This window comes from Gadus morhua, chromosome 1 (assembly GCF_902167405.1).
Source record: "Gadus morhua chromosome 1, gadMor3.0, whole genome shotgun sequence".
In the NCBI taxonomy this organism is placed as follows: Eukaryota; Metazoa; Chordata; class Actinopteri; order Gadiformes; family Gadidae; genus Gadus; species Gadus morhua.
The window spans coordinates 4,193,378-4,263,507 of NC_044048.1; the positions used below are offsets into that span (position 1 = coordinate 4,193,378).

Here is a 70,130-nt window from a genome sequence, read left to right on the forward strand (position 1 = left end):
CCTCGTCACCTGGGTCCCCCTAATCACCTGTGACCCTCTCTGCTCTTCACGTTGTTTCTCATCTTGTGAACAAACACACACACACACACACACATACGCTTACATGCACACACAAACACATACACACACGTACAGGCCCACACGTACACACACACAGATGCACACAAAAACACATGCATGTAGATGCATGCACAAACGCGCAAACACACAAATACACATGCACGTACACCAATGCACACACAATCACACACAGGCACAGACCCACACACACACACACACTCCATCAGTTGTTATCCCCTCCACAGGGTGTTTAATGGCCTTCCTCCACTGTGACGTGTGCTGGGCGGAGGGCTAGTGGGCACTGGCCGAGTGCAGAGGGGTTTACGGCTCCAGGCCGTGGGGTCTGCTGGGTGGAGGGGGGTGGGTGAGGGAGGGTGGAGGAGGGTGGACGGAGGGTGGGTCCCAAGGGCAGCAGAGGGCCACAGTGTTGTGTTGCTGAGCGGCTGGGCGCGCTAAACACCCCACTGTGTCCTCCTCTTTATGAGCCCGTCCTGAGCCCAGGTCACTGTTGTTGGTACAGCTGAGTCAGCGGGGGGGGGGGGGTCACAGGCCACTCCAGGCCTGTGACCCCCCCCTGTTGTGTTGTGTGTGTTCGAGTGTGTGTTGGGGTGTTTGTGAAAACTGGCACCTTTGGTGACTCTCTGCACTCACTTTCTCTCTGCCTCTCTCTCTCTCTCTCTCTCTCTCTCTCTCTCTCTCTCTCTCTCTCTCTCTCTCTCTCTCTCTCTCTTTTTTTTTACTGGACCTTCTATCCACAACCCCAGTCAATCTGGAAGCCATTTGCTAAGTTTCCACAGCAAAAGTGACTTTCTCCTCACCTCCTCTGGCAGCGTCTATGAGAGACACGGTGGGGAGCATCAGGTAGAGGTGAGCCCTGGTTGAACAGGAGAGAGAAAGAGAAAGGTTCCAACGTGATGCCTTCTCTTATCAGTGTCACCATAGACCTATTATTTCAAAGTGACCCAATTCAATTTGCTAATGTATCGTGACATTCCTTTTCAGTTTCTTAAGTGATGAAAAAATATTTAGCTTTTAGTTGTGGTCGTCTCGGGCTAGGTATGACTCGGAGAGTGGCAAATGTTCAACATGTGGTTTATTTTAACAGAGACACAAGGTAAACAAGCTTGTGTTCTGGAGGTGGTTCCTGAAGCAACTCCCGAATACCGGTAACACAACAGTTTATATTGGAAGTGGGCAGAATGGTAAATAAACCTTGCCTACTTGTTCTTCTTTACCCAGGTAAATCTTTGATCTGTCTTGGCTTTGCCGGAAATGGCTAAGTGGCCATTTTTGTAGTCTTTAACTTACCTACAAAATCATAAAACCTTATAAGGTTTTGTCGATTACGTGGAAAAGATACCATTCATAACTGTTGTTAGCTTGAAACATGTCATCAGAAATAGCATGGATTAAAATAATTTACAACATAAGTCCCCCGGCAACACATAGACACAACACTAAGAACTGCACACACACAAAACGTGAAAAACAAATACAAATACAAAAGGACCCACTCAGATTTGCTTCGATCTGACTGTTTTAGCTATTTATTGCGGCAGGTTGGCTATTATCGTAGAAGGTGAAGGTCAATCATTCTCTGACAACTTTTGGGGGCCGGGATATTCCCAGCATGTCCTCCACGACCCTCCCCTCCCCTCCCAGCTGAGGGGCTACTGGTGCTGCTATAAGAGGCTCCCAGAGATGCAGAGCCGCATACTGGACAGTCCCATGTGTCAACAGAACGACAGGAGGGGGAGTTTTCTATACTTTTTTTCTACTCGGCCTGCATGCAGTTTTGCAACAACCGGATTACAAACGAAACACAACCCAACCAAAAATGGCTTTCACCATGTTGAGGCCGGTGTCGACGCACGCCTTCTCTTACCACGCTGATGTAAACGTGTTGTCGGACGATGAGGACGAGGACCGCAGCGAGAGCGACGGCAGCAGCTCGGACCGGAGCTACGGCTGCTGCTCGGAGGAGACGGAGGCGCACCGCCGCGTGGCGCGCGCGCTGGGCGGTGGCGTGGTGGTGAAGCAGCGCAACGCGGCCAATGCGCGGGAGCGCGACCGTACCCAGAATGTCAACGGAGCGTTTACCGCGTTGCGGACTCTCATCCCCACCGAGCCGGTGGACAGAAAGCTCTCCAAGATCGAGACTCTGCGCTTGGCGTCTAGTTACATCTCGCACCTGGCCAACGTGCTGCTGCTGGGGGACGGTGAGCCGTGTCTGAGCGCGGTGCTCCAGGGAGGTGACGGTGGGCGCAAACACCCCAGAGCCATCTGCACCTTCTGTCTGAGCAACCAGCGGAAAATGGTGAGCTATAAATGAAAAATAGAAAAAAAAAATTGTGGATACATTTTAAACCTTGTATTTGGTCTCGACAGATAAATAAATACATTTTACAATAATTTTTTTCATGCGTTCTTGTATGAGGCCAAATTGTACTGTTTGATTGTGTAAGTATAGTCTTATGTAAGTGTTACCCATAGAGAAACAAATTATTTAAATATTATAAGAAGACATGTTGCTCTGTGGATTTGAATTTGCGTCTTCATCATTCTGTTCACATGACTTTCTATTGCACTGGGTTGTATTGCATATCCTCATAGGACAGCAAGTAGGCTACTTGAACTATGGATTAAGGCTATATCTATGTCTAGTCTATGCCTTTTTGTGAATTGAAGAATTTCCGAATGTAAACCTGTTTAATTCATTTTATAATAACATAGTGGTGTTCCTATAAAGACACAAGAGGACTGATGCGCCTGTTCTGCTTTGTCCTCAGGTCAAAGACAGAAGAGACTGTGTGAAGATGCACAGAGGCAACACACTACGACTGAGTCGGCGGTGAACCCTGTTTTGGAAAACCCTTCTTCAGACCCTCCACCGTTACCCTGTCCTCTCGGACCACAGACCATCCATCATGATGGAAGGCACTTCGATCGTTGGCCTGAAATTAACACAACCGGAAAACTGGGATGATTTTGGCAATCAAAGAATATCTTTGACGAGCCAAACAGACAGTGGGGGAAACCACAGATTTTAAGGGACATGAAAACCAAAACAAAGACTATTCCCACATAGATTCTGTTGTGTTTTCTTCAACAGTGATCTATTTCAAAAACCGAACTGCTGGTTGTTGCTTTATTTTTTCATTTATTTTTATTTTTCCTTTCAAATAAATATATTTTAAATATAAAATATGTTGTCAAGTAGTTTGCTCGGTTCCGGTTACTTGGTGGTCAGGCATGGTAAACTGAACTGGGCCCGGTACGACAACTGTTGTGTATTGAAATGGCCGACCATGTGTTGTTTGTGCACTACAGAGCTACATTATTAAATTGTAATAATTTTAAAGGATAAAGGTCAGGCTTTTCTTTACTCATGAAAACAGATTTTACATTGCAATTATAAATGACATAGAACAAGATTCCAAAAGATATACACTACCGTTCAAATGTTTGGGGGGACTTAGAAATGTCACACTGATTTTTTTCAATGAAGATACCATTACATTTATCAGAAATATAGCCTAGACATTATTTGGTAAATGATTATTCTAGCTGGAAACGGCAGATTTTCAAGGGAATATCTACATAGGTTTACAGAGGCCCATTTCAGCAACCACCACTCCTGTGTTCTGATGGTACGTTGTTTAGCTCATCCTGTTAAAAGGCTAATTGATAATCAGAAAATCCTTTTGCCATTATGTTAGCACAACTGAAAACGTGTGAGTTTTCATGGAAAACATGAAATTGTCTGGGTGATCCCAAACTTTTGAATGGTAGTGTATATGTAGGCCTACAAGGCCATAGAGCCGACACTAACATTATAATTCCTCCTAACTATGAATAGCGTCCATGGCCATTGTGTTGTATCTCTTGGTGGTGGTTTGGGTGGTGGGGAGGTTGTTCATTGTGTTGTATCTCTAGGTGGTGGTGAGTTGGATCATTGTGTTGTATCTCTTGGTGCTGGTTTGGGTGGTGGGGAGGTTGTTCATACTGTTGTATCTCTATTTGGTGGTTTGGGTGGTGGGAAGGTTGCTCATTGTGTTGGTGGTTTGGTGAGGTTCATAGGAAATTCCAATACAGATGTTCCTTTTCCTTTTGGCAATACCAAGGAATCTCCAACCAGGAACTAATGAATCTTTCTCACGGTGGGGTTTCTCTCTGAAATGGATGTACGGCTTCCGAACTACAGGAATCCTCTTCCAGGCAGTGAGACACAGAGGGACCCACTGAGTCAAGGATGAATCACTCAGACTTGGAATCGAACCAGCCAGTGGGTTTAAAAATGTATAAAAGGCAAACCAGGAAAGAAATTAAGCGAGCCGGGGCTGTTGTGGTGATTTGGTGAGGTTGCTGTGGATTGTGGTTTTTGCCCATGTGATGATCATGGTCAGAGAAAATGTATCACACTGCTGGATTTCTGCCCAGCGAGATCAACCTCACAACAGAAAAGGCAGAGTTTCCTTGTGTCGTAGCCAAAAACAGTGTTATAAGTGTCCCTTATACTGGCTGTTCAAACTTGACAAAATGCTGCAAAGCCACTGTCTCGCCTTGTCTGGTATACCCACAAGATGTACAGTGAATGGAGAGAGGTTGTGAATGAACCGTTTTTCTCTTTGGGTGTAGTAAGTGTTCTGGCTCTTTGACGTGACTCTGTCTCAACTCCTAAATCTCTCGGGTCGTGATCCTACATGTGTTACTAATCAGTCACAGCTAATATCCCCTCACACCCTGTTTCCAGACAAACACAGCTGCTGATATGCCATAGATCATTCCAGCATAAAAGGAGGAAGGTAATGAGCGTGTTTGTAAAATAATATTATAAAACGTATAATAATGTATTTAACAATAATGATAATTATTATTATTATAATAATTACTATTATTTGTTTTAGTAGTAGTAGTTGTCATATAGTAGTAGTAGCACTAGAACCAATATTTTATATTGATCAAACTCTGTATTAATATAGTATTGTATATGTTATATTGTTCAATGCATGTGCAGTGTACATATGCATGTATGTTGAAGTATGTTGATGTGAGCGGAAGGCGGGTAACCTTTGAAAGCATTTAATTAAGGATTTATCACTTCCCTGGTTCAGGAATGTCCATATAGGTCCAACACAATCTGCCATGTTGGACACGTCACATGCTGAACTGCAACCGCAAACAACAGGGGCGTTTAAGTAAGGGTCAACATATTTCCTTTAAATCTCATTCCGAATTTTCTAAATCACCCATGAGGTAATGGTTAGAGATACCTCATCTGGGCGTATTTTCACAAGCAGCAGCATTCGTGCATCACGGATCCTTACGGTCTTATTTTTTAATTTCCCCACTTGTTGGTTCTACACTCTCTGGTATAAGCCGCCACATGCTAGCCTGTCCAGTGAGGCTGGAGGGGAGGGCCCCAATGGACCCGCAGAGGATGGCTCCCAGAGGCCCGTGAGGCAGGAAGATGTCATAGCAGGACAGGAAGGAAGAAAGGCTTGAATTGCCGACCCCATCAAGGCTGTCCCTCAGGGGCCCCAAGTAAGTACCATGTGGAAATCAACCAGGGACGGGTTGTTTCTTTATCTGACTTCAAGAACGACCAAAGCCCCGTCAAACCTTGCCTGATAAAAGAATGACGGAACAAGGGTTTATTAGGAACTGTAGTTTTCTTTGTATGTGTCCAGGTGGGCCAAAGAAATGCTTGGAACGCACTTCTCTGACTGCAGGGATTTCTAATAAAAGTTAGCCACATCTCAGCACAGGATATGACCTCAGAATCCATCTCTGGCATAAAGTGTTGTGTCAACGCCGTCAGCGGTGATCTGCCTGATCCCATCTGGTAGACATTAGGGAGAGGACACCATGGGGCAAATGGGAAGGAGAACCACTGTACAGCGATACCCCCGCCCTCAATCACCACCACGCTCATACCCTTATGGAGTAGTATCTCAAGTGCATGACAAGTTCGACCCCCCCCCCCTCCAGACTTTCCGCCCCTTGTTCACCCCTATAGCTTCCTGGCCAACCTGCCTGTCAGGTCGGATAATGGCAGCCAGACACGCAGCGCGGCTTCTTTCATGGGACAGGTCCAGTGCTGCCAAGTCTCTCTTCCATCAGGGACGCCCACAGGGCTAGACAGTGTGTGTGCGTTTGTGTGCTTGGTGTGTGAGTTCCTGCGTGTGCGTGTGTATGTGTGTCTTTACTGTACTCTGCTGATCATGCTGTTGTTGACACACTCTTCCCGAGGCAGTGGACACCCCTGGGACTATTGTTTGCCTCACAGCGTGCAAAGAGAGGAAACAGTGGAATGCCCTGAGACGTTAGCACAGACAATATCTGTCCACCGGGGCGGTCCCCCAAACGCTCTCCCTCCCTCAACCTGGCTCGGGCTCCCACACTATATACTTAGAATGGGTGTGGACCCTCAAAGCCGAGGTCAAAAGGACGACCTCTCAAGGACGAAATCGGCCAAAGGCTGAGGTCTGCATCTGATAAAGTTGTGCAATGGGTTGGATTTGTGTCAATATTACAACATTTTAATATCTGTTATCGCTGAAGGCTGAATGAAACACTAATCTATATGTTAATATGATAATTCCCACAATCAATACATTGATTTGAGAAGTAAATGTTAATGATGTATCACATTGCTCAACACGATGAAATGTAGTGGTGCATAACTGACTCCTATATAAGGCAAGACCCAGACAACAGTGCTATGTAGTACTTGACCAGTTAAGACATCTTAATTGTATGTCAACGGTCGTCCATCACATTGCCATCAGAATATCTACTAGAATGATCCCAATGTGATATTGTGACCGGTGTGTCCAAAACATCACATATTAATAACAATAAGAAACTGGATTATTCCTCCCTAAAATATGGGCTTTTCCTTTGACACTTTGTTTATTCGTTGATATAGCCCCTTGATTGATTCTTTGAGCAGAACTCTCAACCGTCTCAAATAAAAGACAAATAATCATGCCAGCAAATCCCTAACCGTAAATTGTTATGCATTAACACCCATCCTACCTAATAGCTAAGACTTGTTTGGAATCTGAGGTTAGGGTCAAATTGGTTATAGCCTGTGGATATTATACCTTTTTTCCCTTAATCAGTATTAATAACATTGTGTATACAGGACAAATCATGTTAAATAACATTGAATCAATCTTTGTAAAAAGTAGACATGACCTAAAGTACACCTTCCATTGGTTAAGGAAGGAAGACTTAAAAAACATTGAACGTGTTTTGACAATTGAAGCAATCATTTAGAGGATATCCTCAATCAAGTTCCCCAAACAGCGAGGGGGGAGTCCTTACAGAAACTGTCTGCCCTGGTAGCCACTTTGTCCTGTCTGCTTTATGTTTGTCAAAGTTAACTGTCCACTCCCAAAGAAACTCCATGACGTAATCTGAACAATGTCCGAAAGTGAACAATTATTGTTCCATCTTCATGCCACTGGCTATTTTAAGAAGGCAACGCCTTTTGATTTAGTTCAACTTTTTCCGTGTGCGCAACCTCTAGGTGTAATTAAACCCATAACTATAAAGTGGAAACCCTAGTCAATAATGTAACAAATTTCACATTCTATATTAATTTCCTTCTTTTCACATATAACAGGGTTAGGGTTAGACTGGGAAAAATAGAAAGTACTTGATTTCTGTGTTAACTGAGGGGCCCTATAATGTTCAGCTAGCTATTGTCAATAATAACAAAAATTAAAAAAATCTATATACACGTGCAGCTGTGAACTCATGTATTGTTGTTTATTGTATGATATGTACTTTTAGGGATTATGAAAGGACCTATCATTTAGCGTTCAACACGAATGATGATCATTTAGGGGGGCACTCAATGACAAGCAGAAGGATCATGAACCCGCCCACTTAACTGGTGTGAGAAATACAGACTTTCTACTCCTCATTCACATATAAGGTAATTTACATATCCTACAGAAAATACTACCTCAGCAGTTGAAAAGACAGTTAAATTCCTTCCCCTTCCATTTTTATTCTTTGAATACAATGAATGTGTTGAATCTGCCCATCCTTAACATACCTTTGCCACCTGCCGCTTGACCACGCCCACCTCACCTTTTGGGGGAGGGGTGGAGCCTATAAATTGTTTGTGCACATATTGGCTCTTGCTTGGCACTCGCCACCAGCACGCTCATGCCTCCTGTGTGCGTCTTCAATTAACGCGAGTTCATCTATTAATTTCATTGTCTTTGGTTCATGACCATATACCTTTGTTTGCTTGGTTTATGACCAGATTCCTTTGTTGGCTTGGGTCATGACCAGATTCCTTTGTTTGCTAGACATGTGCATTTGCCTTTGTTCATTTGTTTAATTTATGTGTTGGATCATTGTCTAATTCTATTGTTATCTTTTTGTTATCCCCTTCTTGCAGCACACAAAGATGAGTGAAATTGATGCAAGATCAAGCATAAAATTAACCAGAAGAATATCAAAATAAACCAAATTGTGTTGCATCAAACCCTGCCTCCTCAATGCTATTCATCACCCCTACCACTGTCTTCTGACCGAGACACTGCCTGCTCACCAAACCTCACTCCACCCGAACCACTATTTACATCAACCTACCTACAGTTCCTACAGCGGTAGTATTATTCAGGAGATTATCAGGGTACAATTGTCAGGATATGTTGTTTACACATATGGCCCATTAGGAGATTAGCCTGAGAATATCAGGACTGAAAGCAGCTAGTGTGTGAGCATTTCATTACATTATGAAATTAGTCAATATATGGGTTACAGGGTTAATTGTTCAATGCAAAGTGTAGACCTATACTATGCATGCTAATAAATTAGCTTCAACTGTTCAAATGTCAGGGATTCAAAGTGCATTGACATTTAAAAAATGCAACTACTATTGGTTCGTTGAAAATAATAAACAGCTGAAAATTGTGTTTGCATTGACAGAAGCACCTTAGTGAAATAAACTAAGTGTAACAACAGCTAATGCAGCAACCAAGCTATAGTGAAATAACGCATGGGCTTGAGGGAGAGGGAGGGAGGGGCGAGAGGACAAGATTGCGATATAGGGCCTACATTGGCTGACGTGAGAGTTTAGGATGTTTTTTGTTTGTTTTTTTACCAGTAGAATAGGCCTACGTCATTTAGATGAAACATCTCTTCAAGTGACCTTCCCAAGACAAGCAGCAGCCTATAGTCAGACATAGCCTACACACACAACATTGGAAATATCAGCTTACTAAAACAGTCTGCAGGGGGGATATCAATATCGCGAGACATTTCGGAGTAATTTTAAGTTTTTGCAACGAAGTCTAAAGACATTTCGGGAGGCTCAAGGAGAAGAGTAGGTAGGCCTACATTTTAGCAACAAAGTGTAGTCCATAGAAATAATTCACCAAAGGCCTACTCTGTTATTGACATGTTTTCGTTATGTGTTATAGGGACGCTGTCTCTTTATGAGTAATATTTAAAAATAAATAAATTGTCTATAGACATAACGTCTCAACTGGGAGAGTGTGTCGACGGCGGTGCCGTTATCCAGATCTTGCCGTTGTCTTGCAACGTCTGCGTCCGCGCGTGTGTGTCTGCAGTCTATCGAGGTATATCGCGTCGCCCTGCGGGCTTCTATCAGATTTTAAATCCGCACTAATAGTTAGTCCCCCGTTCCATCCCTTGTCCGTTCCATTTGGAAGCATGTTTATTTCGCTTGTTTTATAACTTAATTAATTAAGGGCGCCACCAGAGGGCGCCCCTAACACATTTGCCGCCCTAGACGATCGCCTACGTCGCCTATGCCGATCGCCGGCCCTGCACACACACACACGCACATGCACGCACACAAACAATCTGTTAAAACTTTATACAACTCTCTCACATGTAAGCAAACAAGTATGTTAGATTAGTTCATCAGACAAATGATTTATTAAAAAAACATATGAAGGCTGCATCATTTTGAGTTGGGCTTAAGAGTTAGTGTGAGTTTCATTGAGTTTGGGTATTTAATTATATTTGCTAAACGACATTAATTCTGATCTGAATGTGCTTATTCAACAATTTATTTATTATTCCTAGTTTTGCATTTTTGTAGTCTGCAACATGAGTAATCGTCTTTCACGCCTGCATTGATATTACCTCCAAATTTAAAATGTAAAAAATTTAACCAACATCCAGAATAACGCTGATGCATGCCTCCATCGACCTGTCCAACCGACGGCGGGTCGCAGGGGGCGCTGGTCGGATATCTGGACGGAGTGACAACATCGACCGCACGGCGCTTCACCGGCGAGAGGACTGCTTGTTGTTAGCTTGTTACAGCTCTCGACGAGATTGTCCATCATTCAATTGATACAGGGGGTATGTGTTTTTATTCACTGATTAACCTTCTTAAACGTCACCACTGATTCTTAAGTAAATACAATATCTGAAAGTGTTAATGCCTAACTCGGCTAAGGAGCTAGCTGATATTAGCTTCAGTGTGCTAGCGGTTCAGCGCATTATGCTACCAGGTTATAGCATTATGCTACCTGGTTATAGCAATATGGTACCTGGTTATAGCATTATGCCCACTGGTTATAGCATTATGTTACCTGGTTATAGCATTATGGTACCTGGTCATAGCATTATGGTACCTGCTTATAGCATCGGATCGCTAGATCTTTTGCCGCAGTTACTTGTTTTTGCGAGCGTAAGCTGAGCTAGTTAGCTTGAATTGCTACAGACCGTCTTAGTGTGGACCGGGTCTTCAGAGGGCTGACGTTGGTGCATGAAGGGAAGATTGAAGTGGGTGAGCGACAGCTCTGCCCACTCGTCAAGGAAATTATACGTTAGTCGGTTTCACTCACAATATAACGTTAAGGACCCTTCTCTGTACTCGTGCGGTCAATCTTGCCATGATGCTGTACCTATAGTCTGATGGTACCTCGCCGCTCCGGTCCTTCGGACATGAGGCTGTTCCTATAGTCTGAATATACCTTTACGCTCCGGTCCTTTGGAAATGAGCCTTTACCTATAGTCTGATGGTACCTAACCGTTCCTGTCCTTTGGACATGAGGCTATACTTATATTCTGATGGTACCTCACCGTTCAGGTCAGTGGAAATGAGGCTGTACCTAAAGTCTGATGGTACCTCACCGTTCAGGTCATCTGGACATGAGGCTATACCTACAGTCTGATGGTACCTTACCCTTCCACCTAACCTTATTAGCTGTAGCCTCGTACTACCATTCATTGCAAATCCGTCCAACTGATATTTAAATCGATCTGTTAATTTAACCATGGGAATTGATTGAACTATGGCAATCGATTGACCTGCGAGCAGGGACAACATACAGTACGATTTACCCGTTTGTCTCGGTGACCTATCGTGAAAGAACACTCATTGACCAATCCATGCCTCGCATATTGCCACTTGTTGTTATATCATTGAATATCATTATGTAATCTTTTTTCTGTAAAAGGCTATTGGTGATTATGGTACCAATAACGTGCTAAATGCACCGTGAACAAGAACATGCAACAACACTGTTTAAGTGAGATTCCAGGGTTATGGATGTGACATTTGTGCTCAAATTGACTGCCATAATTTCTCAGACTATTGGTTCAGAATAAATGAAACCATTCACGTGTCACTTTATATGGACAGTGTAGACGCCCCCTATAATTCTGAATTCGAACAACGGCATGGCAAATATTATGCGTTAGGTTGTGACATGAAATGGACTGGCTTTTCTGAAGACCTACAGAATGCAAACTAAATTTTTACAGCAGATGCGCAAAGACGGATGTCTGCAAAGTACGGCAGTATTACTTAACACCATGGGTGTGACATTCTCCCGTTATGGATGTGACATGTCTGAAATAGCTGGCCATAGACTACAAGAAACCAGTGAAACATCACAATATCATGTTGAGTTGTCGTTCTATGAAAACATCAGCAGAGGGTGTCAATGGTGATCCACCCCCCACCGCCCAGCATTACAGACTGAAACAGTGTCCAGTGAGCCTTTACTAGAAACTATGCAATATGCATTGATTACAATATGTTTGATTTACTGCATCCTTCATTATAGCTGCATAAAAGACGACATTTCCGAAATATAGTGATCAGATAAATTGTCTTAAACAAAATAGACACCCAGTGATGCATGTCAAAGTGGTTTTGCGTTCATGTTAACTTTACGTTTGCATACTGAGGTTGACATAAGCTTGGAAATGCTCTGAAGTATCTCTCACAAATTGAAAACTAATCCCTTCCAACAGGTGGCGTGGCTTTCTTGTATTTGATGAGGTTGATAAAATTAAATGACTGAACGCTTGTCCTTTCTCCATGTTTGAAAAATGCAAATGACTTGGTATGGTTGTACAATTGTAAGGCTGATATCATGGCTGGTATTATTCTTATTGAGTGATACATCGCCAGATCATCTTATATTCTATATAGGCTTATATTTTGAACAGCAATTTTAGATGTGTATAGCTCATCCAATTTCAACTGCAGTTTGACTGGACTGTACTAGCCTTGGTCATTAACTGTACTTTAATCCACCAGTTATTGGGTTTAATAAAGGCCAAACCAATTTAGAGGACTTTTAAACACCAAGAAAACATATCAACTTTAAATATATACCCGTCAAAATTACAATTTTTGGTCTGTTAAGGTTCAGTTGGCTTGGAATTGGAATTTCTTTACCTGCTAATCCTTTATTCATGTGTTCCCTTTTCTGTCAGCTGTCCCAAGGTGCCCACGGTCCCGCCCCCCCCGCCCCACCCTCGGCATAGGCCTCCCTTTTCTACTCCTCTCAACACCCTTGAGGTTCAGAGCCCCTCTCCCCCTCGCCCTTGCCCCTACCTCCCCTCCGACCTCAAGACACTGAGGCCGCCAGACTGCAGCCAAGCTGTCTGACATGTCTGGACCGGTTCCGAGCCGGGCCCGCGTGTACACGGAGGTCAACACACACCGGCCCAGGGAGTATTGGGACTACGAGTCCCACGTGGTGGAATGGGGGTGAGTCCTAGTGCCCCCACCCCCCTTAACTTGCACTTACTTAGTAGTAGTATCTCAGTCAGAGCAGGTTGACTGGTAACCGGAAGGCTGCTAGTTTGATACCCTTCTCCTCGTAGTGTGTCGAGGTGTCCCTGAGCAAGACGCCTCACCCTGACTGCTCCTGACGAGCTGGCTGTCGCCCTGCGTGGTTGACTCCGCCGTCGGTGTGTGAATGTCTGAATGAATGGGTGAATGTTTTGGGAGATCAATGGGTGAAAGTGCTTTGTTCTGAGTGGCCACTGGTTAGAAAAGCGCTTTATAAATGAAGTATATTTACCATTTAGTGCCATCTGCCAATCTTAAAGCATATGGTTGGTTTTTCCACTTAAAGTGGAAAGGAAGCAATCAAATAAAACATGTCTATAGCACTAGTTAAATATTTAAATATACCATAAATACAAATAAAGTCGGAAATATGTCCCGTTATTCAGAATGAAGCACAAACACGTTGCATTAATTACAATGTTTTCAGCCTGTGCGCCGCCATCTCTGTTTTCAGAATACGATGACGTCACGAGAATGGTTGGTATTAACATTCTATGTTGTTTACATAGCGGCTCATAGCCTCACAGGTAGCTTACTGCCTCAACAAAATGGATATGGACGAATTGGATAGACCCACCAATGAGGGCAGGCATCCAATTGCCTATGCTTTTGAGCCAGTAAGAGAAGTCTGAGTTTTAGTGCCCCCAACAGAGCCTGACTATGGAGGAGAAATAGATGAAGGAGAGAGAGATGTATCTGAGCGCACAGGAAACAATCGGTGGTGCTTGTGTGGGGTTTGTGTCCCTATGTCCACTGACATGGAGAGTGTCTGCTGCCATGAAATGAACCTTTAGTAATGCAGTGTAAGATATGTATATATATTGCACATTATATATTATTACATTATTATATTTTTTATATATATAATAATTATTATAATATAATAAGATAAGAAAAGTAAAGTACACGGGTGCAGCAGCTGGGCTCCACGCTGCCTTACAGTTCGTTGATTTCATGATACAAGTAATTGTCGTGCCATTTGGGTGTGCACGTGAATATGCGAAAAAAGTAGGGCTGTAACGATACACAAACTCACGATTCGGTTTGTATCACGATTTTTGACCCACGGTTCGATACATCCCACGATTTTTTGAAATTTAAAAAGCATTTTATTTAAACAACACTTATATACCAATTAACTTAATGGAACATTTAATAACAAATAATTTGGAACACTGAACAGATTTGAACAGAAAGAATACTATTAAAGTATAGCTAAATGAATAAAGAAATAACGTGTGGGAGGATGCTTTTTTCAACTGTTTGGTTGGTTTAGTCAAATATCCTTATTAGCACTACTTATTAGGCTATGTAGCTTAAATAATGACATAATCAGGCCGTATAGAATGCAACATGTTTAATAGCCTAACTTTCAATAGATGGAGAAAAACCTGAAGGTCATGAACGTCGCAATAACGAGGCGTTACGAGTAGCATATGTGTGTGCGCCAGAATGGCAATGTGCGTATGCGTGTGTGAGTGACGTCAGCGAGTGAGTGGACGAGCGAGGAGAGCGAGCGGTAGCGCGTGTGTCTAGTGAAGAAGCGAACGAGTCCGGTAGAATAAAGTACCCATCCTGTCAATAATCGGTGGCCGCTTCATTCCGACCTATAAGCAGACAAACTTCCAGTCAAATCACACAAAACACTAGAGACAGGATCACACAGGCCCCCTCTGGATAAATGTCGTTCATATCGCATATGAGCAGTTCGACGGCTGTGGAGAAATGCGATCCTCCGTAGCCACGGAGGATTGCAGTCGCATACTTACGGCATCGATAGGAGGGGGCGCTGTCAGCAGACTATTATCTAGACAAATTATTAGCAAATTTCAATCGGACAATTTGACCGCAGAGTTAGAAAGGGCGTATCGCGCTTCTGCCTTCTCACACCGCGAGACAGGATCGTGGCTTTCAGTATCGCGATTTTCGGTTTGATACGCGTATCGTTACAGCCCTAGAAAATAGTGCAACCGACTGTGTTTGCAAATGGATTATTTCCGATAACAATGGATCATTTTGGCGATGGATTAGAAATTATTAAGAGCATGGAGCGAGCTAGTCTGCAAACAAGACAATCTTCAAACATTGAGTGTACGTTCCTCTGCCTGGCAAGCACGTTTCTGCGCTCTTTCGCTGCGCATAAGAGCAGCGCCCGGGTCCGATCTGACGGGTATGTCCGTGTCTCCAGCACTATATCCACTAAAATTAAAAATAGTTGGCACAGCATCTGGCTTCAGGCGATTGGTGGGACGGCGAACAAATCTCCCATCTTCAGAAAAAGCTCCCTCTTCGATGTAATCAGCCTCTATAAAGTGGTCGCTGCATACTCTCTGCCCTGGTCCCATTGGGGGGCTGAGGCGTTTCAATGCAGCTAACCATCTTCGGAGCACTTCAGGCTTCTTGACGGGAATTACATGGAAATGAACTATTCTACCGCTCTCCTTTAACCGATAAAATTCGTTTGAACAGCCAGGGGCAATACAAAAGGACCCCCCTGTTCTTCTTCCAATATCTGACATGTTTATTTTAAAGAGCCAACCATTCTGATGACGTAGCGCCTGCGTTTTTAAAACATGGCTGCGCCCTAGAGGCGAAAGTCGTTATAAACATGTCATTTTACGGTGAAACTACTTGAATTTCAGTATTGATGAAAATCCATGTTTCCATAAATGAAAAAACAAACAAAAAATTGACACAGTTCTCAGTGCTTCATTTCCACTTTAATGTTGCTTTGGATGCTTCAGGAATCAGGATGACTTTCAGCTGGTGAGGAAGCTGGGCCGGGGAAAGTACAGCGAGGTCTTTGAGGCGGTCAACATCACCAACAACGAGAAGGTGGTGGTGAAGATCCTCAAGGTATGGGGAATACTCTGGAAAACCAGTGCTTCTTGGATGCAACTGGTGTCCTTCGCAGCTAAAGGCTCTTATCGTTCTCCATAGCCGGTGAAGAAAAAGAAAATCAAGCGGGAGATCAAAATCCTGGAGAACCTTCGGGGAGGCCCCAACATCATCTCTCTCATTGATATCGTGAAAGATCCCGTGGTAAGTCATGTCCGTCGTCTTGTTTGCTCAGTGTTTTGGCATGATCCTGTCGATATATCCGGACTAACTAAAGCTGCATTTCAACAATATTGATGTCTAACAATCCTGTACTAGACGTAAGTATTGAGTAACACCACTGTACCAATAGCATAGCAAGCTCTCCACCAGTACATGCTTATCGGTGTCACTGTGGAAATATCTCTGTGTAAGTACAAAGCTATGTTTATTGGCTTTCAGTCCCATATCTACACAGGGTTCAATGGTAAAATGTCACGTTAGGGCGTCCTTTGGTTCGCTCAGCTTGGTTCTTTTTCATATTGCAATTTTCGCAACAGTCTCAGAATTTGTCAACAAACCCACATTTCGGCAAAGAACGTTCGATCATTTGTCAAAAAGGTCTGGGGCGGGGTAAAGCGTTAAATAAAAGAAAGGGGCTAAGCGCCGGTGAAAGTAACTAATGGATATCCAGCGTGATATACATTGATCTGCGGACCGGTCCAACTCCTTCTCCCTCATCCGTGCCGTCTCCTCTTTGATGAGCCACGACTCATTTTCACCCGACGGTCCGACAAAGTGCTGCTAATCTCGGGAGTTGCTGCTAATCAAACAATAATTCCCATAATGCGTGCAGCTGTGCCTGTGTCAACCACAAAGGGCGTCAGCCAGCTCATCAGGAGCAGTCAGGGATCTAACTACGTAGAAACCTTATGGTTACCAGCCAACCCGCTCTACATCCTGAGCTACTGTCTGAAGATTTTCAATCTTTTGATGCATCCATCTTTTGGAGCAGTTACATTTCTTACCGTGGGATTAATTATTTCTGGAGTTGAGGCCATCCTTAAAAATATATTTTGCATTAAAGACCAAAAAAATAAATAATGGTCGGTAGGTAGGTCTCTATATAGACCTGCCTACCTATATATAATATAAGGTAGGTGTACAATACTTAGTCAAATATAATTAATAGTGTTTTATTGTATTTGCGTTAGTTGTATGATCTGTCTTAACACAAGTTTACATCCGGCAGGTCAGTCGGAGTGGGAAAAAATATATATATTTGGGTCGTTCCTAAATGGACAGGGTCCGTCGGGTTACGGCAAACAGAAATGTATTAATGTTAAGAGCTACTGGCAATCTTTATTGTTGAACCCTTTACCCTGTATAGTAGGGATCCCTTGGCATACTGCATCAGCCCAGTAGGCCCGCTGTAAGGGGCCAGATGCAGTGCAGTAGACTTGAGTATTTAGCCAGCTTTAGTGTTTAATGTAAACCCAACTGTATTTCTTTGTATTTGTGTTTAGTCCCGCACTCCAGCATTGGTTTTTGAACACGTCAACAACACAGACTTCAAGGTGAGAATCCACTCTTTTAAAATATTCCTGCTCGCTTTGTAGTGTATGTTATTTTATTATATATTATCACTGCTTCAGGTAATGACCAAGCCTATCCATTGTCTTTTCCCCAGCAACTGTATCAGACCTTGACCGACTATGACATCCGGTTTTACATGTATGAGATCCTTAAGGTGGGGCCCTAACACCGTCACCTGTCAATGCTATTCAAAGTCTCTGAGCGCTCATACATTTTCATTGATTGACACAGAATTCCACTTTTTATTTGTGCTTGCCTCCTATATAGGCCCTGGACTACTGCCACAGCATGGGAATAATGCACCGGGACGTCAAGCCTCACAACGTGATGATTGACCACGAGCATCGCAAGGTGAGGCTCCATGCACAGACTATGCTAGGAGCTCACGCCTTATCTCATACATTTATAAAGTGGGCCACACCCTGATAATTGTCCAGGCGATTGTCCTTCCTAGTACCTTGAGTACCTATCACCAGGCCTATTTCAAGGTTTTCCTCTGAAAAGAACGTACCCAAAGTAAATAGAGGATCTCCGCAAATGCAAGGGCTGTAATATGAAATAATGGTGACAATGACGTGATGGAAATGATGGCGTTATCAACAAAGGTTATGGAAAGAAGGCATAAAGGTCAGGAAATTAGACTTTCAGAATTGGGCCACTGTGTTTGACACCATCAGAACAGAGGTCCTTCTACGCCATCTAATGGGCATATGGTGTATATGCCAGTGTTTGGCTTGGTTTCATTTAATTATATTCGCCCAGACCTTCAATTAAGTTGTCAAGTGTCAAAATTGTACAATTGGTTCCCAAGAGATCTACCTGCAGTACTTCACTTTATTGGTGTCAAAGTTGACTCAGGTTCTCATCAGATGTTGTACTATAACTATTTAACCATAGGGCCCTCAACTGATAATGCACAAGATGGTATTGATCTAAAACATCATTTATTTCAGGTGGAAATGAGATCTTCCACTTATGCTGTGTTCTAGCTATAATCACTCCAACCAATTGCTATCCACATAGAATATTTCTCTTGCCCAACCATCTTTGGTTTGGTACCAAGGTAACATGTACTATCCCTTGCAGTTGTGGAGTAATGCTCCAATTTATTTTGGTATGTTTTTTTCAGAAAAAACTCCTAATAATGAAGAGGTTAATAGAAATCTAAAATGTTATGCCCTCAATGTTGTATTTTCCCAGTGGTATTGAATATCTATATTTTTCAAGTTATTGTATCGCAGTTTCATGACAACACTAGGGGGAGATGGACCCCCTAACCCAGCAAATGGACAAAATAGGCTATGTTAGCTTTAACAAAGATGTTGATAAAGGGGTTGGGCCTAAAACTGTTGTTCCCTTGTGGTTTGTGTGCAGCTGCGCCTCATAGACTGGGGTTTGGCCGAGTTCTACCACCCCGGACAGGAGTACAACGTCAGAGTGGCCTCCCGCTACTTCAAAGGACCCGAGCTTCTGGTGGACTATCAGGTACCAGCACACCAACCAGCCAATCAATTGACATCTTGAGTCATCAATCACAGCCGCAGAACATGCAAACAACCTAGAAGTTTCGCAAATCCAGCTTCTTATGCCACTTTCTGGTGTTGTTCAGATGTACGACTACAGTCTGGACATGTGGAGCTTGGGCTGCATGCTGGCCAGCATGATCTTCAGGAAGGAGCCCTTCTTTCATGGTCACGACAACTATGATCAGGTAGGCTGTGGGTCATCATCCAATGAAACCTATTTATTCAATTCAAAATAATGAGAGGTGCACGTGTATGAGGTGGTCATTTTTTTTTTATCCTTATATATTGTATGCATGTTATTTCCATCAGTTGGTGAGAATAGCCAAAGTACTGGGAACTGAAGACCTGTACGACTACATAGACAAGTACAACATTGAGCTGGAGCCGCGCTTCAACGACATCCTTGGCAGGTAGGGAGATTATTTGATGGTAACATCTGTCCACTCTTAACCGGATGATGGTGAGGGGAAAGGTGGTTTCTTACCACTCCTTTGACATGTTTACAAGTTAAGGTGTGTGTGTGTGTGTGTCACGTATGCATACATAAAGATTTGGTCCAATATGGTCATGTGCACTGATTCTAGAAACAGTCCGACGTGGTCATGGTGTTTAAAGCCCAGCCTGTCCCCAGACATTCCTGTAGATGAGATGTGATCCTGGTGTTTTTAAACCTGCCCCTCAGATGACCCCGTAGATGAGATGTGATCCTGATGGTGTTCTAAATTCATGTCCCCCCCCCCCCTCAGACACTCCCGTAAGCGGTGGGAGCGCTTCGTCCACAGTGAGAACCAACACCTGGTCAGCCCCGAGGCGCTGGACTTCCTGGACAAGCTTCTGCGCTATGACCACCAGGCCAGGCTGACGGCCCGCGAGGCCATGGACCACCCCTACTTCTGTACGTCCGCCGCGCGGGTCCTGAGCATGTAGCGGTAGGCCGCAGCCTCATGGCCTGTACTGACTGGGTCTGTTTCCCTTTCAGTCCCGATCGTGAAGGACCAAGCTCGCATGGCGGGCTCTGCTAACTTGCCCGGTGGGATCCCAGCCGTCAGCACGGCCAACATGATGACTGGTGAGGCACACGCTGCACACACACCTCGGGGGTCGCTCAGGAGACCTACTATGGGGGGGACACGGGTACCAGGCACATGCGGTCAGTCGGCTGGTCATTTTGGTCATGCTCCCTGTGGGGGTTCAGTGTGTGTTTGCTCCACCCTCACCCAGGTATCTCTGGTTCATAGTGTGTTTGCTCCACCCTCAGCCAGCTATCTCTGGTTCATAGTGTGTCTGCTCCACCCTCAACCAGGTATCTCTGGTTCATAGTGTGTCTGCTCCACCCTCAGCCAGCTATCTCTGGTTCATAGTGTGTCTGCTCCACCCTCAGCCAGCTATCTCTGGTTCATAGTGTGTCTGCTCCACCCTCAGCCAGCTATCTCTGGTTCATAGTGTGTCTGCTCCACCCTCAGCCAGCTATCTCTGGTTCATAGTGTGTCTGCTCCACCCTCAGCCAGCTATCTCTGGTTCATAGTGTGTCTGCTCCACCCTCACCCAGGTATCTGGTTCATAGTGTGTCTGCTCCACCCTCACCCAGGTATCTGGTTCATAGTGTGTCTGCTCCACCCTCACCCAGGTATCTGGTTCATAGTGTGTCTGCCCACCCTCACCCAGGTATCTCTGGTTCATAGTGTGTCTGCTCCACCCTCAGCCAGCTATCTCTGGTTCATAGTGTGTCTGCTCCACCCTCAGCCAGCTATCTCTGGTTCATAGTGTGTCTGCTCCACCCTCACCCAGGTATCTGGTTCATAGTGTGTCTGCTCCACCCTCACCCAGGTATCTGGTTCATAGCGTGTCTGCTCCACCCTCACCCAGGTATCTCTGCCCTACCAGCCTCCACTGCCATGGGCCCGCTCTCTGGCTCACCCGTCTTGTCCGCTGCCAACAACTCCCTGAGCGCCGCCGTGCCCGCCGCCGCCGCCGCCCCCCAGTGAGGAGGCCCCCTGGCGCCCCCCAGTGAGGAGGCCCCCGGCGCCCCCCAGTGAGGAGGCCCCCGGCGCCCCCCAGTGAGGAGGCCCCCGGCGTCCCCCAGTGAGGAGGCCCCCGGCGCCCCCCAGTGAGGAGGCCCCCGGCGCCCCCCAGTGAGGAGGCCCCCGGCGCCCCCCAGTGAGGAGGCCCCCGGCGCCCCCCAGTGAGGAGGCCCCCGGCGCCCCCCAGAGGAGGCCCCCGGCGCCCCCCAGAGGAGGCCCCCGGCGCCCCCCAGCGAGGAGGCCCCCGGCGCCCCCCAGAGGAGGCCCCCGGCGTTCCCCAGTGAGGATCCCCGGGGCCCCACGCCACTCTGATGAATCATTGGGTCCGCCCCCTTGCCAGGGGCCCTGGGATGCCTCGCTGCTCTGGGTGGTGTCTGTTGTGATGTTTCCTTCATCCCTCCCTTCCACCACGGTGGATCAACGTTTTGATCTGATGAATGTTTGTAATGTAAGTAACACCAACGTTCGGCCTGCCTTCCACCAATGTTCCACACGTGTGTGCGTGTCTAAAGGATAGCGTCTGTGTTTTCTTTTTGTCAGGTGTTCCAACATTAGATGAATAATAAACGAATGAAGATGGGATTCAAGCAAAAAATATATAATTATGCAGTTAACCTTCAATATTGAGATATCTCCCCCCCCCCCCACCCCCAACACACACTCTTTATTTTCCAGATTATTAATGACCATTTAGTCCCTAAAGGCGCATAGTCGAGAGCCTAGAGAGGTTAGCCCACCGGACCAAAACGTATCGTCCTGATACAGTTTACTGATAAACCAAGCTTGAGGCGTCTGCTCCAGTGCGGGCCTAGCGGGGGGCTCCAGGAGACCGTCCCGGGGGTTACTCCAGTGTCTGGTGCTGCTCTCGTGCTCCCCTTACACGGGGTCACTAGATGTTGCACTGGGTAACACATTGCCTCGGCTGATAAAACTGTTACGTCTTGCCTTTCTACTAAATAAGATGTAACCAGTTTTTTGATATAACCTTTTATTTTTTTACCCAGCAAACCTGTACTTATGTAGGTTAAGTTCCCATTTGTTTTCCATTCAGAGAGCCGGTCGGTCGTGTCCACGTATTTGTTAAGCACCGTTAATCTTGTTTTTATGTTTCATGTTCCACTTTCCTTTGCCCTCAAGCTATTCTCGGGTTGCTTTCCTCCAAATTCACCACGTACCCAAAAGTTTACTTCACCTCATACGGAAAAGAAGACTAACCAAAACCTAAGGTTTGTTTTTGCGAGAAAGAGTTGCAAATGAAGGATGACTGACACTGGTAGTTTCCTTTAGAGGGGGTCCCTCATTCTGTTCATCTGGCTAGGTTTTTCTTTCATTAGATATGTTTGTATATCCAACAAACATCAACTAGCTTTCGCTGACAAGAAGCATTGACTAGGAACACACGTACACACGTTTAGTGCCAGATTCAGAGTGAGAGTTGTAGGCAATGTTGTACATATGAATCTTTTTCCTTTCAGAAAACTCAAAATGCTACCAGTTCTATGTATACATTGGCTTATTAACTGAGCTGTACAAGTCCTGACATCACTGTATATATTTTTATGTCCTTATTTAGATTACTAGTATTTGAAAACATTTGTGTAAATAAACACACGTTTTATTTATCAGGTATACGACTGGCTGCTTTATTACGTCCATCAAATGACACAGGAGAAATGCAGGAGAAAAAATATAAAAATTGATTTAACAGAGACCTCAGTTACCCTACTAAAGAAATAAGGTTTTGGAACTCAAGCATGCGTTGAAGTAGATTGTGAGTGTTTTTAACATTGTTTTATTTTATGATGTTAAGGCATCCTCCCACATGAAAATATGACCACAGATCCACCAATACTTGGTTTGTACCTGTAATATTTAGACATAAATAACATCCAGTGTGATAAGTCAATTATATGCCAAAGCCTTCTCGTTCAGCCTTGATAATAACACGTTGAGGTACACAACATCTTGATTGTTCAGTGAAATTGCAGCCTTCAACGATTGTCCTTCGACATGCTTCTACCCCATCCTAGCTTAGTTGGAACATTCAATAGAAGAGTCTCCCATTGAAATAAGGCATTTCCCTGTGGAGGTCAGTTTGTGTCGCTGTGTTGACACTCTACTCTCTGGTACTTCACCGTGGCAGTTCTCCTTCTCAGACTGCTGCAGCATACCTTATCACTATGTACCCTGCAAAACAAAACATTCATAGTTCAGCCACTTTTATTACACGTGGTTAGGCACACTCCTGTGTAGAGTTGTGGGTTGGCAATGCTCTTGAGTGGTTTAGATCTGAGTTCTAAACACTCAACTGCAAATTAAAGAGTTAAATAAATGTCCTGTCTTCTGGGATATTACACATTGAAATTAGATGTGATATTAGGGTATGATTGAACAAAGCAGGGAGCATTTATTTATCTTTGTGGTTCCCTCTTGAAATGTAAAGGAGTTGGCCAGTTTGTTGAGACCCCAGTTGACCTTGTCTATGTTGAGTCTAATTGTAAAATCGTTTTTTTGTTTAACTCACCCCCTCTCGTGTTGTAGTTGCACTCCGAAATTAGGCCGGTGGGGATTAATTGAAATCTATTATATTCCAAACAAGTATTTAGCAGCTCCCATAGCTATACCTTTGTTTGGTCCAGTCCAGGTAAGTTCATATTAATTCCCCAAGCTAGGTAACTTTCTCCAATTGGGCCCACAAGCCAACCAGACCACACCTTTACTAGCCACTGTGCTCACAGGCTTAGAGACTGAGAAACATTGTTACAATTCTGAGCTCAAATGGTGGCTGCTTCGGCCACTGAGCAAGGCTAAACTTGGGCGTGTTAACTGACTGTTAACCACTGCACATGCTCACAGACCTGAGGAATGAGAGGCGAGCATTTAAACGTCCTGGTCATTAGCGCGCTGGTGAATTTTGGTTCTAAACTATGGATATATTTTCCTTCAACCCTTGGGAGCTGATTTGGAGAGAGTCCAACTTCTGCAAAACATGAAGTTATCCCCCACAATACAATATTTCTAAATGTACACACAGAATCGGAATGTGGATTTGTTAGTTTGTCGGTACTATTGGAGGAAACGACCTCGCCAGGGCAGTTTGTATGCAATGATTTGTGTTGGACAAACCAATATATAGCTTTGGTAGCTAAGGGGGTAGTAACCCTTGAATATAAAGGACGTCAAAGGGTAGCCAACTGTCCGTTTTCGGAACACGCCGGCAATTCAAGAATCCACCCGGGCTCTTGACAAACAGGTCAAATCCTTAAACTGGAAACGTACCTGTTTGTGCTAAGTTCTTCATCTATCTGCTCCAGAGTCTTCCCCATGGTCTCAGGAAGCATACAGTAAAAGAAAATACCTGCGGCTACACATGTTGTACCGTACAAAAGAAACGTGCCTGAAAGTCCAATCGCATCTGTTGAGGAAATGCACAGTTCAAGTGACGGCCAAGAATCAATGAAAGCTTCCAACCTGACTTTTACAGATGATGCTGGCTTTAAATGTACTATACGAGCAAAGCTAATTTGAATTCAGCATTTGGCAAACCAAGCTGACAAATGTATTGCATGTCTGTAGCAAAGCCTACTTACTTACCAATAACATGCAAAAAAGAGCAGGTGACCAACAGGTGTGTGGCCCAATTGAAGCAGTTGGTGAATGCAAACGCCCTTCCCCTGACTCCCACAGGAAAGATCTCACTCAGGACTAGCCAGGTTACTGTAGAAAGCGGAAGAAATGGGATTATGATCTCTTAGTTATCTCTTACACAAATATATAATTATTTCAGTGAAATGCATTTCAAAAGAACACATACTGGGTCCAAATCCAATAGAGTAGGCACCGACTGAGGCGAAGATACAGATGAGAATGATCCAGTTAACCACCGTTCCCTGGACACCAGGTGTAGACGGCAACACAGAGGACGCATTGGCGGGGTAAACAGAATAATCTGATCCAATCTCTTTGATCTCTGACAAATAAAAAAGTCTGCGATGCTCTCCAAGAGACCTGTTCGACGCTGTCGGATCAGCATGTGGCAAACTGGGCAGAGATGTGTGGTTGGCACCCGGGGTGTTTACCACACACGCACCGCTAGCGCTGAGAGCCGCCTGTCCACCGAGGAGCACAACAGTGAGAAGACCCGCAGCCATGAAGGCACATCCACCGATGAGAAGAGGCCTGCGGCCCACCCGGTCGGAGAGCACCATGGAGATTAGGGTGGCGAGCACCTTGACCAGCCCCAAGCCGACAGACGCCAGCACTGCCGAGGCGTCGCCATGGAAGCCCAGCGAGTGGAAGATGGTGGAGGCGTAGAGCAGGATGTTGGGTTGGCCGCTGAGCTGCTGGAAGATCACCAACCCCAGGCCGATGGCGGTACGGCGTCTCATGTTGTCCCTGCTCTGAAACAGGTACATCACGCTGAGCTGCTTGTCCGGTCTGGTGCCGCCGACTAGCGCCTCGTCCGCTGCTGGACTTTGAACGAGACTCATGGGCTTTCTCTCCGTCTGAAAACCATCCCTGTTAACGTTACATCCATCAGCATTGGCCGGAAGAGTGCATATACAAACAAACTGTGCCAACGTCGGTGCCAGGGCTATTCCAAACATAAGCCTCCAGCCTCTAGGGGTGTCGGAGAGGAGGTAGTTTGTGGCGTAGGCAGCCAGGATGCCCACGGTGATACCAGCTTCGTACAGAGTCACCAGCAGCCCCCGGCGGTCCGGGGAGACCATCTCGGACACAAAGATGCAGCAGGACATGGAGGAGACACACATCCCAAAGCCCACTGTGATGCGGCCCACCACCAGGCCCCCGTAGGAGTCACTGAGCACCACCAGGCTGCCCGCCGTGATCAGCGCGTTACTGAGGAGCATGGAGGTTCTGCGGCCGCAGCGGTCAATCAGGCAGCCCCCCACGATGGAGGCCATCAATCCTCCCACCAGCAAGGCACTGACCAGGGCTTCCTGCTGGGCACACAGGAGTACAAACTCAGCCTTGAGCTGGAGCAGGGCTCCTGAGATGATGCCCAGCTCATAGCCAAAGACCAGGCCGCCGAGGATGGACACCGTACTGGTCAGCAACAAGAGGGGACAACCTGAGACAACAGAGATTTAATCATGATTATCGTGTTGACATACAAGACAGTGGCACTCAATTGGTTCAATCAGTACAAAACGTACAGTCCAAAAGTACAAAGCTATCGTATATGTTTGTTAGAGGAGTTATGCAAGCTATCAGATCTCGGGGTGCACCTGTGACACACAAACTCGGTTTAGAAATATGCTAAAGAGTCAACTTAAACTTCAATCAAATACACCCCAAATACTGTTGTTTCAGTAACCTGAAAACATCATGCTTCTGTAAATTACCGAAGAATTAGCAGCATTACATTTTTTATATCTAAATCACAGAGGCTGTACTGACGTTTTCAAACTCTTGTTTTGAAAATACTTCAACTGAAAAATATCGGAAACCTACCCATTGTTCATGACACCATTCAGGAAACAAAGATTAAATCCAATGTAGTTCAACTTGTTCCTCTTCAGTTTAACAAAGGTCGTCTGTGCAAAACAAGGAACAGGACAACAACAAATGTAAACTGAATGGAACGATGGCGTCTGTGCCCTCGTCACCCAGAGAGCCTTGTGTCCAGCTGTGCCCAGCAGACACGATCAGAGAACACAAGAACCCATTGGAAGCCCGTAGCCATGACAACCGTCCTGATTGCCATGATTTCATTAGCGGAACCACTTCAGGGACACCACAACACTCCGTCCTCGGCTTAGATTTGCAAACATCCTTGTTGGACTTGACGGGATACGGATATATATTATCATATTCTATATTATCATTCAATTTTACGGGTGTTATTAGGCATGTAATGTATAAAATAGACAAGAAATAGTTTGGTAAAATTAGCCTTATGTTAAAATATTTTATCACCTGATGAATCCATATGGCATTTTGAATCCAAAAGGCAATCAAAGATAAATAAATAACTTATTTATCCCAAAGGAAGTTTAATTCTTTCAGAAGCAGACCAGATACAATAAGCAGATAAACTACAAATAGGCCTAATATAATTGGGAAAATGGTATGCTACATAATTCAAGTAGAGACGATTAACAATAAGATAACAAGATATGATACCTTGATACCAACTGTGTGTGTGTGTGTATATATATATATATATATATATATATATATATTAGGCCTATAGATATACGTACACACACTCACACACACAGCATTTATCATTTAATCTACCAAAATGTATAGCTTAGGCTATATATCATTTTCAGGCTACAAAATAACAATTGTTAAAATAGTTATGAATTGTTTCTTATAATTTCTTATAAGTGGTAACAGAAGGAGAAACATACCTCCACCTTGTGGCATCAGTCGTGACGTTTTATTCTGCTTTCCCTTTGCAGTTTAATAAACTAAATCCAGACCATTGTAAATAATTTAACCGACAGAAATGTCAGTAAATGTTTGATAAAGAAGTGTTGTGAAATGTTTACCGTTTCCCATGCAGAGGTTGTAGTGGGAACATGGCTCCATGGCGGGTAGGAACAATTCATTAGGCTCCATGCTGGTTTCATTCACCCGTTATACCCGAGGTCTCTGCACGGTCAGTGGCTGTATCTCCATATCTCCAAGCTTAAAGAACGAACATCAAGTCGGTCAGAACTCGTCAGCCCACCGCTTTATTCCAGACGCCTCGCGCTGCGCTTATCGGGTCTGCTGCCCGGAGCTTCCTTCTCCTACGTGGCAGACTACTGTCTCAAGTTTCAGAAGAAACCATATCGAAGTTTCACGACAATAGCCTGGAGGCAGATCAGAAAACCTCAGCAAACACGACCTCAAACCCAGCTGATACAACCTTTTCATTTTGAGGTGGCAGCCTAGTATGGATGCTAGAACTAATAAATTACGTAACTTATGTTAATATTATTACACCACATGTTCAACTGTTTTTATTAATATTTCAACACATGAAGGTAGTTCTATTCGGGAAACATGTTGTTATGCTTATTTAAGTTAGCCTTACATCATAATTTTAACTTGATGGATACCATATTAGAAGTGTATTTTTACTTTGCTACATATTAAATACGCTCTATATAAAACTATGTATTTTTATACTTTATAAAACGTATATATATTGATATGACATTTTTAGGTCTACTTTTTAAAAACTAAGGGTACGGGTGGTTGATGCTATTGTTTGAAAAGGTTAGTGTAGTTGACATTAGTGGCCGCTAGGTTGCAGTATATTAAAGAACAGCGCTGAAGGCCCAAGAAGAAGAAGACCAATGTAAACATGGAGCTGGAGAAGAACATGGTTGTGTCCGAGTTCCTGAGCAAAGGAAGCGTTTTAAAACAAGGAGCGGAGGCCCGTGTTTACCGAGACGTGTTCCTGGGGAGGTCAACCATTATTAAAGAAAGGTTCCCGAAGAAGTACCGCCACCCTCTGTTGGACGAGAAGCTCACCCACCGCAGGACCGTGCAGGAGGTGCGGTCCATACAGCGATGCAGAAGAGCTGGTCTGTTCCTCTCATACAGTGTTTTCAGAGTTCTTATTGGGGGTCAAGCAGCTTCGAGACAACCATTGTTATTCTACGTTTTCCTATCATTATCATTATTCTGCCATGGGAGTCAGGCGCGTCGTTAGACCTGGGCATTCGAGGCTATAGCCCCGGAACTTTTGGGAATAGCCCCGGATCGCTGTGCCGTCAAAAAAAACAAAAACATAATGCTGAAAATAGCACCCTATAGTTTACTTCTTTGTGGCTGCATTACCATTAACCACAGATGCAACATTGTAGCAAGTGAAAACCGTAACATTCTGACGTGTATATATGGGCAGATTTAGAATAATTGGTTGCAAATTGTGGCAAATTCAACGTCGTAATCTTTCTTCTCTATGCATAGCGTATCTCGTCGATAATGCTGTTTGGTGCTGCGAGCCTTTTAGTGAGATCAGAGAGTGTTGAGAAGGACGGTAATAAAATATCTTTGGTAAGATCGATGGATATAAGAAGAGAGACCCGCAGTGAATTCAACCCGATCCACTTGACCGGGTTGAATGGGCGTCAGTTTGGTTTGAAATGTGCTGGGGACAGAGACGCATTCGGAAGTGCATTTTCAGAAGTGCTGGGTACAATAAGGATGCACTTTTTTTTTCTCTCTTTATTGCCAGTAATAAAAGGTTCTGAAAGACGGCATACCCATGTAGCTTATTACTAAGGAATAAAATGTATGCAACATCTGTCTGGCACGTTTTATGAAGAAAACGTTTCCAAAAAGCATCGGACATATGACCCAATATGTTCTGCTCCATGTTGACAAAGTGACATGGCTAAGCTAACAAATTCGACCGCGAAGCCGGCAAACAGGATGTCAGCCTATTTCTCAGCAGGTCTTTTACATATCTTAAAGAGCCCATGCCATTAAAATCACATTTTTCCTATTGTTTGTTAAATAACATAGGTCTGAATAAGTTTGTGAGCTGTGGTAAGTTTGAAATCTATGCAGTTTGTCTGCTGAATGCAATAGGCAATGAAAGGAAAAAGGCAGAAGGAATGAGCCGATCTGGATAAGGTGACACTGTGACGTAGCGTTGTCAAATTATTATTCATGGCCCTGCCCACTTGGTTGGTTCGTAACCACCCACAAGAATTCTGAAGGAGTCGTGATTGAGCTAGTGCTAAATGCTAATACGTGTACGGTAGTTGCTTAGTTTGTAGTAACAGGCTAGTTACAGAATTTTGAATGCAATGGCAGAACTACATGAACTGCGACATGCTGCCTGCCGCCGGTTGCCTGCCGCCGACATGCTGCACCACCGCCGCGAAGCACCACCGCCCGGCAGCGGGCAGCCGGGCGGTGGTGCCTCGCGCCGGCAGCAGGCAGCAGGCAGCGCACGGTTCTGTCTGCTACAGATTGATGTGGAAGTGGAAGAACCAGAGACGTCGGAGAACCCGACGAAGTCCTTTGTGATTCATTATATCGTCTGGACGTGCACACAGCTTTGGGCCGTGATAATATGTATTATTTGATATAGATATATATGTATTATATGATATTATTTAGATATAGAGCTCCAGGACTGTAACGCAAGTGTTGTACACTTCCTTGTTATTTGGATAACCGTTGGATAACCTGCTGTTGGTGTGATGGCGCATCACACGTCGGACTCTCGTCTATGGTATTTCTACAACTAGACCCGTAGTGGGGTTATCTCAGCCATGGTTGAGAATGAATTGGGGGAAAGGAACTTTGGCTTTGACTCCCTGAAGTCATGAACCACGACATGGAGGAGAAAGGGATTGTTGACCGCGGTCGTCTCCCGCCGGAGCCTCGCTGCCGATGGACCACCGCCTCGGCATCAGGATGCGGTGATTAGCGCTGACCGCTGCCGAGGCGGCGGGAAGCAGGGCTCAAGCGGGATACATTCGCGGCCAACAATCCCTTTCTCCTCCATGTCGTGGTTCATGTAGCCTACTTCAGGGAGTCAAAGCCAAAGTTCCTTTCCCACAATTCATTCTCAACCATGGCTGAGATAACCCCCACTACGAGTCTCGTTGTGGAAATACCAGAGACGAGAGTCTGACGTGTTATGCGCCATCACACCAACAGCAGAACGGTTATCCAAATAACAAGGAAGTGTACAACACTTGCGTTACAGTCCTGGAGCTCTGCTCTATATCTAAATAATATCATATAATACATAGATATCTATATCAAATAATACATATTATCACGGACAAAAGCTGTGTGCGCGTCCAGACGATATAATGAATCACAAAGGACTTCGTCGGGTTCTCTGACGTCTCTGGTTCTACCACTTCCACATCAATCTGAAGTAGACGCGGTCGTTTGAGATTCATAATAACCTATCGTCTGGAGGCTCACACAGCTTTTGGCCGTGATAATATATATTATATATTATATGATATAGATATCTATGTATAATATGGGTTTCTAAGAGCCATTGCGATACATCCACCGTAAACAGAGCGCATGGTACCGTGGCTACAAGCTGCTCAGGGCCAGGTGATAATATATATTATATATTATATGATATAGATATCTATGTATAATATGGGTTTCTACGAGCCATTGCGATACATCCACCGTAAACAGAGCTCATGGTACTGTCAGTGGCTACAAGCTGCTCAGGGCCACACCCCCACCCCCCTCCTTGACCTGCCTTGACACGCCCACCGTATACAGAGCGCATGGTAGTAGGCTACAAGCTGCTCAGGGCCACACCCCCACCCCCCTCCTTGACCTGCCTTGACACGCCCACCGAAACAGCGCGTTTGGGGGAAGCTCAATGTGCAACTGTTTCGGAGTGACTGTAACTCTGCACCACGGCTGAATTTCGGGGACGTCTTTGAATACTGTGTTTGTGGCCCACTAATACCTATATTAAAGCATCATAAAATAGAATGGCATGGGATCTTTAAGTAAGGATTAATTACCGAGAGGCAGGGTAATAAAAAGTTTGATATGCCCCGCTCGTTCATCTCGGGCGGTAGGCTGAAATTAAACTTGTTACATAGACCAACTCTTTGACCTCTAGTGGTCGCTGTAATTAATGATGTGTTATAACTCCTCCCCATTCACGGGTATGTTTCAACCTTATCTGGTGATACTCTCAGACCTCTCCATATAGCTAATAAATTACTACAGCTAATAAATTACTACATCAGAATTTGGCCGCCATGTTGAAAGTTATCAAAATCAATAGCACATGCTCCCAAAACTTAGTAAGGTAATTAACCCTTAGTAAGGTAAAGAAACGTATTTTTTTTCAAAACCAGCCCAATGCTAACGGGATTCAATTGTAGCCCTGTGTAGCCCACACTCCTCACGCTCGAGACTCAACGTAATTCCAACTGAAAGTATATCAAGCCGGTATCAAACATAAACTGTTAACCTGTGATTCTGAAAAAGTATCAATTATCGGAATTCTGTTTTCATAATATTGAAGATACAAGTGTGTTGATTGGTTAAGCGTGTGAACGTAGTTGTTGTAGTAGCACAAATTCTCTCCAATCTTCATGAAACTTGCCATATACGGTCTTCAGACCAAGCTGAACAAATGTGTTGAACAGCTTTTCAAATTCAAAACCAATCAAACCTGACGACAAAGCCGCCAAACAGGAAGTAAGTCCATTTCTCAGCAACTGTCAACATATGATAGCCAAACTTGGTACATAGCCTCACGACATCATCCTGGGGCACCCAAACTATTAGGTACCCTTTGAATCTAAAAGTTCTTCACAGCAGAGGGTTTTAATCAGATACAGAACTTAGATGGATCAGTTTCAAGTTTCCTTGCCTTTTATTTCCTTGATGCCTGTCACATACTATCTTTTTGCTTTTATTTAGAAGCACATACAGTATTGTCACTGTATGGAAGGCAGAACTTGCCCTTATCTAGAGCTGGTTTACCAGCACACAACGTTTAAAACAGAGCAAAGTCATGCCAACAGAAGTTACGTCAATCAATAGTAAAGAATGTGATATGATGGTGGATTCTTTTATATTGAGTAAAAAGTTCATGTTCCGCCATGTTCATGCGCGTCAAGTAAACCATACGTCACCAATTGGGCAACTCTGTTATCGAAATCTGGCCCCATTTGTCAAACAGAAGTAGAATCATAAGAGCGTCATGAGGTGTGTCGTTCAAGAGATCTTTCCGACGTCGCGAAAGTGTTTTCCCCATAATTCCCAGCGATGTGAACGCACCATTAAACCAAATTTGGCTGATGGTCTTATTACCCTATCCTGATGATGCCCAAATAATTTGGTGATGTTTGACCTCTAGGGGGACATTAAAACCACAGCGACTGTGATCATATCACAGTCTCTTTTATTATTATTTTTTATGTGAAACTTGTTGAAAGTGCTGAAGGCCTTCTGTCTGACGCAGATCTATCTTGTTGCTGTGGCTACTCTGTTCTATTCGGCTTGCGGAACCGTCGTGGTACCTTGCGACGACATGCACGATCAACACACCAAACGATCTCAGGATACGTATGGCAGCCCTGATCCGTAGGCGTATACGTTGTTAGAAGCAAGTCTATCCCAGCCCTTAGAAAGCGACTTCAATGTGTTTTCCCTGTGATAACCATTTGCCAATAGCTTTCATTGTAAGTGAAATAACCGAGGCAGTCATCATGTAGCCACCTAACCAATTTTGTCTGTCCACCAAAATTAGTTTATGGAGTCGTATTCTCCTTGGCCCCCTCATTAATGCTCGCAGCTTTATTTACTGTTATTATTATTAGAGGGATTTACAATTGATTTATTAGTGATAGTCAAGTGCATTAGTTATAGCCTAAGTGGTTATACATTTACTATAAGGGAATTTTTCTAAATAAAAACACAAATAGTGCAACAATATTTCCCATATTATTAAACTTTCTTGTACATTTTTTGAGAAATAATTTAATAGGAACACATTCCTGACGTAACATTATGATCCAACTCTCCTCTTCCCAGGCATCCCCACCCCTGTGGTGTACTTTGTGGACTACACCTCCCACTGCATCTTCCTGGAGGACATTGTGGATTCGGTGACAGTGCGTGACCACATCGCGGCGACTCGGCAGCGGTCCCATCCCAGTCCCACCCTGGTGCCCCTGGAGCCGCTGGCCGCCAGAGTGGGCCGGGTCCTGGCCCGGATGCACGACGAGGACGTGGTGCACGGGGACCTCACCACCTCCAACATGCTGCTGAGGAGGAGCGGCGACGGGGAGGCAGAGCTCAGCCTGGTGCTCATAGACTTTGGCCTGAGTTACATCTCCGCACTGCCCGAGGACAAGGGCGTGGACCTGTACGTCCTGGAGAAGGCCTTCCTCAGCACCCACCCCAACACGGAGCCGCTGTTCCAGAAGCTGCTGGAGAGCTACGCCGCCTCTTCCAAAAAGTCCTCGGCCGTCATCAAGAAACTGGATGAGGTGCGGCTGAGAGGGAGGAAGAGGTCCATGGTGGGCTGAGGGAGAGGAAGAGGTCCATGGTGGGCTGAGAGGGAGGAAGAGGTCCATGGTGGGCTGAGGGAGAGGAAGAGGTCCATGGTGGGCTGAGAGGGAGGAAGAGGTCCATGGTGGGCTGAGAGGGAGGAAGAGGTCCATGGTGGGCTGAGGGAGAGGGCCGCGGTGGGCTGAGGTCTTCCCCGGAGGCTGTAAATGGATAGAGAAGATCCTCAAAACCCAACAAGCACATATGAATACAAACACAGAGAGAGACATCAGACCAATCCTTCAGCCTTTCTACAGGATCAATTGGTGTTTACTGTTTATATTGGGGAAACAATTCATGAGCTGCAGCTGTTACCATTCAATAAAGCATTCATAAATCTCTAATAGACACGCGTGTTCTCAATATTTCATTAGCAGAGTAGAAATCCATTCTTAATATTGCAGCCACATCTGTGCGTGCAATATTAAGTCATGCTGCTTACAACGCTCAACTATTATTCATACGTTTTATTCTTTCTTTCTTTCTTTTAGTCTCTAAAAACTTTAAGTTCAGATTAGTTTGGAATCGTACACTTCCAGATGTTAAAAATACTTTATCTTTTTGAGATATTCTACTTTTAAAATATTGTATTATAAAGTTAATGGGAGGAGGGCGAAGCAACTACAACTACTATGTTCACACGTTTAACCAATCCACACACTTGTATCTTCAATATTATGAAAACAGAATTCCGATAATTGATACTTTTTCACAATCACAAGTTAACAGTTTATGTTCGATACCGGCTTGATCCACTTTCAGTTGGAAGTAGCCTACGTTGAGTCTCGAGCGTGAGGAGTGGGCGTTCGAGTGTGGGCTACACTGGGCTACAATTGAATCGCGTTAGCATTGGTCTGGTTTTGAAAAAAACGTTTCTTTACCTTACTAAGTGCTGGATGGTTACGACATTATAGCTTTTAATCCAAACCTCTGACGAAAATGAATGTGATTTTTACTTGAAGAATCACACTGTTCCGCTCTTTCAGACCTGTCACTCAAACCTCCGCGCCAGTTAGGAGATTTGATTCACGACGTATTAGTCGAGCTGGTGTTTACTTTACATAGTTCTCAAGGTTATGTTCTTTAAGTTCTTAAACTCAAATTATGTTGAGTAAGATCATGTGTATTTGCCATTGCAGGAGTAAATCATTAATCGGTTATCTTTGGGCGGGTTTCTGTTGATTGGTTCTCTGTTTATAGTTGGGATGGAAATGGCCATCCGACCTGGCAACACATCAAATCAGAGTTCAGCACAATATGAGTGGAGCTCTAGTAATGAGATATGATTATATCTCCTTCCCGGATGAGAGCAACATCTTGCCAGGTTCCATTCAGACTATACTAATGTGTATAATAATTAAGGGATTTTTTTTTTTTTAAATGTGTTTAGATGTGTTTAAACTCAGCTAGTTTAGGGTTCATTGTAGAAGACATGCTTTCCCTGTTGACTATTGAATCGCCCAGATTTAGAAAAATACTAGATAAAGTACCCGGAGTCGCAAGCCAACATCCGACAGGAAGACATTCTCCCATTAGCCTACCTGAACAAGTGTTATACCGACATGGAATCAAAGCTCAAAATAATTTTCGAATCCTTCCTGGATCATGTGTCCACCACCGCAGACATTTGGTCCGCCAACAACCAAAAGTAACTTGGTAATAGGGTTAAGCACCGAAACATACAATTTACAGAACTAACTAGTAATAAGTAACTAATTACTTTTTTTGAGTAACTACCCCAACACTGATCACCATAAACTCGGCAGTATTTTACAAATCAATTATAAATCCAAATGGGTCCTGGTAGGTTGTTGTGCCAGGCCTGCAAGGAGACATCATCACATCTCACGAGAGCTCTTGAAGCAGGTTTGACTGAGCTCACTCGATTAGTCTGCTGTTCACAAATATGCAGTTGATAAACTCTCTTGCTCGCTTGCTATTTAAAAAATTAAAAGAACTGCAAAACTAAACTTGCATGGAGAATTTTTAACCACTCAAAAAGTGTATCAATTACGTAAGAGAATTGTGAGTTCATTGTGTCTTGTTTCTATTCAGGACAGTGCACAACTAAGATGTAGGTACAGACTCAATGTATATATTGCTTATAGTCGGACTGGAAACCTGGAAAGTTGTTGCCCTCAGCCAGGAAGGAGATATAATCATATTTCATATCAACTCCAATCATCATGTTCTGAAGTTTTCTGAGAACAATAGGTAAGGATACACCTCACTTATGATACTTCCCAGTTATTGTCAGAACATATATGTCTGTTACATAGAACTACCTAGGTCATGGTGATACCTTAGGTCAACGATGATTTGGTTTCATTTATAAATAATATTTATTTAAACTGCTTTTATAAATAGTCCCTCATTCAATGTTTCAGATTTCTGGACAGTATGTGAATGTCCACAGAAAGGTCCATGTTATTGTTAATTTACTAAACTGGATTACCAAAAATAAATAAACCAGTTACACGAATGAACTGGTTTAAATATTATACATACTCGAAGACTAAATTGAATGAGAGGAATCAACGTATTTTCATATGTGTTGTATTCTGGCCAAGATTTAATATTTCATGCTCATCACATTCAGAAACAGTTTTAGGTAGTGATGTGAATGTGAGGTAGTGAACACAATTTGGGGGAAAGCCATCAAACCAAATCCTCATTGTTGACCTTAAGTAGCACCATGACCTATAGGCAGTGGCGTAACAAGGCAACGACGGACCCCCCCCCTTCAGCCGCTCGCCCACAGCCTCCGCAACCGTGCTCACGCCGTTCACAAGCCGACGACAAGCACACGCACGTGAGAGGACGACACCAACGAAGGCATGACGACACACATCGTAAGTGGAACATTTCGAAGACCGACGGGCGGGCCCCTGATTGGCCCGGGCCCGTACGCACCCGCATACCCTGCTTACCGATAGTTACGCCACTGCCTATAGGTAGTGGCTGCTACCTGACAGTCAAATATGTTCTGACAACAGGGAGGTTTCATTCGTGAGGTGAATCTGTATCTGTTGTTCTCTAAAAGAGAACAGCCAAACATGATGAGTGGAGCTCCCCTAGTGAAAATTAAGTGCACTGAAGTGAATTAAAAATATATTTCAGAAGTAAATTCATTCCAAGTAAATTTTTCAGAAACAAACTTCATGGTAAGTATATTTTAGGTAGTTTATTGGAAAAGTACACTTCTTCTGAGATCTTTGGTCAATGTAGGTGCAAATATACCAACACCAATGTACTGAATGTGTTGTATCAGTAGTATACATCTTTAAAGTATACTTAACTGATATTTTTCAAAGTTTATTTACAATATATTTCAGATAAAGTGTATTTCTGCCAGGATGTCATTAAGCTCAACTGTAATTTACAGAAAATAAGTATACTACCGCTGTAATATTTGAAGTATGATTTCAGTATACTTCTTGAAAGTGCATTTAACTGCTATTTTTCAAAAGTTTATTAGGACATATTTCAGATAAAGTGTGTTTCTGTGAGAAGCTCAACTTTAATATACTGCAAATAAGTATACTACTGCTGTAATACTTGAAGCATGCTTTCAGTATACATTTTAATAGTTCACTAAGCTGATCTTTCTCAAAAGTTTATTCAGAATATATTTCCGATAAATTGTATTTCGGTCAGGAGGTCATCAAGCGCAACTGTAATATACTAATGAAAAGTATGCTACTGCTGTCATACTTGAAGTATGTTTTCAGCATACTTCTTACAAGTATACTTAACTGATCTTCCTTAAAGTTAATTTTGAATATATTTCCGATAAAGTGTATATCTCTGATGCATCCTTGGTACGAGATTTCCACGAGGAGCACACTAATAGACCTGGTGGGTAGCCTGGAGGGGCCCATTGAGGGGAGGGAAGGCCCACTGTTACGGCCATGGCCGTACCAGTGGATGCTCAGCTCTGCCTCCCCTTCTGGGGCAAGGTGTTTCCTCGTTGTCCCCAGCTCTACACCTGTCAAACTCGCATATCTGTCATCATTCTCCAGTCAACATCTCCGCTGTACTTAAACCCCGGTTCTTCAGCCACCCATCGCCAGATCGTTGTTTCAACTACACTGGTAGATACCAGTCCCGGCACTATTGAATGTTTGAATAACAAGATACAGTTAGATATCTTGCCCCAGGATCACCAACCCGTACCTTCCTGCCATCTATTCCAACCAGCGGCGGATCTAGAAAAATATTCATGGGGTGGCAAGAGGGGGACAGGAGATTTTGAGGGGTGGCACCCTATGGCAGAAGTATATACAGTATGCCGATTTAATTAAAGCCATATCAATCAATATTTACTTGGAAAGCCCCCACATTTAGATATTTTGACTCAATAACATTATATTTAATTTATTGTGGGATGAGTAAAGCCTTACATTTAAACATAAAAGGTTTCAGACAAAATTTAATAAATTATTACTGAATAATTACAAAATCAACCTGCCTTACAACAAACACCTGCACTATTACACCAGCAGGGGCATGGGGCTAAAAATATATGCAAAGAGAGCTGCAATATGTACTTTAGTTAACAATAAGTTGGCATTGGTCCATGAGATATTCCTATCAGATGTCAATCATCAGTCCAACTTGAGTGCAAATATCACTTTATTCACCGATTCCAATAATTTACATACAATGCCACCCTCAAAGTGCGGTGACATAGAATAACTCCCAAAGTAGAGTGTATTACCTGCATGCTTGGAAGAGCCAAATGGGCATTCAGGGGAAGTGCTATCAAAGATTTCCCTCTCTTTCTTCTTTTATATCTTTAATTTCTAAGTATTTAAGACCTTTTGGGTTTACCTTATTATTTTTTTTGCTCTTGATGTGAAGCTTGTTTTATTATTAATTATTGATGACTTATATTATAAAAGTTCAGACAGTTGTGCAACCAAGTAGATTAGAGATGGCCATTTGTAAATAATTTACGGAAGATGACTTGCATTTTGTTGTCCAAGTAATGGTTACTTGGTTCAATGACAATAAAGTTTAATATAATCAAATCGAACTAGAACTGCAAGCAGTTATGCAGGGGTCCAAGAAGTGTGCATTTCGCCGGCACAACGCGACAAGAAATGTGCGTTTCGCCGGCACAAAGCGAAGCATGTGTTCAAAACGCTACCCTGAACCTGTGGATACAAAGGATTTGACTGTGGTAGGAGTAGCGAGAAGTCAGTGTGGCGTTTCCGCGGCGAAATTTTGTAGAAGATATACAATTTCCTCGTTTATTGCGCCCCCTAATGGCGAAATTTTCCGAAATTTTTATCGAACGACATTAAGGTTAGCACCAACATGTGTGTAAAATGTGGACTCGATCCGATGTCTAATTTTGGATTTCTTTGGATTTTTGATATTCCACGTCTAATTTAGCTAATAAACCAATATTCAAAACACTACCGTTTCGTTATCGAAGGACGGATCAAAAAAGTAATGCAGGAATTCTTTTCGTGTAGGTCTGAAGATGTCATGTGCAAAGTTTTGTGTCAATTGGTCGAGAAATGTGGGAGGAGTAGCGAAAAAACATTTTTGCGGTTTTCGCGATATAGCGAAAAATATTCCTAGACGCAAATGGGCGTGGCCTAGGCCAAAAGATGCAGCAGACTCCAGTGCATCTGTGTGTACAAGTTTTTGGACTCTGGGAGGTTCGGTGTGGGAGTTATAGCCCCAAACGCGTCTGTCCTTGGTATAGCGCCACCTAGTGGCCGGCGTGTCTGGATTTGGTTATCTGAGTAGCGGTGCCGGACCTGGATCTAGTCATGCAATTGGCGTGTCGGCACCATTTACGGTTTGGGCTGTGGTACCACTTCTAAGGCGTATAGTATAATAACTAGAACTGCAAGCAGTTATGCAGGGGTCCAAGAAGAGTGCATTTCGCCGGCACAACGCGACAAGAAATGTGCGTTTCGCCGGCACAACGCGAAGCATGTGTTCAAAACGCTACCCTGAACCTGTGGATACAAAGGATTTGACTGTGGTAGGAGTAGCGGGAAGTCAGTGTAGCGTTTTCGCGGCGAAATTTTGTAGAAGATATACAATTTCCTCGTTTATGGCGCCCCCTAATGGCGAAATTTTCCGAAATTTTTATCGTACGACATTAAGGTTAGCACCAACATGTGTGTTCAATTTGGACTCGTTCCGATGTCTAATTTTGGATTTCTTTGGATTTTTGATTTTCCACGTCTAATTTAGCTCATAAACCAATATTCAAAACGCTACCGTTTCGTCGTCGAAGGTCGGATCAAAAAACTGTCTCCCGATTCCTTTGCGTGTACGTCTGAAGATGTCGTGTGCAAAGTTTGGTGTCGATTAGTCAAGAAATGTGGGAGGAGTAAGGAAAAAACAGTTTTGCGGTTTTCGCGATTTTGCGAAAAAAAATTATGGACGCAAATGGGCGTGGCCTATGCCAAAAGATGCAGCAGACTCCAGTGAATATGTGTGTACAAGGTTTTGAATGTGGGAGGTTCGGTGTGGGAGTTATAGCCCCAAACGCGTATTCCTTGGTATAGCGCCACCTAGTGGCCGGCATGTCTGGATTTTGTTATCTGAGTAGCGGTGCCGGACCTGAATCTAGTCATGCTATTGGCATGTCCGCACCATTTACGGTTTGGGCTGTGGGCCCACTTCTATGGCGGGAATAATAAAAATTATGCAGGGGTCCAAGAAGTGTGCATTTCGCCGGCACAACGCGACAAGAAATGTGTGTTTCGCCGGCACAACACGAAGCAAGTATTCAAAACGCTACCGTGAACAACATGTGGATATAAAGGTTTTGACTGTGGGAGCTTCGGTGTGGGAGTTATAGCCTAAAACGCGTTTTCAGAACATTGGCCAAATAGGAGATAGACAATGTCGTAGTTTTCTGGCGCCGCCCTGTGGCGACATTTTCCATAGACAATTTTCCTTTGCCAAATAACTCCCGCCCACATTAATAATTCTTGGCCATATTTTCTATATAGACTCGGGTTTGCCCCTTGATGGTTTCCATTGAGTTTGAAGAACATTCCTTTGGCCAATTAGAAGATATACAATTTCCTCGTTTATTGCGCCCCCTAATGGCGAAATTTTCCGAATTTTTTATCGAACGTCAATAAGGTTAGCACCAACATGTGTGTAGAATTTGGACTCGATCCGATGTCTAATTTTGGATTTTTTTGGATTTTTAATTTTCCATGTCTAATTTAGCTAATAAACAAATATTCAAAACGCTACCGTTTCGTCGTCGAAAGTCGGATCAAAAAACTGTCTGAGGGTTTCTTTGCGTGTGCGTCTGAAGATGCCGTGTGCAAAGTTTGGTGTTGATTGGACGAGAAATGTGGGAGGAGTAGCGAAAAAACAGTTTTGCGGTTTTCGCGATTTTGCGAAAAAAAATTCTAGACGCAAATGGGCGTGGCCTATGCCAAAAGATGCAGCAGACTCCAGTGAATCTGTGTGTGCAAGGATTTGAATGTGGGAGTTTCGGTGTGGGAGTTATAGCCCCAAACGCGTATTCCTTGGTATAGCGCCACCTAGGGGCCGGCGGGTCTGGATTTGGTCGTCTGCATTGTCCGAAGAGATCTGGATCTAGTCATGCAATTGGCGTGTCGGCACCATTTACGGTTTGGGCTGTGGTACCACTTCTAGTGAGGTAAGTATAACAATAACTAGAACTGCAAGCAGTTATGCAGGGGTCCAAGAAGTGTGCATTTCGCCGGCACAGCGCAACAAGAAATGTGCGTTTCGCCGGCACAACGCGAAGCATGTGTTCAAAACGCTACCCTGAACCTGTGGATACAAAGGATTTGACTGTGGTAGGAGTAGCGAGAAGTAAGTGTGGCGTTTTCGCGGCGAAATTGTGTAGAAGATATACAATTTCCTCGTTTATTGCGCCCCCTAATGGCGAAATTTTCCGATTTTTTTATCGAACGACATTAACGTTAACACCAACATGTGTGTAAAATTTGGACTCGATCCGATGTCTAATTTTGGATTTCTTTGGATTTTTGATATTCCACGTCTAATTTAGCTAATAAACAAATATTCAAAACTCTACCGTTTCGTCGTCGAAAGTCGGATCAAAAAACTGTCTGAGGGTTTCTTTGCGTGTGCGTCTGAAGATGCCGTGTGCAAAGTTTGGTGTTGATTGGTCGAGAAATGTGGGAGGGATAGCGAAAATACAGTTTTGCGGTTTTCGCGATTTTGCGAAAAAAAATTAATGACGCAAATGGGCGTGGCCTATGCCAAAAGATGCAGCAGACTCCAGTGAATAAGTGGGTACAAGTTTTTGACTGTGGGAGGTTCGGTGTGGGAGCTATAGCCCCAAACGTGTTTCTCCTTGGTATAGCGCCACCTAGAGGCCGGCATGTCTGGATTTGGTTATCTGAGTAGCGGTGCCGGACCTGGTTCTAGTCATGTAATTGGCGCGTGTGCACCATTTACGGTTTGGGCTGTGGACCGACTTTCAAGGCGGGAAGTATAATAATAATAATAATAAGAAAAATCCTTACAAAAACAATAGGGATCCAACCTGTTGGCTTGGACCCCTAATAATCCTTACAAAAACAATAGGGATCCAACCTGTTGGCTTGGACCCCTAATAATAAAAATCCTTACAAAAACAATAGGGATCCAACCTGTTGGCTTGGACCCCTAACTAGAACTGCAAGCAGTTATGCAGGGGTCCAAGAAGTGTGCATTTCGCCGGCACAACGCGACAAGAAATGTGCATTTCGCCACCCTGAACCTGTGGATACAAAGGATTTGACTGTGGTAGGAGTAGCGAGAAGTCAGTGTAGCGTTTTCGCGGCGAAATTTTGCAGACGATATACAATTTCCTCGTTTATTGCGCCCCCTAATGGCGAATTTTTCCGATTTTTTTATCGAAGGACGTTAATGTTAACACCAACATGTGTGTAAAATTTGGACTCGATCCGATGTCTAATTTTGGATTTCTTTGGATTTTTGATATTCCACGTCTAATTTAGCTCATAAACCAATATTCAAAACGCTACCGTTTCGTCGTCGAAGGTCGGATCAAAAAAGTAATGCAGGAATTCTTTTCGTGTAGGTCTGAAGATGCCGTGTGCAAAGTTTGGTGTTGATCGGGCGAGAAATGTGGGAGGAGTAGCGAAAAAACAGTTTTGCGGTTTTCGCGATTTAGCGAAAAATATTCCCAGACGCAAATGGGCGTGGCCTAGGCCAAAAGATGCAGCAGACTCCAGTGCATCTGTGTGTACAAGTTTTTTGACTCTGGGAGGTTCGGTGTGGGAGTTATAGCCCCAAACGCGTATTCCTTGTTATAGCGCCACCTAGTGACCGGCGTGTCTGGATTTTGTCGTCTGCATAGTCCGAAGAGACCTGGATCTAGTCATGCAATTGGCGTGTCGGCACCATTTACGGTTTGGGCTGTGGGCACAGTTTCAGGGGGGTAAGTATAATAATAGGAATAACAAGAAATGTGCGTTTCGCCGGCACAACGCGAAGCATGTGTTCAAAACGTTACCCTGAACCTGTGGATACAAAGGATTTGACTGTGGTAGGAGTAGCGAGAAGTCAGTGTAGCGTTTTCGCGGCGAAATTTTTTAGAAGATATACAATTTCCTCGTTTATTGCGCCCCCTAATGGCGAAATTTTCCGAATTTTTTATCGAACGACATTAAGGCTAGCCCCGACATGTGTGTAAAATGTGGACTCGATCCGATGTCTAATTTTGGTTTTTTTGGATTTTTGATTTTCCACGTCAAATTTAGGTAATAAACCAATATTCAAAACGCTACCGTTTCGTCGTCGAAAGTCGGATCAAAAAGTGTTTGAGTTTTTCTTTTCGTGTTTGTCTGACGATGTCGTGTGCAAAGTTTGGTGTCGATTGGTCAAGAAATGTGGGAGGAGTAGGCAAAAAACAGTTTTGCGGTTTTCGCGATTTTGCGAAAAAAAATTATGGACGCAAATGGGCGTGGCCTATGTCAAAAGATGCAGCAGACTCCAGTGAATATGTGGGTACAAGTTTTTGACTGTGGAAGGTTCGGTGTGGGAGTTATAGCCCCAAACGCGTATTCCTTGGTATAGCGCCACCTAGTGGCCGGCATGTCTGGATTTGGTTATCTGAGTAGCGGTGCCGTACCTGGATCTAGTGATGCAATTGGCGCGTGTGCACCATTTACGGTTTGGGCTGTGGTACCACTTCTATGGCGGGAAGTATAAAAACAAGAAATGTGCGTTTCGCCGGCACAACGCAAAGCAAGTATTCAAAACGCTACCGTGAACAACATGTGGATATAAAGGTTTTGACTGTGGGAGCTTCGGTGTGGGAGTTATAGCCTGAAACGCGTTTTCAGAACATTCCATTGGCCAAATAGGAGATAGACAATGTCATCGTTTTTTTGCACCCCCTTGTGGCGAATTTTTCCAAAGACAATTTTCCTTTTCCAAATAACTCCCGCCCACATTAATAATTCTTGGCCATATTGTCTATATAGACTAGGGATTGCCCCTTGATGGTTTCCCTTGAGTTTGAAGAACATTCCTCTGGCAAATGAGAAGATATACAATTTCCTCGTTTATTGCGCCCCCTTATGGCGAAAATTTCCGATTTTTTTATCGAACGCCATTAAGTGGAGCATCGACATGTCTCAAAAAATTGGACTTGATCCGATGTCTAATTTTGGATTTCTTTGGATTTTTGATATTCCACGTCTAATTTAGCTTATAAACAAATATTCAAAACGCTACCGTTTCGTAATCGAAGGTCGGATCAAAAAGTGTTTGAGTTTTTCTTTTCGTGTGCGTCTGAAGATGTCGTGTGCAAAGTTTGGTGTTGATTGGTCGAGAAATGTGGGAGGAGTATGGAAAAAACACTTTTGCGGTTTTCGCGATTTTGCGAAAAAAAATTCTAGACGCAAATGGGCGTGGCCTATGCCAAAAGATGCAGCAGACTCCAGTGAATAAGTGGGTACAAGTTTTTGACTGTGGGAGGTTCGGTGTGGGAGTTATAGCCCCAAACGCGTCTTTCCTTGGTATAGCGCCACCTAGTGGCCGGCGTGTCTGGATTTGGTCGTCTGCGTAGTATTCACGGACCTAGATCTAGTGATGCAATTGGCGCGTGTGCACCATTTACTGTTTGGGCTGTGGTACCACTTCTAGATGGGAAGTATAATAATAATAATCCTTACAAAAACAATAGGGATCCAACCTGTTGGCTTGGACCCCTAATAATAATCCTTACAAAAACAATAGGGATCCAACCTGTTGGCTTGGACCCCTAATGACTGTTGATACAAAAGGAGGCACATGAAGTTAACAGTCAGGAAAACCAGCTGAGCGTAGAAGGGTTTGTGTTTGTTAGCGCGTCTTTAGCGCGGATTGCAATTCTTATTGCAGCCTGCAGGGTTATGCGAGAAACATACGGAGGGACGTGGTCGTTGAGCTCCGCTGCCCCACATCGCATGACACGTTAAACTCAACTAGAATCGCCACCATCAATTTGATATCAACAGAACAAAAATAGTCGGAAAGCCTACAGAAACAATTGATAGTTAATGTGACAATCACATTATTAAAAATAAACTTGGAGCAATGATTTACTGAGGAACTATTTTTTTGGGAGAATGCTTTTGCAGGGAGTTCGCCGCCCCACCTGCCCATACGGCACGCGCCTGCTATGCAGCTATAAGGCATTCCAATCTTAACTTAAGTCTTGAACTATGATGTTTCTGTAATACACAGCCCTGCTCAAGAATGTAGTCTCTCTGCCGCGCCGCTTGCTTCGTTCGTGGGGGGGGGGGGGGGGGGGCAGGCGGGATGGGGCAATATTTCCTGGTTGCATTCACTTGCAGTCGGACTTTGAAACTCGCTTTTGTAAATGTCTTGTTAAAGCAAAAAAAAAAAAAAAAAAAAAAGAGTTTTGCGCTGCCAACTGGGGTGGCAGCTGGGGTGGCAAGGCTTTTTTTAGGGTGGCAGTGGCCAACCCATGCCACCCCAGTAGATCCGCCCCTGATTCCATCCCGTGTGCTTATCTGCCTGCCTAGCTGCCTGGAATCCTTGCCTGTCCATTTCCTGTTGTTACCTCCTGCTCTCGTCGTCACTATATTAAACCTCTGGTTTAATCAAACATCCGTTGACTGCGCTTGGGGTCCTCTCATTCGATCACAACACCTGAAAGACAGTTCTGATGTGGAAGCAACGTATTCAAAGTGAAATGTAAAGAGACTAAATTCAATGTACCATGACACTTAACTTGTATTTCACATACAATTAAATAATGCTTAAACAATACTTTAAACACACGTGGAAAAAAAATTCAAGGTGCTGTAGATACGCTAAATTGAGTGAACTAAAAACACACTTGAAATGTAGTCATTTGTAATATACTCTTAACAACATTACAAATGCTTCTTCAATGGATTTGAAATATTATCTAAATTAAATCTAAAAACCTTAAATGGCTTAAAATAGTACGCTTGAAATATGTAGTTAGTATGATTTGCATAACTTAAACAACACTGTAAACACATGGAATATGTTCAAGGTGCAGTAAATATGCCAAATTGTGCAAAATAATAACACTTGAAATTTAATTATTTTACATTTGCAACATACTCAGTCGACATTATAAGTACTTCTTCAGTGCACTTGAAATATTACCTAAATTTAAATACCTTAAATAGCTTATAATAGTACTCTTGAAATATGTAGTAAGTGTATTTTTTGTTGATTTCCATAATATTTAAAGTGTATATCTAACATAATATTAGGACTTTTTAAGAGAACTTGAATGTTAAAAATGAAGCATGACACTGAAGTGTACTTAGTATGTGCGAAGTAGGCAAGGCAAGGCAAGGCAAGGCAAACCGGTCACAAGGGAGGGATCCCCTTGGGCATTCTTCTACTTGATGAGAACACAGGAAACTCTGTCCTTTGGGTAAACATTATTTGATTGGATCGTTGACAATTGCAATGTGGGGAGAAGTAGTGGTGCCTTATCAGTTGGAGCCTTTGACCCTTTGCCCCAATGGGGTTAGGGAAAAGGCACACCCAACAAATGGCAGTTAGAGAAACGGAATGTGAAATAGAATTTTACATTCAAATTACACAACAAAATATACAAAGAATATAAAACATGTTTATCATAGAAAATGTGAAATACACATCAAATATGCATCTTACCATAACAGAATATAGGCCTACATTAAATGTTATTGTATATAAAATATATTATTGTCATGGATTGTGAGGAGTTTGGGCAGCAGCCTCCTCTCTGTGACTGCTACCATTGGATCCAACATCAGAACAGAAGCGGTCCTTCTGATGAGTATGTTTTTAGTGTGTTACAGTCGACATTGCATGGTGCGTTCCTGACACACCCCAGCGTTTAGAGGGCACTGGTCCCCGCAGACTCATATGCGCTGCAAATGTTGGAGGGCCGTAGCTCCCTCAGTTTGAGTTCAGTTTCCTGTCCAGTTGTCCGAGTGGACACCGAGGTACTTGTAATCCTGAACATAAGGCGACGTAGAGCAAAGCATTATGATGGATTTAATTCAGCTGAATGAGAAGCACACAACACAGCCATCCGTATCATTTCTGAGCCTCTCTCTTTAGTGGCATCTAGCGATCAAGTAGCAAATTGCAACCAAATGCATACCAATGAATATCACATTTCTGCCAAGTCCGCTGTGCTAGATGTCACAGAATTATACACACTGCACCTCGAAGATTGATTTAAATTTTTTTGTTGTGAAATAAAACATTTAATGTAAATTATTATTTAAAAAAACGAATGTTTAAAGAGGATCACATGTAAGAAGAATAAAGGTTTTATCAGTTACCACGAGGCTGGTAATGCAAGCAATGTTATCCAAGTTTTATCCTTGTGTTCCTTTCTTGTGCTATTATGAGCCACATCTCTCATCACAGGGCCGCCCTGGCTTTTCATTGACGAGCTCCAAAGGACATTGTGCTGAGTGCATGCATAGCTCTGCTGATTCAGGCTGAGCTAACTGTGTGTGTGTGTGTGTGTGTGTGTGTGTGTGTGTGTGTGTGTGTGTGTGTGTGTGTGTGTGTGTGTGTGTGTGTGTGTGTGTGTGTGTGTGTGTGTGTGTGTGTGTGTGCGCGCGCGCGTGCGTGCGTGCGCGCGTGCGTGCGCGTGTGTGGGGCTGTTATATAAAACCCTCTCCATGGTGAGCTCGCTCTCACTGCGACATAGCTCAGGTGTCTGAGGCAACAGCACAGAAGAGGTTGAGACAGACAGACGGACACAATAAACGACTGCACGACCTTTGCGTGAGTAATGTGTACGTTTGTTCTTCATTTATTTGTTATCTATGATAAACGCGACTGTCCATATATAAACTGTGTTGTGCTGTGATCTCACACGTCAACACCACGATGACTTTGCTTTCTCAGAGTGGGGGCGCAGTGTCTATTCACTGACACCACACTTATTCACACAAATGCATTGCTCATTCCAGAGAACTTTAACTGACAAATAAATGCTGACTCGTGGATTCTTGGTCAGCCACTGTTAACCATAGAGACCCAATCAATAGACAACCTAGAGACTATGTAACCCCATATTTGATCATGCTTCATGCAGTATGGAAAATTATAGGGGCTATAAAATGTTGTCGGTTCTGTATTGTTTTGACAGGTCTCTGACTCTGAGAATCATCTATGAAAAGTCACAGTGTCCCTAAGTTTCTTAAACCAACAAATGCTAAGTAACCAGGGTCTGCGTAGCCCTTGAGTGCCCAGTAGCTATGTCTTTTCATTGGTATCCAGGCAACTTCAAACAAAGCACTGTCCTTTATTCACTGGTTGGAACGAGCAGGGTGTCTGTTTGTGAGTTTGAGAACAAGGCTCCATGGCTGCATGCCTTTCGCTTTGAGTTCCAGAGTTTTTGATCAGTAACGTGTGATTACCGTACAGTGTTACCGTTTGACGGAGGATTCCACAGTATTGCCGTTTATTGTCATTGTTTGTGATTCCAGACAAATATTTCCTTGACTAGCACCCATGGCTCACAACCTGCTCAAAAACCCCAACGGGGAAGGTACGGAGGAATGATATTATTTTTGAGGTTATTATTTTTGACATTTATATTTTTGACATTATATGTATTACGTGACTAAAAATTCCCATGCCTTTGTTAAAATAATTCCCAATCACACATTATTGCATTGTGAAGGCAAATGTTATGATATGGATGATGTTCACCTGTGCTGTACCACTTTGAAGAGAAAAACACTGTTATAAAGGAAAGCAATGATTGACAAAAAGTATTTAGTTTAAGACAACAATGTGTTTGGAAGAATTCCCCTGTGGCTGACTTTATTCCCCATAGAGGAGCTGGAGTTCTGGGAGCTGACAGAGAATGGGGGGAGCGCTTGGAAAGTAGAAGAACTACCGGGCGATTGCGGCTACGATTTCTGCAAAGAGGAAGTCACAAAGTACTTTGCGACGTCCTTTGAGTGAGTGCTTTTCCCGCATATGTTCTAGTAATAAATAGTCCTTTAGAATGCTTCATTACACTGCTTAATTCCCCCCCCCCCCCCCCCCCCCCCCCTCGTGGGATTATTTTTGACGGACATGCAGACTGTGTCTCAAGAAGCAGGAGGTGGATCTCCTGGCAGACGGCTATACTGCAGAGGTGCTCGACTCCCAGCCAACCATCACAGTAGAGGATTGGTGAGTGGGGGTAGAGTGTATAGAGGCCGACTACTTCCATGTCGTGCAACTTTCTTCCCATATCTAAGAGGTCACTCACCTTCAGGTACTGCGGGAGGACCGACTGCGGCTGCACCTATGAGATCACTGTGTGTCTATTGGACGAGAACCAGGAAGTTCTGCAGGAGTTCAAGCCCGACCCGGTGATCCTTGACCCGGACACGGATGACGGGTGTTCATGGAAACAGGTATAGAGCGGGAGCAGGGACACACGGTGGAGGCCTCACACACGTGCACACTCACACACTAACACTCACACACACCGACAAACAAACATACACACACGCACACTCACACGAACAACGGCACACACACACACACACACACACACTCACACATACTCTTTTGCACACTGTCCTTTCTAACCTTAGTAGACCAACCTCTTGGCTTTGCTCTGACTAACTGTATGTTGTGGCGGTGCTCCACCAGGTGAGCCACACCTTCTCAGAGTACGGCCCCGGACTGCGATTCATCTCCTTTGAGCACGGAGGACAAGACGCCAACTTCTGGGACGGATGGTTTGGAGTCCGGGTCACTGGCAGTTCAGTCACATGCAACGTCTGAGCAATGAACTGGGGGGAGAGGGAGGGAGGGGAGAAAGGAAGTAGGGACGTGAGGAGGAAGAATGGGAGGTGGGGAATTAGGTAGGGAAAGAGACGAGGTGAAAGGGACAGGAAGGAAAAAAATAAGAGAAGGAAATGAGAGGAATCAGATGGTAGGTGAAGGATAGTCCAGACTAGAGAGGTGCCCTTGAGGAGTGGTGTGGTCAGAGGGTGTGAGATGGGGGACTGTGGTTTAGGAACTGAAGATCTCTGAAAGGCTTCTCAGCTTGCCGGCGTAAACTGTTGTCTGTAGTCCGCTGACCACTGACATGACTGTCCCAGCCTTGCTTGAATCATAAGGCAGTATAGACATACTGTTATGTTGGGGGATGCTATTATACTGAAGCAAGCAATCTTTAGAAATCTGACCCTATGGGGATTTTCTGGGATGACCAAAAATCCATGAAGCTTTGCCAGATTTTCTCCTAATCACTGCTTGCAATTTAGTTATTTTATCCGCCAACTACTAACTACTTGCTACGCAAGACTATATTTTAACTTTTTTGTTTCTCCTTAATTAATGTCATTAATGCAAATTAACTTTAAAATGATCACATCCAACTGCTCATTGCATCTTCAAATTATTTATAGAAGAGTTTGATTTCATTGCTGTAAAATTGTATTGACATTGAACAAGTTTGAACTGGTTTACTGGTGTACTGGACCCCCACTGTGTGGACCCCAACTCAGCAGCATAAACCGTTAAGCATCCATCACTGTGTTTTATTCTGGCGTACACATTAAAAGGTGTTAAAGAATTCAGTGTAATATGAGTACAATATGCTCTCAGACAGAGAGTGAGCTAAACATATCCTGTTCACTCCTGTATCCTGAGGTTCTGCTATGATAAGAGAAGGGGCCTGTTCAACATCTTGGATACATGCATAATGAAAAAGAAACACTTTGGCTGGAGCTTTAAGTTGCATACCCCTAAATAACTGTATTGGTAGAATTATTTGTATCACAGGTGGGCACATGCGTGTGCTACTTGACAAAAACATGAAGACTGGCATTTATATTGTTCAGCTATCACATGTTTGAGGATGAACAATCAAAAAGCAACCCTTGAACTACGCAATTATTGAACACAGGCCTGTTTTCATTTCAACAACAAGTTTCATTACTAGTAACAGTAATCGAAAATATATATTTTATTTAGCAAACTTTCTTTGTGGAAAGGTTAATGAAATGATAAAAGAATTCCCAGTTTTATCTTTCTTTCATATCTGGGCTTGTGACTTAAGTAAGATATTCTGTTCTCCAGCCGAATATCTATAGATTCTGAATTGCAATATGTTGCTGCTCAGCTTCAGACTACTGAACACCATGATCACAATTGCAATTTCATACATCAAGGAAAGATAGAGGACGTGTTTTCATTAATCTGTTCATAATTAAGATACTGATGTTGTGGATTGTGTAGAAGAGGTATGTAGCCCATGCCAGGTCTCTCTTGGCCCAACCTTAGAGTGGGCGTCTCTAGGTTTCAGTTCCCTCTGGGCTTAGCCCAGAGGGAAATGAAAATGCGACAATTTTCTTTGTATGCTTTATTGTGGATGCACATTTTTTCATAATTCTTTACATAAAAAAAAAAAATGCAGTTTATTATAGCTTTAAATAGCTACCTGACTGCTGTGCTGCTTATCCGAAAACATCTAAAGTTCCATTTAAGTTATTTCAGAGTAAAATTAATACAAGTGAGACAGACCTTACATATATATATATTAGAGCTGTCACGCGATTAAAATATTTAATCGTGCTTAATCGCATTAATGTCATAGTTAACTCACGATTAATCGCAAATTCTTTTTCTATGCTAAATATCCCTTGATTTTTTAATAACGCGTTTAACTGACAGCTCTAATATATATATATATATATATAAATGGATCTGACTGCATAAGATAGGTTAATTCACTTGAGGTGGTAAACAGTCTGGTTATGTTTTTAAACTGTTCATTCTCTTGCCAAAGGGACTTTCTAGAACGACTACTTATATATATATATACATATATATATTTTTTTTTATTCAGGGCTAATTAAATAATATTTGGGCCTTTGGCCCCGAATAAAACAGCCTAGTGACGCCACTACTTCAGACCACAAGGCCGATCCTTCTCCTGGTGACTGCATCGGTTGCAAAAGTTCTCAGACTGCTGCTTGCTTCTCCTCACATTTTTCAGGGCATACATCTTTAAGGCAAGGCAAAGCAAGGCAAGGCAACTTTATCTTTATAGCACTTTTCATACGGCATACTCAAAGTGCTTCACATATAAACATTGGCATACAATAAAAGTAATTAATAGAAAATAAAACCTATGCAAAAAATTAGTAAAATAGATAGAAAATCAAGGCAAAGTTAAAAAAGCATTTTAGAAAGTGCAATGTGTTTAAGATCAGATTCACATTCTCTGGTACTCCAACCCGACCTAAAGGAACTTGGTCCTTTCTCTGGGACTCCAACCCAGATTCTAGGACTCCAACCCGGATTCTAGGACTCTAACCGACAGAACTCCCTTATCCTTTCTCAGATCATTTATCTCTCGGGTAAAAATAGAAAATAAAGGTAGAGTTAAAAAGTCCTCTCTTTTTTAGAAAGTGCAATGTATTTAAGATTTAGCAGAAAGCTAAAGCAAACATTAAAGTCTTCAGTCTTATTTTAAAAGTGGTCAGAGTTGGGGCAAGTCTTAAAAATGGGAGTTTATTCCAGCTATTTGTTGCATAGTAACTAAATCCTGCTTTCCCATGTTTCGTGTTTACTCTGGGGATAATTAGCAGATTGGTCTCAGAAGATCTCAGTGGTCTAGAAGGCTTATGTACTGGAATCTGATATGATCTATTAAAGCATAAGCAAATGGAAGAAACGCAATTGTTTACTGTGATGCAAAGGATATAAAGCACATTTCCCGGAAATTCTCCTGCCCAAATTCAGTCATTTCATCAAATGTCCACTAGAGGGCAATATAGAGCTTTCCAAAAAAGTAAGCGGTGACGATCAGGTGAAGGCTATACAATAAAGGTAGTAAAAGCAGGAAATATGTTGAACGTTTCCTATTTAACTTTGAATAAACGAGGGAGTCGAACCAGAAACACCCAGTTCTTCCTGTATTCGATGAAATACGCTCTTTTAAATACGCCGACCAAGGTGGGTTTCTTTTGTCGGCTGTGCTTGTTTCTCCCATCACCTGTTCTGCTGGACAAAGTGTGGCTCCGAATCGGTCGTCCATCAGTTCAGTTCTTTTCAGTTCAGCAGTTGTCCCGAAAGGGAACTTTGGTTAACAACAGTGGTAAAGACAAATACAACATGAAAAAAGGGATGACACAAAACAACCTGATCAAATACAACCAATAAAATAAAATGCCACTGTTCGTTAATACAACTCTATTCCATATGAATTGTTTTTGAATTAAAGCACTTGAGTGCTGCTTGAAAGTGCCGTCAAGTTTGAACACTTGATAATGTATAGAACTCCGGTCATTATCGGGAAATGACCGGCGTTACCCGGGCTGTGTTCCAATACCCGTACTTCCATGAGTACACTTAAAGGAAGTACACTATTGCCGCTTTTCCACTGCATGGTACCAGCTCGACACGACTCGACTCGACTCGACTCAGTTCGCCTTTTTTGCGTTTCCACCGCGAAAACATGGTATCTGGTACCTGAAGTGGCTGCTTTTTCTAGTACCGCCTCGCTCTAGGTTCCAAGCGGCTGAACCGATGCTAAAAGGTGACGTCGGCAGACGGCCGGCCACTGATTGGCCAGAGAGTGTGACGAAGTCACGAGAGCGACATGGCAACCATGCTGGTAACAGCCATAGCAGCGCCGCAGCCAACATATTCCACTTCTTCAACATGCCAGCTAATAATACGAACACGAATACCATCGCATCAATGTTCTCCATTGTTGTTATGTGGGTTCTGTCCATGTGTGGGTTACGTAGGTGTTGTTTGCGTCGCGTACAAAAAAACGTCACGGCCCTTTCGCGCAGGCGACCCCGCCCACGTCCCGGAGGTACTATTTGCGGTGGAAAAGGACCCGCGCTGCTACCGTGTCGAGTCGTGTCGAGTCGTGTCGTGTCGAGTCGAGCTACATGTGCGGTGGAAAAGCGGCATATCTGCACTATGGCAAGTAGCCGTGTAATACGCCGGATAATGCATAGACCGTCGCCGGTCATTGTCGAAAATAAGCCCCTTCAGGGCAAAGCAAGACACCTTCGCTGCTCGTCGGTCGGTGTACTGTTCGCCCTGTCGGGGCTTATTTTCCCGATAATGACCGCCGTTCTATACATTATCCCTTACATATATATTTAGCAGACTAGGCCGCCTAGTAACAAATGTGTACAAAGTTACATATGTATTAAAAAAAAAGTCGGGTTGAAATCGGGCTCGGGCTATAGGTTAATGTGTCGGGCCGGGCTCGGACAGAACTTGCACGGGCTCGGGCCGGGTCAGGCTTGATTTTCTGGGCCCGATCTAAGCTCTACTACACTGCCGCCCATACGTTTGGCATAGTTATAATGGCGCTCGACGGCGTATTTATGCGTTTTGATGTAAACTACAACTTTTTTGAAAACGATGCTGTGTGCACAATGTTATTTTTGAAAACGGAGGGGGGGAAATATTCGTTTCTATAAATACCCTGCTACGTATAAACGTGGCCTCAGGCGTCTCGTCTCGTTTTCAGTACCCCAACGGAGGAGTCCTGAAAACGAGGCCAAAACGGGTACGGCTAAGTACGGCGACCCGATCCGCACCTTTGCGATCCGATCCATTCCGCACCCTGCAGTGGAAACGCGTCATTAGTCTTTCTCATTGTGTTTTCTCTACAGCCTTTAACTTAACAATTGCACAATAAACGGTCAAACTCTTTATGTGAAACGTTATTATTTGGACCCACATAAAACATATGTGTAATCCAAGGCATTTAATGACTGGGGTCAGAAAATAATACATTTCTTTCCGTTGACTCCCATTCTGGAAAAGCGGCAAAATTGTCCTCGCCCAGAGGTCCCATGAGGGTCTCCCGGAAGGGGCGGACTTACGAGCTCTGTGCCAAGGCTCTCCGTAGAGGGGCTCTGGTACTAATAAACACCAGAGGATGGGCGGGGTTGTGCAGTGGTCACACACACACACACACACACACACACACACACACACACACACACACACACACACACACACACACACAATGCATATTGCTGCTACAACAACAAAAAAAATAGAAGAAAAAGTTCCCTCAAATATTATTACTTTCAAAACATTGGCCAAAATGGAATATCTTTTAATTTGGGCTGCTTCTACGACATTTTGGGTGGATTTGAACGGTATCTGCGCAGGACGTTTTTTGCAGGACCTGGCAATCCTGCGCTGTTGCCCGAGGTGCTGAAATGCTCCGGTGTGAGTACCACATGTGTTTGGCTGCCAGATCGGCTTGGGGTCCTGTGCTTAAAGATGACGTATCGACACTTGACGTATCGACACAAGTCAACAGACAAAAACCGGAAGGGTTGTTTATAAACGGTGCTCAATCAGTTTTGGTTTTGATTTCATTGAACGGAGCCCGTTCTCTCACAAAGCCATTGGAAACACGTCTAAAAGCACTGATGAATGCATATTTTTATTTTCACATATGTTAAAGTAAGGATTGGCATTGTTAAATTTAGATATTAAGACAGTATTTTCTAGTTTCTATTAACTGAAAATGAAGAACTTGGACAGTCATATGAATGATGAGATTTTATTTGCTCATAAAAAACAGAATAAATAAGACAATACATTGATACAACTGAGGAACAGCTAAATCTAAATCCATAACAAACGGCATGTTTAGATCCCATGGTGAATTGAGGATGAATTCATGAATGTGTTCATATTAGATATTCATCCTATTCCTTGAAAATTGATTTTTCTTTATGATTTTCCAGATGTTCAATGAATTGTATCCTTGCCTATACAACTAATAACAATAAAAAATGTAACATTTTCCTCGTTTTCACTAGGGGTATCTTTGCTCTATAATTTAAAAAACATCTGTAAAATAGTAAAAATTTCAAGGTAGGCCTATAAGAATGTATATAATGTGTTTACCACATTCAGCTGTATATGTGTGAATTGCAGTGTATGTGTTTGGATACACACACGGGCACAGTGGTGTAACAAGGCAACGACGGGCCCATATGCAGGATGTTCCCCCCCCGGGCCCCCCCCCCCCCTCCCCCGCCAGCCGCTCGCCCACGGCCTCCGCAACCGTGCTCACGCCGTTCACTGAGCTACGACACGCACACGCACGTGAGAGGACGACGCCAACGAAAGCATGACGACACGCGGCCGGCACCGGAACACACATCGTAAGTGGAACATTTTGAAGACCGACGGGCGGGCCCCTGATTGGCCCGGGCCCGTACACGCCCGCATACCCTGCTTACCGATAGTTACGCCACTGCACGGGCACACACACTGACGTAAGAGCGGAAAAACGCTGACACATCGGCTACTGAGTGACGCGCATGCGCATCTAATGACAACGTTTACAGGAAGTGCGTCATTATCGCGCACCTAGGACCCCCGAGCCGATCTGGCAGCCGAACACATCTGGTACTCACACCGGAACAGATCTGGATCCATGGCCAAAAAGACTTGTATGCCCCCCCCCAGCCTTTCAATAAATTCTATGGCAAAATAAAGAATAAATTCATGCATTATCATTCAACTTGAACATGTGTTTTTACAGTATAGAGTGGAAGAGGGATGACGTATGTTGGCCAACCCGGAAGTGAGCGTCGCCCTGGGTTCCCTTGACAACAAGCCAACAGGCTTTTTCCGTTGGATTTTGGATTATTGCAGAACATTTTGCCTTTTTGAAGCACCTCCTCAAAAACTGAAAATAAATCAATTAATAAAAATAACGTGCTCCAAAGAACGAAATTTAAACCAATGCATTCTGAATGGGAGTGTTTCTCCGATTTTTCCATGCTACACAGAACGAAATGTAAACCCATGCAAATAAAGGCTCCATGGTCATAATAATTTAAATATAATTAAATTATAGCATGTAACGAAGAAATTAGACAATCTACTGTAGTTGTGGGCCAGCAGAGGCTGAATTTTAACCGAATTCGACCCATTACCTTATTTTTCACATAGTTTTTATATTATGAATAGTTTAATATTTTCTGGTATACCTGAACCACACTTACAAATTGGTGGAAGTGGATTTTCAGCAGTCAATTAGGCTACAGATCTTGTTATAGCGATAATTGATTATGGTCTTAATATTAGAGGCTAACTAAATAATTGTATATTTATATATAAGATATATATATATATATTAATATTAAATTAATTAAATATTAAACCAATGCATTTAAATCGGGAGATTTTTTTCTGGTGGTTTGTTACGTCACTCTGAGAGACGCGCATGGACAGATTTTATAGTGACAGAGCCTATAACCTATTCTTGAAAGCAAAACACCAAGCTCATTGATTTAACAAGGCAGGTTTATTTGAAACAATTAATTGAATATGTGTGAGAGGTCATTCCTCCTCTTGAGTGTGCTTCCTATTTATGTCTAGTGTACACCCGCACTCTCCATATGGATATGGAGAATTGTTGGCACTTCCCAGTGGTGGATGTATCATATATAATTAATTGTGGGTCTCTGGGAAGAAGCCGGCCCTAACCCTAATCCTATCCCTAACCCTAACCCTAACCCGAATCCTCAGACCCCCCCCCTCCCTGCCCTCGGGGTCCGACCGGGCCGAGGGCGGTGCGGGGCTCCCAGTAAGGCCCTAGAATAAGGTATTCAAATTTCAGGGCGGTAGGACCTTTCTATCTCAAAAACTGTTTTTCCACCACATTCTGAACCACAAGGTCTTTCAGGCAACACTTCTGAGGGGCTTTGTCCAAATGACAGTCCATTTGGGAAAACTTTTTTTCTCTAGTGGCTAGAACCCAAAATCTCGGATATGTCATTCTCATGACCCTGGGAAATGTGTGTAAACATTTCGGTATCCCTAGCTATCTCGAAAAGGCCGGAAAAGGGGCTTGACCTCCAACAGTTGTTGTAAATGTACATAAGACCGAGGTTAGTTTCTAGTCCCCATTTTTTCTGGGATTGAGGTGTACATTTGTGGCTTAAGGTGTGTAGACACAGCTGGCCTGTGGCCCAGTTTTTGAAGTCTGGGGTCAAAAGGTCAAAAGGAGCAAGCACCACGCCGTTTATGAGATAACAAAAAGTTAATGTGCATTTCTCTCATATCTTTTTGTCATTATTAAAGAGAGGCCTGATTCTCAGATATGCAGGTTGGATGGCTAGGGTGTAGGTCTGGGAAGAACTTCAGGCCAAAATCTTGCAAGCGAGCCGCTGGGTGAGGTGCAACGAGATGGAGCACTTGCTGAGTCATTTCCTATAGGGCTGGAGCCACAGGTTCATGCGTATGCGTCCTTTGAGACCCCCTTTGATACAAGAGACACCAAGATATAGCTTGCTTGTAATTGTTCTCTATTCAGTCACCTTTTGCATAAATTCCTTTAGGGCTTCGGCCTCCTAATTGATCATTGTAGTATAATTGAATGCCCTCTTTCATATATATGTTCTACCACCACCACTGGGACGTGGCAACAATTCTCCAAATCCATATGGGGAGGGGGGGGGGGGGGGGTGCTTGTGGACAGTAGGGGTGTACACTAGACATAAATAGGAAGCAAACTCAGGAGGAGGAATGACCTCTCACACATATTTAATTAATTGTTTCAAATAACCCTGTCTCGTTAAATCAATGAGCTTGGTGTTTTGCTTTCAAAAATAGGTGATAGATGAAGTCTAAACTGCAGAAGATAAAAACATCCAAGGTGCCTTTTACGGAAACATTGGAATATCTGTCTATTTTTTAACCAGCGGACCTTAGTTTACAACACAAACAACACAATTGACATCAATTGACATCAACAACCATGACAGTCAAGTGACGTGGACGCAGCCCCATTGAAAATAATAGAATACCACCCTACACACTCAGGAGGAGGAATGACTTCAGACATGATAACTTAATGAATTATTTCAAATAACCCTGCCTCGTTAAATGTGTCCGTGCACATCTCTCAGAGTGATGTTATAGCCAGGCCTACTAGCCACCAGACAGTGATACAATTTTTTAAAGGAGTCACGTTGAACACAAAAGAAACGTATTAATTACAAGTCTATACTGTGGGATAGAACGATATGGGGAGCGACAGCTTGCACTGCGCAGCCCTTCTGAAGTTGAAAGAAATCTCCCGATTAAAATGCATTGGTTTAATATTTAATTAATTAAATATTAATATATATTATACAGGCCTATATCTTTTTTTTTTTCATAAAATGATTTAGATATAATATTATAAGTAGACATGTAGGCCTAGCTTTTACAGTTTTTTCAATTGCTTGAACACTATAGACACATGCTTAGACCAAAGTAACACAACTTGAAGTTTTTGTTTCTATACCTTAAACACATGTAACCATTCCTTAGATAAAAAAAGTGCTGATTGGCACTTTAGTTGCAATTGTGCAACACACTTGCTCCTTTCTGCAACACACTTGCTCCTGCACACTACACACTATTTCATACATAAGACACTTCATTAAAAAATGACATCTCATTGTACCATTGGAAAAACACATCTATTCAAAATCCTAAACACATTGGTTAATTGAAAATACTTACATACACACCTGAAACCACTTTCTTCCAAAACTGAACACCAATCAGCCAGCTACAAAAAATGCCTCAGTTTAGCCATTTTGAGAACTTTGCAAGCATGGATGCAGCAAGAGCAAGAGCAAGAGGCAGAGGTAGAGGAGGAAGAAGAGGACAGAAACATAGACATAGAGGAGGACGTGGTGGAAGAGGCCGTGCAGGGAACAGTATTTCCGATGACATAAGAGCAACTTTTGTGGAACATGTCATAAACCATGGTCTGACTATGAGGGAAGCTGGGCAGAGAGTCCACCCTAATCTATTCGCCGTTTCACAGTTTCATCCATAATAAGGACATTCCGACTGGAAATCAGGTATGTCTCAACTCTACCTTCTACTCTACTCAGACTGTATCTAGAGTATTTGCAGTACTGTACCATATCACATGTACTGTATTGCAGGGTGGCTAATGCTCCTTTTTGAACGAAAGTGGTAGTTTTGTGACATACTGTGATTACCTACATTGAGATGTTTCAGTACTTTCTATGGTATATACAATAAAGTACAGTATACACAGTACTGTAAAAAAGCAGCAAACCAATACAGTAACATTTTGTGGTTGCTTTTTTCTATAGAATGACTAGAAGACCTTCTGGGGGCGGACGCCAACGCCTGTTCACCCAACAGCAGGAACTTGCCATTGTGGACCTGGTCAGAGCAATGCAATCTGTCTCAACCAGCTACAGCAACAAATACTTGCAGATAGAGAAGTATTCAATAACTTAGAGCAGTTCCACTATCAGACGCATCTTGGTAAAGCATCAAATTACCATGAAGCAATTTTGCAGGGTCCCATTTGAGAGGAACAGTGTCAGGGTCAAAAGACTTCGACGTGAATATGTACAGGTAAGTGTTACAGTCCTTTACATTTACAATACAGTATTGGTGTCATCCAGTTACAGCTGAATATGTGCCATTGTATCAGTACCACATAGATACATTCATAGAGGTACCAGGTACCTGTTTGATGGGGTGGGGGTTCTGTATGTGTAGTACTGTAGTTGAGTGTTTTGAGTAATGCCATCCAAAATATGTATTACATGTACTTTGTTTTGTTACAGAGCATCTTGGAGATGGATGGAGCTGCACAGCCTCATGAATGTATTTACATTCATGAGGCTGGATTGAACCTCAGCAAAACAAGACGACGGGGTCGTAACATAATTGGCCAAAGGGCAATTGTGCAAGTCCCGGGGCAGCGCGGGGGAAATATCTCATTGTGTGCTGCCATAAGCCTTCAAGGGCTACTGCACCATCAAACAAAACTAGGTCCCTTCAATACCGAACATATAATAACATTTCTGGATGCACTTCACGATGCAGCTGTACAGGACAGAACAGAGCAGCCCAGGTTTGTTCTTGTCTGGGATAATGTTAGTTTCCATCAGGCTGCTCTGGTCCGCAACTGGTTCACAAACCATCATCAATTTTAGGTCCTATAGTTGCCCCCTTACACACCAATGCTTTAATTTAATTATATTTAAATTATTATGACCATGGAGCCTTTATTTGCATGGGCTTACATTTCGTTCTGTGTAGCATGGAAAAATCGGAGAAACACTCCCATTCAGAATGTAGTGGTTTACATGTCGTTCTTTGGAGCACGGATATTTTTATTATATTTATCTTCATTTCTTGATGAGGTGCTTCAAAAATGCAAAATTTCTGCACTAATCCAAAATCCAATGGAAAAACCTGTTGGTTTGTTGTCAAGGGAACCCAGGGCGACGCTCACTTCCGGGTTGGCCAACATACATCATCCCTCCACCACTCTATATTGTAAAAACACATGTTCAAGTTGAATGATAATGCATGAATTTATTATTTATTCTAATAAATACTTTTGCCATAGTATTTATTGAAAGGGGGTGGGGGGGAATACAAGTCTTTTTGGCCATGGATCCAGATCTGTTCCGGAGCATTTCAGCACCTCGGGCAACAGCGCAGGGTTGCCAGGTCCTGCAAAAAAACGTCCTGCCCACATACTGTTCCAAATCCACCCAAAATGTCCTAGAAGCCTATTTTGAAAGTAATAATATTTTAGGGAACTTTTTCTTCTATTTTTGTTGTTGTTGTAGCAGCGAAATGCAGTGTGTGTGTGTGTGTGTGTGTGTGTGTGTGTGTGTGTGTGTGTGTGTGTGTGTGTGTGTGTGTGTGTGTGTCCACTGCACAACCCTGCCCATCCTCCGGTGTTTAATAGTTCTGACTGAGTTTTCATAAAGATGATACCATACATATTACACCCCAACTGTTTCTGCGGTGGTTTTTGAAAGTACCCAAGAAAACCGTGTCCTGGTTAAAAGTCCTTGATTATGCGGCACGTTTTCTTAAAAAATGCAATGAAATATGCAGAATATTTATGCAATTTTATGCGATGAAATTGCGTGAACTTGCAAAAACTACTGCAACAACTTCTGTAGCTTTACAGAAATAATCTGCAACTTCTGTAAAAAATAATAAATAAAATATAAGAAAAAAAATGTTCCTGTTCTACAGAGGTAGCTTTTCAAAAAAGTGCAATCTTACAACTGTAAAGTTGCATCAACTCATTGAATGAAACCACAACAGTCCACTGGGAAAATTAAAACTTACTGCGTAGCCTCTAACGCTAGCCAATCATCATTCCTCATCCTCATCCTCCATCCCCTCTACCTCAACGTCCATCTCCACCATCTCCTCCTCAATCTCCTCCCCCTCCACCATCTCCTCCCTCTCAAATGCTCCACTGCGGACTCGTTGGTTGTGGTAAAGGAAGACCAAGGCTTTGAGGTTAATGTTGGTAGTTGATCTTCTTCGGTTAGACAACACCAGTTTGTAGATGCTGTTACTGCGTTCAGCATCAGCTGAGCTTGAGACAGCATCTTTGTACCGTTTTGCCAAGGAACTCAGCCCAGGAAGTCTCTCCTGCACGCCATCCCAAAACACATCCAAATCCACCACGCCGGATGGTGCAGCTCAGAGTGCTGCTGGACCAAGTGTTTTGAAGTTAGAATCAAATTCATCACTCTGCACTTCAGTGAAACCTGGAATGGCCTTGTAGCTTGCTACGGAGTCATCTAGGAATGCGATGTGGCGAGGGTCGAACACCCTGACCTCCTGGAGAAACTCAATGGCCGGTTGCCCATGTGACATGTATTTGGTGGGCTTTTCTTCAGCGTTTTCATATGCCTGACCAACTGTGCTGAGGATCTTTGTCTTTGTGGTGTTTGATAAGTCAAACCCTTGAAAGTATTCGGCACACGCCTCATACTGCAGCTCTTTGTTGGCCGCAAAGACCACCTGCAGATCCTCCAGATAATTGAAGATCTTTGTGGTCACAGGACGTCTGCTCTGGAATATATCGAGAAGACTTTAGGAAGCGTTTGCACTTGTCAGTCATGATGTTGATGTGGACATTCAGGGACTGAGCTGGGTCTGGGTCTTGAAGCATCTCGTGGAGTCTCTCCACAGACTGTGGAACACTTCTGCTACACACCTAAATAAAAAACACATAATTAGGTCAAACATGCAATATTTATGTTCAATGCAATTACATTTTTTACTTTGATCTTACTAAACTATTCTTGTTTGTGTGTGCAAAGGGGGTTAACTGATGAAGAAAAGGAAGTGTTAATTGTACTGAGGAATTATGTGAAGGAAGTTTTTACCTCAATTTCTATCTCTATGATCTAGTCCTTGTACAGTCCAAAGTGCTGTGCGTGGTATTGCACTGCAAAGAACCAGGAGTTCCAGCGTGTTGCACAGGGGTTTGGAGGCATGACTGCCTTTTTTCTTGGCAGCTTGTTTGTCATGAAGCGGAGGTATCTTCTCTTCCGTGATCAAGCATTGAAGAACATCTGGGAGAAACTCAGCATGAAGCTGTTCAACTGAACAAAAGGTTTGCGGAAGGCATTGCCAATGAGATGCATTATGTGTGCCATGCATGTGATGTGTAGTGAGTTGGGGCACAACGACTGCAGAGCTGCTGTGAATGCCTTCTTCATGTAGGCTGCATTATCAGTGTCTAACACAATCACATCCTCATTGTTAATGCTGTATTCTTGTAGACCTTACAACAGCCACGGATACAGTGGAATGATTGCACTGCTCAAGGAAAACAGTATCTGCAAGGTAGGCCAAGATCCACCCAGAATGATCCTTCTCAAGTGGTGCAAGGAGGATATTCAGGACACATCTCCCCTCGAAATCATAAGGCGATTACATACAATTTCGGCTATTTCAGATTCTTCAGTTCAATTACTTTTACAATTCGGTTTGTTTAGCAATGCTTTGCGCTTTTCATTCAGCTGTCAATTTATTTGTTTCCAACCATTTACATTTTTATAAATGGTGTGCATGTTTTCATTGTTTTCTCCATTTAGACTTTCGAACTCTGTTCAAATCCCTTCACTTGATTTAAGCCATTTAACGTTTCTTTATGTCTTAATTTATGTGGCTTTATGAAAAAACATTTTCATCCTCCCTTTGTACTACAGCACTTTTTCTAGTATTTATTTATATTGTTAATAGCCTACAAGTTGTGTCATATCTGTGTGTCTGTTTATGTATGACTATAGTGTTTCATATTGAGCGTTGTCATCGGCATGATAGTTCCTTTGTTTCTGACTGTCAACGCAAAAATAACGTTACTCGTTTTTAATACATTTAAATTCAGTCTCGAATTCAATTAATTTATCCTTTCAACATTCGGCTATGTATTCCTAGCTTTTATTCTACCAAAATTACTAAAAAGCTCTGCTAGTGCTATATCATTTTTTATTTTTATTTATTTTTTATCATATTCGATATCAACATATTTTTTAACATGCAGAGCTCATTTCCTCTACAGCTCTAGAAACTCTCTAAATGTCCATTCATCTAAGAGAAATCATTTTTGCTAAGCGATAGAGTTCAGTGGCAGCAGTCATCCACCACATGACTTTCGCGTTTGCGGGTAAACGTTTCCATGGCAACAGCACACTCCATAATGTAAGTTTTCTTTGGATGGTACTTCTTAATCAAAACCTCTATGGAGAAAATGATTGGGATTTTTACTTCCGGAACCACAGTGTTGCGCTCTATACAGGGATTATAAACGCGACGGCTCTAGGACCCGGAGCCGCAGCCATCACTGAGACACCGGTTGATGCTGTGGATCACTCCTATGGACCACTCCGTATCACTCCTGTATCCTGTAGCCTATGGATCACTCCGTATCGCATCACTGAACAAAAAGACGCGGCTCTCCCAAGACGTAGAATTCGGAACAAAACTTGCCAATTACGTCGAAGGAACAGGTGCATTGCAAAAGTGAGATCAGCTCTTTCCCTTGTCCTCATTGGGGACGTCGTTCAACGTTCAGCTGAAGCGTCCATTTACCGAGGCCGAGCCCAGGTCGTCTAACCCGTCTCCGGTCCCCCCCGGCGGTGCCGGTCGGTCACCATGAGCCAGAGGTTTACGGTCTCCAAGAGCGACCGGAGCTCCTCAGACGTCCAGGGGGAGGTGAACCAGCTGTTCGAAGGAGATGAGCCGACTGCCAGCTGCCAAGCGGACAAAGAGGTTGAAGCCACCGCCGAGGTGGTGGTGCTGAAAGGTAGGAATCATGTTGCCGCCTGAGCGGTTTGCTTTTGGACGCACGTTTTTAGCTGCGCGCTGCTGGGTAACAACGGCGCCACCATCAGACTGCCTTCAGACACGTGTGTGCGTGCGTGTGTGTGCGGTGTGTGTGTGCGTGTCTGTGTGTGATTGTGTGTGTTGGCCCTTTCTTGGTTAATGTCTGATCAAGAAGACTGTAATTTGTCATGTAAATATCTTCATTCTGGTATATTCTTGTCATGTCTAATTATTGTCATGTCCCTGAATTCTTCAGTACAAGGGAATCATTTTGGTTTTGGCAATTCTTTGATTGCAAGGCTGGATCTGATGATATAGGCCTACAGGCGGTCTAAGTGAACATCAGCCATACCCATTTCTGAACAAGGGCCAATTGCAAGACGTTGCCCCCTCTTTTCCAACGTCATATTGATTGTTACCAGAATATTTCGGTCTAAGTGCATCCGTAACAAGAATTTGTGCATTACAATCGAGGCTGCAAAAACCTCCATGTTAAACAGATGTATACTACACAAGAAAGGAAAGGCGATTTCATTGGTGCCCAGTTGAAATATGTATTTTTGCCCTGTCTCAGATATATCCTTGCAAATTGATGAGTCCCTCTAGTATCTTGGAGATACTGATTTAATAGCTACAGTATAAACATGCATGCCAATAGTTACTAGGTCAAATTAGCATGGTTTTGCTCATTTGAAGTGGCTGCAGAAGGGTTAATTTGGGCTCCATTCTGTAACCACTTCTCTAAAGGCTGATAAAGGGGTGCATGAGGATTAATTCAACCGAGTTCAGTACAGAAGTGGCTGAATTTCCCCCTTAGAACCAGGAATATAATAGAGGCAATCATGGAATAAACCATAAAAGGGCCACTTTTCAGGTACAGTCATGTAAAAATATATATACTTATGCAAAACTGTGTAAATTTATCCTGAAGACCTAATCGCTGTTTCTGATTATCTATCAGAGCCTAATCTGATTCCCATTAACATTTTTATCGAACATGTAATTGTAGACATATATTGTATGTGAGTTAAGGGTGTAACGGTACACTGAAGTCACGGTTCGGTTCATACCTCGGTTCAGACATCACGGTTCGGTACGAGTTCGGTACAATGAAGGGAACTACTTTACTACTGTAACACTGTAACACTTGCGACCTCAATGAGGCGGGCGGATCCAATAACTCTTGTGGGTTGCCGGCGACCACTCGCCATACTCGTCTTTAGTGCTGCTATGATCGCATATCGGAGTTTGCGTTCTGCGCATCCTCGAGATCTTGCGGCCGGGGGACGTTAGGAAGTAGAAGGAGACGGTGGTGTCTATGGTGACGACTTGTCACCATAGACATATAAACAATTATTATTTCTTTATAAATATAATTTTTTTGATTATTTCTTTATATGTTTATGGTTGTCGCCGTCCGGAAACGAGAAACAGCGATTTATTTAAAAAGGAGACGCAGAAGATGGAGGAAGCCGGTGACATGCCATTACCCCCTATAAGGAGTGTATCATCATCATCAACATGCATTCAGTACACACTATGCTTCGATTTCACCCAAGGCTGAATTAAAAGTACATGGTTTCTTAAATGTTGGTTATCAACGAGGTTGTAAACTAATAACTTCGGGCACAAATATATTTTTTTTTCTTACGACGTGTTTACGATCTTTATTCATTCATTGCACCGCGGCCGAACTGACGGGGATATTCTCTGATATTATGAATCTTAAAGACTGCGTCGGGTTCTCTGACTCTGGTACTTCTACAACAAAGACTCGTCGTAGTGGGGGTTATCTCGGCCATGGTGGAGAAGGAATTTGGGGAAAGGAACTTTGGCTTGGACTCTCTGAAGTCCAGATTGAAGTCCAACATGGAGGAGAAAGGGATTGTTGCCGTATGCAGGACAGCTGTCAGTTGACTTCAGGTCCATGTCATTTCTTCAACGCTCCATTGTTCCGACCTCTCGGTCGTATGCGGACCCCTCCGGCGGCGGAGCTTAAAATATCTTTCTTGAATGCCGCCTGAGTTTGTTGTTGCTAGTGACGTTAAGAGGTCAGCCGGTGGTGCTTCGGCCAATAAATCGATTTTCTCACCGCCATGTATACTCGGACAATTGCAGTTGTCCAATTGAGGAGCATAGTCGAACTATGGCTTTAATCTGATTAAGCTGTGCATAAACGTACTGACTGACTCACTTACTTGACCGTCGACCTGACCAAAAACTGTAGCACTAGCCTGAAGGCAGAGCTCGGCTACCTAGGCGCCAATGAGGGCTGCAGCTTAGTTGTCCCTGAAGAACCAGCGTATCTAACATTCGTTCTGCATTACATTAATTAATTTGCACGCAAATTTCATTAAATTTTATACCATGTATTCTCCGTGGCAATCCATGCACCAAACCATGACGTCCGTACCGATTCGGTTCAATGCGAATGCATGTATCGTTATACCCCTAGTGTGAGTAATACATCTTACAAAAAGCCTTTCCCCATTCCTGGGTGTTGGATCAGGGCCCGGCATGGCAGTGCCTTAGCTCCAGTGCTGCATGTGAGCCAGCCTGACGGAGGGCCACAATTAACCCAGGGCTGAGAGACGGAAACCGCTGATTACCGATTCAGCTGCTCCCCGTCCCACGCCCCTTCACTCTCCTTTCAGAGGTCCGACCCACAACCCCTCCTCCACAGTAGAGGGGAAAAGACAATGAAAAAATGCCCCGTCAGCATTTCCCAACAACGTATTTTATTATCGTTTGTAGTCGTCATCATCCTCATGAGATGGATAACAGAAATCCAACTCGCAGAACCAAGCTCAGCAGCAGTCGGTGTTCCGTCAGGAGGTGGAATGTTTTTGTGGTAGGACTTCCACTCGTTGAACATGCAATGCTGTGGAGAGTGTAGTCTCTGAATCCATCCATCTGTTTCTATTGGGCAGCCATTAGGGCTGCACCATATCGTTCTCCTATTGAAATTGCAATACGCGCATGTCCGATTGCTGGACGTGCAATATAATAACAATTATTATTATTATTATAATTCTTTTTTGGTACAGCTCTTATTTTCCATGGCTAATTTACAACAGAAGTCTGTCTGATATGACATAATGTACTCTGATTTAACGGTTCTTGGATACACAACGCTTGTTGACATACAAGCTCATCATGCACAGCGAACCACCAATCACTTATGTTGATCAGTTTAAGATCAGACAACCAAAGCAGTCATAGAACAAAACGTCACAGTGAGCCAGCAAGAAGATTTAATTCTAAAGAGATAAGCCAGTCAGTTGTATGGAATTATCTTGGTTTCAGAAAAGACAACGTTGACCCAAAATAAGTGCTTTGCAATTGTTGCCCCAACAAACGGCAGCACGACTCATTTGTTGTCCCATTTAATTTGCCACATAAAGCTCTGTATAACGAGTGCAAAGCCAAATCTGAATGCCATGCAAAGCAAAAGCAAAAACTATTTTGGATGCCTTTGCCAGTGTTGCACCATACGAGAGCGATCCCAAAGGGATCAATGCAGATGAACTCCGCTACAAAATCATCCAAATCATTGTATAATGATCCATTCCTTTTTTCATTTTTTTTCTCATATTGCAATATGTATAGCAGAAAGACCAAATATTACAATATGATTTATTTCCAATATCGTGCAACCTTAGTTGCTATGGCGACACACCATGCATTTTCACCAGTGTTGTTTTGCTAATGTTTTTTTCTTATAGGTGAAAGCACTTCTGTATAATAATCAAGGATTATTAAAACATTAAGCTTGCAACATTTCTCCCTCTTTTATTTTAGTTGATTATTCCTTCTTTTTTTTTTATCAAACAAGGCTTGGCAGAATTCCAACAAAATGTCAGCAATTTTCTAAATGATTCCTAGGGGTAATAGTACAGCATGAGATGCTTGTACAATATCGCAAAGTACTCCGCTTGAATTCAGAAATAGGAAAAATAATGAATAGGTCGTTATGCTCATGTGTTTCTATTTTTGGAACATGAATAAAAGGTTAAATATTCAATGTTCTCTGCTTGCTAGCTTCTTCCATTTTTATTGAGAATCGGTAGCAGTTGGCTAGAATGCTAAGTGTAGTCAACTATCTATAATAGCTAATAATAAATGGAAAATGTCTGAGCCCTCTAATCTAAGACGAGTCAGGACTAATTTACAGTGAAATCCATGCAAATGTCTAGTTATAGAGCTGCACACACAGGCATACCATGCCATTTAGACTCGAGGATGCAGTATGTTGTGAATGCAGCATGTATCCGGACTAGTGTCATGCGTGCATTACTGCATTCTGCATTAACACACCTG

The 70,130-nt window shown here is 43.3% G+C and overlaps 6 protein-coding genes, 1 long non-coding RNA gene and 1 other non-coding gene across 15 annotated transcripts in view; 5 read left to right on the forward strand and 3 right to left on the reverse strand.

Moving 5' to 3' along the window:
* Positions 1-2,032, reverse strand: part of LOC115552154 (uncharacterized) — a 4,759-nt gene extending 2,727 nt beyond the window's left edge. The window contains exons 1-2 of the long non-coding RNA XR_003978280.1: positions 1,946-2,032; positions 879-934 (exon numbers count right to left, since the gene is read on the reverse strand). This is a non-coding gene — a long non-coding RNA (uncharacterized LOC115552154). The remainder of the gene's footprint in view (positions 1-878; positions 935-1,945) is intronic.
* On the forward strand, positions 1,457-3,265 carry LOC115552145 (transcription factor 15). Its single transcript, XM_030367951.1, has 2 exons — positions 1,457-2,377; positions 2,850-3,265. Exons 1-2 carry the CDS (start codon positions 1,898-1,900, stop codon positions 2,913-2,915), a joined length of 546 nt encoding a protein of 181 aa, XP_030223811.1. The 5' UTR covers positions 1,457-1,897; the 3' UTR covers positions 2,916-3,265.
* Positions 3,266-10,274: 7,009 nt separating this feature from the next.
* LOC115542434 (casein kinase II subunit alpha) lies at positions 10,275-21,202 on the forward strand. 2 transcript variants are annotated; one of them, XM_030354671.1, is made up of 13 exons: positions 10,275-10,422; positions 12,796-13,072; positions 15,901-16,012; positions 16,097-16,198; positions 17,500-17,550; positions 17,664-17,723; positions 17,837-17,920; positions 18,944-19,054; positions 19,179-19,280; positions 19,405-19,505; positions 19,842-19,990; positions 20,075-20,164; positions 20,962-21,202. In XM_030354671.1, exons 2-13 carry the CDS (start codon positions 12,972-12,974, stop codon positions 21,078-21,080), a joined length of 1,182 nt encoding a protein of 393 aa, XP_030210531.1. In that variant the 5' UTR covers positions 10,275-10,422; positions 12,796-12,971; the 3' UTR covers positions 21,081-21,202. The 2 variants fall into 2 exon arrangements, with proteins under 2 accessions (XP_030210531.1, XP_030210541.1); XM_030354681.1 differs by lacking the exon at positions 10,275-10,422 and having other exon boundaries at positions 12,972-13,072; positions 20,980-21,172.
* A 949-nt stretch (positions 21,203-22,151) lies between these two features.
* Positions 22,152-28,031, reverse strand: slc2a10 (solute carrier family 2 member 10). Of its 4 annotated transcripts, none has more exons than XM_030354670.1 (7): positions 27,638-28,031; positions 27,497-27,556; positions 26,592-26,674; positions 24,931-26,080; positions 24,711-24,833; positions 24,396-24,531; positions 22,152-23,303 (listed from the first exon to the last, which is right to left on the reverse strand). In XM_030354670.1, exons 4-7 carry the CDS (start codon positions 26,039-26,041, stop codon positions 23,207-23,209), a joined length of 1,467 nt encoding a protein of 488 aa, XP_030210530.1. In that variant the 5' UTR covers positions 26,042-26,080; positions 26,592-26,674; positions 27,497-27,556; positions 27,638-28,031; the 3' UTR covers positions 22,152-23,206. The 4 variants fall into 4 exon arrangements, with proteins under 4 accessions (XP_030210530.1, XP_030210528.1, XP_030210529.1 ...); XM_030354668.1 differs by having other exon boundaries at positions 24,931-26,208; XM_030354669.1 differs by lacking the exon at positions 27,497-27,556.
* Positions 28,032-28,388: 357 nt separating this feature from the next.
* Positions 28,389-34,502, forward strand: tp53rk (TP53 regulating kinase). Of its 2 annotated transcripts, XM_030354705.1 has the most exons (3): positions 28,389-28,663; positions 33,636-34,145; positions 34,233-34,502. In XM_030354705.1, the coding sequence occupies exons 1-2, from the start codon at positions 28,441-28,443 to the stop codon at positions 34,130-34,132; spliced, it is 720 nt and encodes a 239-aa protein (XP_030210565.1). In that variant the 5' UTR covers positions 28,389-28,440; the 3' UTR covers positions 34,133-34,145; positions 34,233-34,502. The 2 variants fall into 2 exon arrangements, with proteins under 2 accessions (XP_030210565.1, XP_030210555.1); XM_030354695.1 differs by having other exon boundaries at positions 33,636-34,502.
* A 1,759-nt stretch (positions 34,503-36,261) lies between these two features.
* On the reverse strand, positions 36,262-36,391 carry LOC115553763 (U8 small nucleolar RNA). The gene has a single exon (XR_003978499.1). It is a non-coding gene; the product is annotated as a U8 small nucleolar RNA (small nucleolar RNA).
* An 11,894-nt stretch (positions 36,392-48,285) lies between these two features.
* On the forward strand, positions 48,286-51,691 carry fbxo2 (F-box protein 2). Of its 2 annotated transcripts, none has more exons than XM_030361302.1 (6): positions 48,286-48,434; positions 49,142-49,203; positions 49,495-49,621; positions 49,746-49,838; positions 49,924-50,065; positions 50,307-51,691. In XM_030361302.1, exons 2-6 carry the CDS (start codon positions 49,167-49,169, stop codon positions 50,439-50,441), a joined length of 534 nt encoding a protein of 177 aa, XP_030217162.1. In that variant the 5' UTR covers positions 48,286-48,434; positions 49,142-49,166; the 3' UTR covers positions 50,442-51,691. The 2 variants fall into 2 exon arrangements, with proteins under 2 accessions (XP_030217162.1, XP_030217171.1); XM_030361311.1 differs by having other exon boundaries at positions 48,298-48,445.
* Positions 51,692-65,338: 13,647 nt separating this feature from the next.
* The window catches only part of LOC115529221 (solute carrier family 12 member 5), a 139,570-nt gene continuing 134,778 nt past the window's right edge, over positions 65,339-70,130 (forward strand). For both annotated transcript variants that reach the window (XM_030338187.1, XM_030338993.1), the window contains exon 1: positions 65,339-65,790. In XM_030338187.1, coding sequence (XP_030194047.1) covers positions 65,640-65,790 — 151 coding nt within the window. In that variant the 5' untranslated portion in view covers positions 65,339-65,639. The remainder of the gene's footprint in view (positions 65,791-70,130) is intronic.

What these genes read in the sequence shown, in the direction of transcription:
- LOC115552145 (XM_030367951.1), top strand. Translation starts at nt 1,898, where the DNA reads ATGGCTTTCACCATGTTGAGGCCGGTGTCGACGCACGCCTTCTCTTAC. An exon ending in TGAGCAACCAGCGGAAAATG is followed by an intron (nt 2,378 to 2,849) that starts GTGAGCTATAAA and finishes CTTTGTCCTCAG; the next exon opens with GTCAAAGACAGAAGAGACTG.
- LOC115542434 (XM_030354671.1), top strand. Translation starts at nt 12,972, where the DNA reads ATGTCTGGACCGGTTCCGAGCCGGGCCCGCGTGTACACGGAGGTCAAC. An exon ending in ATATCGTGAAAGATCCCGTG is followed by an intron (nt 16,199 to 17,499) that starts GTAAGTCATGTC and finishes ATTTGTGTTTAG; the next exon opens with TCCCGCACTCCAGCATTGGT. An exon ending in TTGACCACGAGCATCGCAAG is followed by an intron (nt 17,921 to 18,943) that starts GTGAGGCTCCAT and finishes GTTTGTGTGCAG; the next exon opens with CTGCGCCTCATAGACTGGGG.
- slc2a10 (XM_030354666.1), bottom strand. An exon ending in CTCTTTTTTGCATGTTATTG is followed by an intron (nt 24,532 to 24,710) that starts GTAAGTAAGTAG and finishes TTTCCTCAACAG; the next exon opens with ATGCGATTGGACTTTCAGGC. An exon ending in GAAGAACTTAGCACAAACAG is followed by an intron (nt 23,304 to 24,395) that starts GTACGTTTCCAG and finishes TTTGTTTTGCAG; the next exon opens with GGTACATAGTGATAAGGTAT.
- tp53rk (XM_030354695.1), top strand. Translation starts at nt 28,441, where the DNA reads ATGGAGCTGGAGAAGAACATGGTTGTGTCCGAGTTCCTGAGCAAAGGA. An exon ending in ACAGCGATGCAGAAGAGCTG is followed by an intron (nt 28,664 to 33,635) that starts GTCTGTTCCTCT and finishes TCCTCTTCCCAG; the next exon opens with GCATCCCCACCCCTGTGGTG.
- fbxo2 (XM_030361302.1), top strand. Translation starts at nt 49,167, where the DNA reads ATGGCTCACAACCTGCTCAAAAACCCCAACGGGGAAG. An exon ending in TACTTTGCGACGTCCTTTGA is followed by an intron (nt 49,622 to 49,745) that starts GTGAGTGCTTTT and finishes ACGGACATGCAG; the next exon opens with ACTGTGTCTCAAGAAGCAGG. An exon ending in ACCATCACAGTAGAGGATTG is followed by an intron (nt 49,839 to 49,923) that starts GTGAGTGGGGGT and finishes ACTCACCTTCAG; the next exon opens with GTACTGCGGGAGGACCGACT.